The 60,948-nt window shown below is 51.5% G+C and overlaps 6 protein-coding genes and 2 long non-coding RNA genes across 11 annotated transcripts; 1 reads left to right on the top strand and 7 right to left on the bottom strand.

Annotated features, from left to right (window-relative positions):
• Window positions 1-4,892: 4,892 nt before the first annotated feature.
• Window positions 4,893-7,706, bottom strand: HOXD4 (homeobox D4). Its single transcript, XM_025405316.1, has 2 exons — window positions 6,909-7,706; window positions 4,893-6,366 (listed from the first exon to the last, which is right to left on the bottom strand). Exons 1-2 carry the CDS (start codon window positions 7,324-7,326, stop codon window positions 6,032-6,034), a joined length of 753 nt encoding a protein of 250 aa, XP_025261101.1. The 5' UTR covers window positions 7,327-7,706; the 3' UTR covers window positions 4,893-6,031.
• Window positions 7,707-18,716: 11,010 nt separating this feature from the next.
• LOC112636559 lies at window positions 18,717-22,882 on the bottom strand. The gene is made up of 2 exons (XR_003122197.1): window positions 22,083-22,882; window positions 18,717-20,080 (listed from the first exon to the last, which is right to left on the bottom strand). It is a non-coding gene; the product is annotated as an uncharacterized LOC112636559 (long non-coding RNA).
• Window positions 21,984-24,214, top strand: LOC112636558. The gene is made up of 3 exons (XR_003122196.1): window positions 21,984-22,462; window positions 23,635-23,735; window positions 24,105-24,214. It is a non-coding gene; the product is annotated as an uncharacterized LOC112636558 (long non-coding RNA).
• A 2,151-nt stretch (window positions 24,215-26,365) lies between these two features.
• Window positions 26,366-30,431, bottom strand: HOXD8 (homeobox D8). 4 transcript variants are annotated; one of them, XM_025405314.1, is made up of 3 exons: window positions 28,881-30,431; window positions 28,148-28,761; window positions 26,366-27,756 (listed from the first exon to the last, which is right to left on the bottom strand). In XM_025405314.1, the coding sequence occupies exons 2-3, from the start codon at window positions 28,719-28,721 to the stop codon at window positions 27,464-27,466; spliced, it is 867 nt and encodes a 288-aa protein (XP_025261099.1). In that variant the 5' UTR covers window positions 28,722-28,761; window positions 28,881-30,431; the 3' UTR covers window positions 26,366-27,463. The 4 variants fall into 4 exon arrangements, with proteins under 4 accessions (XP_025261099.1, XP_025261100.1, XP_025261097.1 ...); XM_025405315.1 differs by having other exon boundaries at window positions 26,366-27,759; window positions 28,148-28,295; window positions 29,318-29,392; XM_025405312.1 differs by having other exon boundaries at window positions 26,366-27,759; window positions 28,148-30,431.
• A 3,739-nt stretch (window positions 30,432-34,170) lies between these two features.
• On the bottom strand, window positions 34,171-36,729 carry HOXD9 (homeobox D9). Its single transcript, XM_025405310.1, has 2 exons — window positions 35,492-36,729; window positions 34,171-35,143 (listed from the first exon to the last, which is right to left on the bottom strand). Exons 1-2 carry the CDS (start codon window positions 36,297-36,299, stop codon window positions 34,902-34,904), a joined length of 1,050 nt encoding a protein of 349 aa, XP_025261095.1. The 5' UTR covers window positions 36,300-36,729; the 3' UTR covers window positions 34,171-34,901.
• A 2,419-nt stretch (window positions 36,730-39,148) lies between these two features.
• Window positions 39,149-42,466, bottom strand: HOXD10 (homeobox D10). The gene is made up of 2 exons (XM_025404733.1): window positions 41,483-42,466; window positions 39,149-40,141 (listed from the first exon to the last, which is right to left on the bottom strand). Exons 1-2 carry the CDS (start codon window positions 42,225-42,227, stop codon window positions 39,864-39,866), a joined length of 1,023 nt encoding a protein of 340 aa, XP_025260518.1. The 5' UTR covers window positions 42,228-42,466; the 3' UTR covers window positions 39,149-39,863.
• Window positions 42,467-49,447: 6,981 nt separating this feature from the next.
• On the bottom strand, window positions 49,448-51,729 carry HOXD11 (homeobox D11). The gene is made up of 2 exons (XM_025404734.1): window positions 50,949-51,729; window positions 49,448-50,196 (listed from the first exon to the last, which is right to left on the bottom strand). The coding sequence occupies exons 1-2, from the start codon at window positions 51,727-51,729 to the stop codon at window positions 49,961-49,963; spliced, it is 1,017 nt and encodes a 338-aa protein (XP_025260519.1). The 3' UTR covers window positions 49,448-49,960.
• A 5,678-nt stretch (window positions 51,730-57,407) lies between these two features.
• HOXD12 (homeobox D12) lies at window positions 57,408-59,267 on the bottom strand. The gene is made up of 2 exons (XM_025405472.1): window positions 58,694-59,267; window positions 57,408-58,547 (listed from the first exon to the last, which is right to left on the bottom strand). Exons 1-2 carry the CDS (start codon window positions 59,265-59,267, stop codon window positions 58,309-58,311), a joined length of 813 nt encoding a protein of 270 aa, XP_025261257.1. The 3' UTR covers window positions 57,408-58,308.
• Between the last annotated feature and the right edge of the window lie 1,681 nt (window positions 59,268-60,948).

The following is a 60,948-nucleotide window of genomic DNA, read 5'->3' as shown; positions in this document are numbered from 1 at the left end:
CAGGAATTACTTACGATGATTTATCACACCAACCCGGGCAATTGTCACACTGATAAAATAGCCCGGGCCGGTGCCCGCCAAGCCGGGGCCTTGGGAGCCTGTTGGCTGCCGGGCTGCCAGCGGGGCTGGGGAAGCTTTTTGTGGGTTCCTCCCTGGGCCTACAGGGGGATATCTAGGTGGGTTGGAGTGAATGAGGGTGGGAGAGGAGACGATTCTCATTGAGAAAAATGCAAGCATCTCAGAGAAAGCACCCGGAATCTGCGCCCGAGTCACTCGCAAAGCACATAAACATTTGTCATCTTTGAATAATTGAATTAATGTGTTATTGTTTGAATGTATAATTCATAACGGGGGAAACTTTGTTTCTGTCCTGACGGGGAAATATACACACACCAAAAAAGAAATGAAAACACACACACACACACACACACACACACACAATCCCAAAACAACCACCACGCGCAGCCAGCCCCTGCTCGCTGAAATGATTCTGAAAGCCAATGGAGGCATCTCACAGCAACAAGAGGGAAGGAGGCAAATGAAGAGGCGCCCGGGTCGGAGCTGCAAGCTGAAAGAAAAGAATGCCCGCTGCTGCCCCAGCCCAGGTCCCTGGCAAGCTGGGGGTGGGGTGGGACGGAGCGGCGTGGCTCTTAGGACACCCAATTTTCTTGCAGTGCCGGTGAAAAAAGGCAGAAACGGGAGCGAACAGAGAAACAGCCTTCTGCAGCCCGCCCTGGCCTCTACCCCATCATCCTTTCCCCAGGCTTCCAGTCGCCCCGGGGTCTCCCAACCGGGCTGCAGGGACTTTTCCTCGCGTTTATTTTAGCTCTTCCAAAATAGAAACAAAAAATACAAACACAAAAACAAAGGGGAAAGAAGAGGAAACTCGCTGGGGTTACAGGGGCAGCAGAGCTTGGGTGGGGAGAGAGGAGCTGGGGAGAAGCAACTCGGAAATCATTATCTGTTGGTTAAAATCTGCCTGGGGTAAAATTTCAACTCGATTTTATAGCCTTCTATTATGACGCAAAGAAAAATTTACCACCCTCGCTTGAAAAGAGGGCCAGGGCCTTTTCTCACCGGTTTAAGAATAGGCGGCAGATGCCGTGACAGCGACCATTGTTCCCGGTAGACACAGGCGACCGGGCAACCTCAGCCCGCGTGCGCCAGGCGCGTCCCCCAGCCGGGCCGGTTTTTTACAACTCCTGTTGTCTTGGAGCAGCCCGCTAGCACCTCGCGCCTCACCCCTCGCCCCCTGGCACCCTAGCACCTCGCACACACACCCACTCCCTGTTTCAGTCTCTGTCTCTCCCTCTCTCACACACACAAGCGCGCGCGCGGACGCACGCACACTCACACACACACTCGGCCGCTCTCAGTAATTTTTCATAAGTGCAAAGCTTTGCTGAACCAAAGGTCACCATCCAAGCCACTAACAACTTCTCGCCGGCGCGCAGTTCCAAATCAGGAAGCAAAGGGAACTATTTGTCAGCGGCCGTGACAGCTAAGTTCATTAAGGATTTAAATCTGATGAAATAAAAGTTGCCAAAATATTTACCTGCGGCCGCGCTCCCGGGCCCGCCGGGGGCCGGGGGTGGAGGGCCGGGGGCACCGCGCAGCCCCCCTGGGCGGGTGATATTCTTGGGATCCCTGCACTTTCCAAGTCGGAGAGAGCCCTTTGCGTGGCAGATTAATGACGACTCCTTGTTTCTTAAGAGACGTGCTGAATTAATTATTTCGCCAATCACGTGGTCGGGACTTGTAGAAATCTATTCTTATCATCTTCCTCGCACTTAGAAAATTCTCCGGGTTATGAAAGGCCCTCCCCCGGCTGCCAGCGAGCCCCGGCCGCCCAACCCGGCGCGGGGGGCAGGGAGGGCTCCCCAACATGGCGGGCAGGCGGGCGGGAAGCGCCGTCTGCCCAGGGTCCCGATTTACTGTACTGTATACTCAGCGGGCTGTGCTATGGACGCGCTTCCTCCTCATCCCTGCCTGCGATTCAATACACACAGCGGTATTGATGTATTGGTGGGCACGGGAGGAGCCATTAACCAGAAGACGGGCAGAGGACAATCATAAAATGTGTCTGAATATTTAAAACTTCTGCCTGTGCACTTATAAATACACATGTCCACGCGTCTGGGGCGAGCCCTTCCATGTATTAAGGACACATGTCTGATTTTATGCATTCTGCTCATTTCCTGTCTGGAACAAGCACCCCATCTATTTTGGGACTCCTGTCTTGGTCCCTTCTCCAAGGCGAGGCCAAGATGTGAAGAAGCCCTTGCGGTAAATGTAGTGCAGGGCAGTTTTTATAGTGGGGAGTGTTTATTGTTGCCCAAGGGATGGAGGGGGCGCGGGAGAAGGAGGGGCAGGTGCAGGAGCTGAGCGGCACCGGAAAAGTAGAAGCCCAAGAGTGGAGGCCGGGGGTCAGGTCAGAGCAGCCACCCAGGAGCCTCAGGTGGGCCCAGAACCCAGCGCACTCTCCCTGCATTGGGGATGGAGGACCAGTAAGGTGTCTCATCCACCACTTCACAAAGACTTCCTCTAAGGGCTTCCGGACCAAAAGAGGCTGGGGGCTGGCCCGGGCCCAGCAGAATGCCAATCTGGATCCCCTTATTAACCTGGGCAGTTCTTTTTCTTCAAAAAATTAACACCCAACACTCTGCACCCTGAATTCAACCCCAGACTTCCCAATGCTCACAAAATATGGGGGCCAATTGGGAGTATGTGTATATGAGGGAGGGGGTAATAATAGAATTGCTAAGCCTTACATGGTTTAACCTTCACACTTTAGGCACCCCCCAAAAAATGGTGCCTAATTTATTGCAGAAAATAATAAATTGTTTATGTTAAGTGTTAGCTTTTAGAAGACTTAACAAAGAATGAATGCTTCTGTTAAGGCACCAAACAGGAGGGAGATTTTGCTACACTTTTTATTATTTTAAATATAGATCAATGAATTACATCAAAACTACAAGCAACAATTAGTATAAATAATACTTTAATCAGTGGCAGCAAAACATTGGTCAATTCTATTAAAAAAGCATCTCGTGTGAACAGACATCATAGGCTGACTGACAATGTCATCTCCCAACAAAAGGCCACGATGGACAAAGTGAGATGGGAGTCAGAGGAGCAACGTCCTCAGCAAACACTTCTCTCTCCCCCTCCCCCAGTCAGGACCCCAACATGGTTTTTGTTTTTGTTTTTAAAACACCAACACAAACACTTCTGGCTCATATTTAAAGGAACAAACTGGAAACAAATAATAGCAAATGGGCACTGGAGGCTTTCCACACCTAATTTTCTCCAAAGCACGTTCTCAGATGGAAACCTATTTCCTTCCCTGCCCTAAGCGGTTGTCGGGTCCTACCCCTTCCCTGGCCCACTCCTGTGGGCCCAAATGGATGCTGGGGTCCGGCTGGGACCTCAGCGTTGGGGGCTGCACTCTGGGCCATCCAGGCTCCATTAACATTTCAAAAGAATCCCTTGAAGCTGAGAAGGAGAGCTGAGACTTATAAACAAAGAAGTTGTTTCTCTGATTAAGTTACTTTCTAAAGTAGTGGGGCTATGTTTGAGAAGGAGCTTGGGTTTTCCTTATGAAAACATGTTTCTTGGCTTTCCTCTGGGGCAGGGATGAAGTCAGTTAAACCGTTGTGGCATTTGGTATGAAGCTGGGGGTGAGCAACCTGAACTTCTGAGGTGGGGGAAAATCTATATAACAAATCTCTATTATATATATGTAGTTGGATGTTGTGAAAATATATACCTTTTTCCGCTTCCCAAGGAGAAGGTTCAATGTATACACAGATTTGAGTTTTAGGAAAGCAGCTTAGCAACTTTCCAATTTGCCTAAGGATAGCGGCTCCTTTCAAATGGTACATCCAAAGACTGCTCTCCATGTTAGAGAGGAAAAAAGAAGAGAAGGGTAGTTAGAGTCCAAAAGGTTAAGGGTTTAGAGGTCAGTCCTCCCGGCTGAAATACAGCTAATCGAATAGAAAATTTGTCCTCTGGATGAACCTGATTCTGTAATTTACCCGAACTTCAGTAAAATACCTTTTCAGCTTCTCAACGTGAGGGCGTCAGAAAAAAAGATGTCTTGACTATGTATGAACTCTGTGCTTTTTGTCATAGAAACAATGATGTGAATAATGCAGGAATATCCATCTTTAATATCCCGACGTGGTGATATTCAAGTATTGCCATGTGCAAGTCTGAGAGCCAGGCTCACCCCAAGGAGGAACAAAGAGCAGTCCCCAGGGTCTAATACAAAAGACCAAGGCTTGGAAGACACTTTAGAGAAGCAGAATTTCAGCCTAGAGACTGCAGCGAATACCTGCCCTCAGCTCTCAGGAGACACAGCCAAAGAACACGCCTACAGAGAAACTCTTTTTTCCCTCCCACTTACATATATTTTTAAAATTACCACAGAAACCCTCTAAAGTGTTTTTGAAGTACTTAAAAAAATACCCCCTTCTGGATTTTAAAATTAAGTTTTAAGCTTATCCTTTCTCCCTTTCCCACCTTGGTGACTTTTTGATAGCTACAACATTTTTTGGAGCCTGAGGCCTTGGGAAGACTGGTTTCATCTCAGTATATGAACTCTGGTCATTAATTTTGACTTTTTCCTCCTTATGCTTGAGGGTCAGCATTTTAGAAAAATGAACTAAAGGACATCTCCCCTGTTGAGAGTGATTCCTTAAAAAACCACTATTCTCAAGGCAAAGATGAGTGCTTGAAAACTTTTATACTTTTACAAATTCTGCTTCTAATTAATGAGCTGAGGAAAACTTCCTTAGATTTTGTTTTTTAAAAAATTAAAACTTCAGGGGGAAAAAACCTCTAAGGCTAACTTTTGTGGACTTCTAGATTCAATTAGGGTTTTGTTTTTGTTTTTCCTTCTTAAAGCAAGAGTTCCTCACCTTCCCACTTTCTCCCCACCGCACAGCCCCTCCCCTACACAGGCCATACACTAATTCCTGTAAAACATTGCTATATGGGGGTATTTAGGGCATTTGGAATCCAGTTGGAACAGAAAATTCAGTCATTATCTAACCACCCAGTGCATAGAGGTTTTGTTTTCTTTCCCCAGAAGGAAAATGTTGGACCATTTGTTGCTTTTTTTCCCTTTCCTTTAATCACCCAGAACTGGTTGTAAGCACAGTGCTGAAAAGAACATGTGGAAATATATTTTCAAGAACACAACTTTGAGTGAATCCTTTGCTTCCTTCTGGAAGGGTTAAGGGCCCTCCCCCACCCCCCCCCCAACACACACACATTTCCAGAGAGTGGGGAGGGGTGGAGTTCAGAAGTAAGTGCACATATCTCTGATTCTGCTCCCTGAAGTTCAGCCCCTTTCACCTTTTTAGGATTTTTGGCATGAAGGTGTCAGTTATTTCTGTACCACATTTCTCAACAAATAAATATTTAAGCAAATATCTAAACATAAAATAACCCGTTTTTACTTCCTTCTTAGACCCTTTTCTTTGGACATGGGGCCACTGGGAGCAAAATATATATATTTTTAATCACACGAAATTCCATAGACAACCCAGAAAGTTCAGAAATCCTGACCCAGCTCTCTGGCTTATACTGAAAGCACCTAGCACAGGGGTGGCCAACCTTCTGCCTCAACTCTCCCACATTATTAGGCCACAAAGCTCCCTGGAGGGGTGGAGTGGGGGAGAATGTCCAAATTCACACTGGGATACAGCATCCATCCTTCATTTGCAAATTCAAAATCCAAGAGCGGTGATTTTCATGAGTTTAATGACTCGCCAATATTTTATGTTCTCAGTAGCTCCTGCCATATAATATACTTAGAGACAGAATCCCGCCCCCGCCCCCCATCCGGCTCTAGGGAGGGGGCTGCCCTCGGGAAGGATGCTAACCTAGTCCAAGGGCTGCCTGCTTGTCTCAGGTCCACCCCACTGTACCTTAGAGCCCAGCGAGGTGACAGCAGGCCCGGCCTGCCCCCGCAGCTTCGGCTCAGCCTGGTGCGCAGGGAGAGATGGGCCCAGGGTCCCCACTTCTATAAGGTCGTCAGGTCCGTGTGGTGGTCTTTGGCCATCGGCTGTAAATGCTGGCCGGGGGTGACTGAGGAGGAGCAAGATGAGGAGGAAGATGAGGACGATGACCTGCCTTTGGTGTTGGGCAGCTTATGATCTTTTTTCCACTTCATCCTCCGGTTCTGGAACCAGATCTTGATCTGGCGCTCCGACAGACACAGGGTATGAGCGATTTCAATCCGACGGCGCCTTGTCAGATACCTGTTAAAATGAAATTCTTTTTCCAGTTCTAGGACTTGCTGCCGGGTGTAGGCCGTCCGGGACCGCTTGGGTTCCCCACCAGTGTAGTTGGGGTTCACTGCGAGACAAAACAGACAGGACAGGCAGGTCAGAGCCTGGCCACTAGTTAGGCCCCTCGCCTCCGCCGCTCACTTCCTGGCGCGCCCCGAGGCCCGCGGCCCTCCCCGCGCTCCCAAGCTCGCTTGCTTCCTCCCTCCCGCCCTCTCCCCGGCGCACACGCTCACTCCCACCCACCTCCTCAAACACACCCACATACCCCAGGCTTGCGGGATCCCCAGATGTGCTCCTTCTTCCGGGCCCACCACCAGGTCCGGAACCCTCAAGCATTTTGGAAATCCCCCGCTCCTCCACAGCCTTCCCCCTGCTCTGAAAATGGAGTCCTCCCCCACCCCACCCCCATCCCCACCCCCTTTTGCGCCCACAGCCGAGCAGCCAGCCACATGGTCCTGACCTGCTCCCTCAGCTATAAAAATTTATGGGGAGAGTAATTGTGGCGCCCACGGAAGCTACACACGCCCCCACCTACACGCAACCCCTTCCAGGGGACCCAAGCCAACGGGCTGGGATGTAGATAGAGAGGTTCCTGGATCCGAGCCTTACCCGAATTCACGTGCACCTTCTTCATCCAGGGGTAGACCACAGCCGGCTGCTTGAGTGCTGTCCCGGGGGGCGGCTGCTTGGGGTCGGACTGACTGCAGGCCCGCGCCGGCGGAGGCGCCGGGGGCGCTGGGCAAGGCTCTCCCGGGGCGGCGTAGTGACCGCCGGGGCCGTTTGGCTCTTGTCCGTGACTCCGCGCAGGCAGCGCAGAGCCAGGCCCGGGGCCGCTGCCTCCGAAAGGCTGCTCACTGAAGTCGGGCCGTGGGTAGAGCCCCGGGGGCTGGAAGTCTGCGCCCTGTGCACCGCCGCCGTAGTAGTCGGCGCCCTGGTCGCCTAGGTAGCCGCCCTGCAAATACTCCTCGCACGGAGGGAACTTGGGGTCCACATACTTGGAGTTCACCATATACGAACTCATGACCATTAATTTCAGAAGGTAGAAAATACTAATTTTTCTCGTGTTGTCTTTTTTTCTCCTTCCATAGGGCCCTCCTACTTGCTGTCAACTGAATAAAGTTGGGCAGCCATGTGACCAGGCCAGCCAATGGCGAGGGAGCAAGTTTATCACCGGGTTGGTGAGCATCTCATAATTTTCACAAATTTAACTAAATAACATACGTATAATCAAGTAGCTAGCTGTAGCACATTTGAGAGCCCTGCCAGATATTAATGTAGTTCCAGTCCCCAGCACCCCATTCCCCTCAGGTAATCCCAGTTTTGTCTGCCACTGATTTTGCCAACCTTCCGTACCCCTTCCACTCACCCCCAGCTGAATGCAACCCCCCCACCACCCATACCAAGTAGGCACAGCTCAAGGAAGAATGAATCCTCCTATTGGGGTACAGAGCAATAAAAGGTGGGTGGGCGAAGTCGCCTTTGAGTTGGGCAGAGTGCCCCAGGCAGGGAGGGTTCCTGCCTGCCTGCCCTGCCTGCAGCCGGCGGGAGCCGGGACTCTGCCATACAAAGGCCGCCGTCCTGGCTTTGTTTTCATCAGGGTCACCCAAAAGTTAGCAGAATCTGGCCAGCTTGAATCAAATTAGGCAATGAGTAACCGCCATCCTTTCTACCAGTGCCCAGGCCCAGGGGTTCCCAGCCAAAGCTGGGCCCTGCCAAAATAGCAGGGGGCCCTCGCTGCCCTTGCCCATGTAGCTGGGGGTGGGCTGGGATGGTGGCAAGGGCACCCCCATCTTGCCAAATTGCACCCTAGAGCTCCCCACTGGGCTTCTTCGAAGCTTGCTTTCTTCCCACAGGAGGGCCCCAAATACAAGCAAGCTCCTATTTGGGTACCTTTGCACCTCATGTTCCTGGAGGGCAGAGCTGGGACTGGGCAAGCTGGCCTTGCACCTCACTCCCTAGTACCCCAAAACCTAGCCCTTTGGCCCTGCATCCATGCAACCAATTAGGCTTGCTTTTCTCTTTTCTTTTCTTTTCTTTCTCTTTCTCTTTCAGTCTTTTCAGCACCCAGAGGATCCTCTGTTTAAAGGTGAGGAGCTTCCGGAGAGGAAAAGGCTGCTCTATGTCACTAGGCGCAGCTGATCCTCCTGGAGTCCAAGGTAATAAAACAGAGGAGGCTGACCAGCGCCGGCTGCTTCTAGTCTCCACTTCGCACTTCGGTCTCTGGCTATTCCGAAGAAACATGAAGTTTTTGCATCGACCATATATTCCCCTAGAATCGAATCTGTGACTATATGGATACCACACAAATTCGGTTCTACAGGGTATATATAGACAACGTTACAACCTCTGGTCCCACCCAGAGTGAGGTACCTAGGCTGCTGCCGGCCCTAGCCTCTGCCTCTGAGCCACCACCGTTGGACGCAGCCACCCGCACTTTCTGAAACAGTTCAGGTAGCCTGATGGGCTTGGCGACAATTTGAAGCAATGAGTTTCCTCATTCTTCGGCCAGGGTCAGGGTTACCAAGAACGGGATCAACCAGAATATTCTTCTTAAGAAAGAAAAAAAGAAAGAAAGAAAGAAAAATAATCCATCCCAAGGATAGCAGCTTTATTAACCCCCTCCCCCAGGATCCAAATACCGCCCCCCTCCTTATCAAGTGGTATTTTCCAGAAAAGAACAAATGTCCTTGGCGGCAGAAGAAAAAGAAGCGAGAGGGGAATGTCCTCTGTCCACTCCTTTTCCTACTGCCTGACCAAGCCAGGTTGTCTGCCAAAGCTACTTCTCCAAGAAGTCGCACATTTACCTTCATGGGTCCTGATCCGGGCTGGCCTCTCCGTTCCGCTGCTGGCTGCTGCTGCAGACCCCGAGGCAGGCGCTGCTCACAGGCACCGAGCCGCCTTGGGCTGAGGCCGGCGCGCTAATGGTGAAGGGCAGGGCGAGGGGTCATTCGAAATCATTTACAAACATACCACAAACTTTCATTATTTTTGCTTTGCCGACAGCAGCACACAAGAGTACAAAAGTTCACAAATTTCACCCGCCCCAGCGCCTCGGCCCTGTGCAGTGCTTGCTCCTCAGTTCAGGGCATGGAGAGCGCAGACTCACTCAGAGCCTGGATGGATTTCAGGGGAACAGGGATGCCCTGGCTCGAATGGGGCTTTTGGTTGCCTAACTGTAGGCTGAAGGTGTTAGTTTTTTGTTTTTTGTTTTTTACTGTCTTGATTGCCCTTCCTACCTTCAACATAATTCAAAAATTAGTTTCAAGCCTGGGCCTGGGCCTGGTGGGGTGGGGCAGGGATACTTCCCCTTCAAGCCTGGCACTACATCCCCCCATCCTTTGCTTCCACCACTTTACCTATTTCGTAGGGATTTTTGGGGTGCCAGTTCTAACAAGGGCTATAAGGCTGCAGAATCTGTTTATCCCGGGAGAGTCCCCCCAGTTTCCCTGAATGCCAAGGACTCCCAAGTATCCACCTTCCTGGGACACTGGGCCTAGGCTCTATCCAGACAAATAGAGGGAGCCTGCTGAGCCGGCTGGGGACTGGGGTGAATGTACACATTTTCATATTTGTTAGACGCTGTGACCTGCATTTCACCTTATTGCTCGACTTGTTCAGACAGGTCAAAGCCAACGAGTTATTGATGAACAAAAGCGTTAAATATTCACCTCCCGCTCAACTGCCCATACTAATGCTTTTGATCTCTCGGGCTTTTTGTGCTGTGTTCAGCTACAGGACGCCGAATGTGGGTTTGCTAGCGAGCAGGTTCTGCAGAGATAAGCACCCAGAGCCAGTGGAGGGGAGGAGAGAAGCAAGACCAGGAGGTCCCCAGGACACCAGATTTTCCAGACTGGAGCCCAGAGCCCCTTTCACTTGAGCCAGCCTGGTGTATAGGGGTAACTGCTCTTCTAGGGTGTGTACAGCCTACGAAGGGTCGACTAGACTGCCCAGTCCAGCGGGGCCAAAAAACCTGTCTCTGAGTCCAGCCGTAGCTTTTCCAACCATGAAGGAGGGAGCCCGGTTCCTGCAGCCCTCGCATATTCCAACTCCCATTAAAATAAAATCACCTCCGTTTTGCAGTGAGGGAGGGCACAGTTCTTTCTGTGACTCTCCCTCCAATACCATTGTCTTAATGAGATGGTCCTCCAGGAGGCTTCACAGGCCTAATCAGAAATGTACCTGTCTTTCGCGGCACAGGCAGCTCAGAAAGATCCAAACATCCAAGCCAAGGACCCCACGAGTCTCTGGCCCCACCCCTCCGCACCCACCCCACTCCACCGTCCTATGCCTCCTTGCAGCACCAGCGCCTCTGGGGCAGAAATTCTCCAGCTGCAGTTACAGAGAAGCAGAGGTGAAAAGAAGGTCCGTATCCCTCCTTGCTGAGCCAGTGTCCCAAGCCCAGGGCCCACACCGCTGCAAACAGAACGGGGGAGGGGCGGGGAAGGAATGTCCACGTAAAGCTCAGAAGCGGGTAGCTCAACACACCCATGCCATAGAGGATTGAGTTTTTGTTTTCAGTGAATTTTTTTAAAAACAGAAGGTTGGCCAGGCTAGAACAGGTTAAGAAGGGTTGGGCTGCGGAGGGGATTGCATTGCCTTGGTGTTTACTGCGTTGGTTTGATGCCGCTAATAAGACGGGCTGCTAATTAGCAAGCTCTTAACAGAAGAGAGCGCCTTGGCGGAGCTGCACCTGTGCAGAGCAGGGAAAGGCCGCGAAGGTCCAGGAAGGCTCAAGGAGACAAGGGCGAGACCCCGCGGACCGTTGCCTCAGGCAGGTGTCTGTGAACCAGGCCCCAGAAGAGCTTTCCAGGACCTCGATTTAGCGCCTCCACCTCCCGAAGCGGACTGACCTCGCAGAGCTAGGCCGGGGATGGAGGGTGGGGTGGGGGTGGGGTGGTGGAGGCAGGGCCTTTCTTCCAAATCCGCCCACTCCACTGGCTCGGCCCTTAGCCCACCACTTCCCCGCGATCAGTACCGCCTCTTCGCGATTCGGAAGAAGCGGGAAGGTACTTACAGCGGCGCTCTCTCATGGTCCTGAACCTGTTGCAATGAAAACGGGGATCACTTAACTTCCACAGGATAATAAAGCAGAAACATAACACACAGAAAAATGACAAGGCCCAGATACCCCACCAATACCCAGACCTCCCTGCTTCAGGTGCCCGCCCCCGGGAACTGCGCAAAGTTCTCCGCGGAGCCGAAGACCGCAGTCGCTCAAGAGGAGAGCCGCGTCTCCATCGCCTCCCCCACTCCACGCACCCTTGGGCAAAACCTCACTGGTTACTTGGTCCGAGTCAGGTTGCCCGTAACAGGGTTTTCCCAGTGGGAAAACGAGAAGCGAAGAGAAAATGGGCCTTTGTGTGTTTCCTTCCTCGCAATCGGGCTGGGTGGGTGCAGGTACACTGGGGAGGGGTAGCCGCTCTATCTGCCCCTCACCCCGGCTTCCTATCTCTCCCACCCTGGGAGCAATTCAGCCTCCCATTCCAGCTTCAGGTTGGTTTCAAATTCCTCAGCCCCAACCAGTGCCCCCCAAACCTGTCTTCTCCTCCTCAAAGAAGAATCAGGCATGGCTGGGACTTGCCACTTCTATTTCAATTCAAAACAAAGAGCAATTTCCAGGGGGAAAAATGAGGACCCAAATGATAACCAAGGAGGAGGAAAAATCAATGAGTTTAAAGGTGAATGGTAATGCTTTAGATTGTTATCCAGCTCTTAGGGTGTGACATCAATTTTTCAGGATTGCTGCTGAGAGCCCAGAAGACAATCTTACTATGCAGTGGTCCTCCCAGAGGCTGGTGTCCAGTTTTAAGTTTTCAGTCTTTCCTGATATTATTATAGGAAGGCAATATCAGAAATCTCAGGGACAAAGCATCTTCACCTTCATCCTCTCTTTCTTTCCCCACCCAGAATACCACTGTTTTATTCCACTTCTGAAGGAGATGCTCTTATGGGGAGGAGAGGGGCAATAAGTCCTTCTTGTGAGGTGAGAGCCCTCAATTCCTAACTGTCCCTATCCAGAAGGGAGGGCATAGGACATCGAGATGCTTATTCTATTTGTTAATTTAGGTTTAGGCTAAAATTAGAATTAACTTCGGTGAGACTTATCCCCATCCTAGGCAGAAAAGTCAGGAATAGAGAAATCTCCCACCTCTGAAGTTGTTGTGGAAAAAGTAATAAGTGACTTACTGTTTTTCTTTCCTAGTGGGCAGGGGAGCTGGGAGTAGAACTGTCTCCTTCTTAGCCCAGCGCTGGCTGGAGCCTCTCACGTTCCTATTGCTGCTCCAGGAACCCAGCATCTGCACTTGTATGCTCTTAACCTAATTTATGGTGGGAATTATATTTTGGCTTGTCAACTCTCAAGCCATAAAACAAAGTTTATTGGAATCACGTGCTCGTAAATAGCCACTCAGGTCCCATCTCTACAGAACCATAAATAACCATTGACTCTAAACTTTTATTCACTAAATAAAGGTTTGCTGCAACTGTTTCCTCAGATTTAAATAGTTCCAAATATCCAAGATGCAAGGGAGGTCATATTCATATCAATACCCCAGACTTTTCAAATAGCATCTTTTCAGAGAAACTGTTTAACTTGGGAGATAGTGCTATTTGGATAAGGCTGGTTGGTGGGCATGTCTTATGATTCTTTGGCTGCATTCACTGTGAGTACCATTAACCCCTTTATTTCAATAATTTTCTAGCTCTAGATGTGATAGAGAAAGGTCAAAAGCCACTTCTTATTTGCTTATGACAGAAGTTGGAAGTTATTTGAGATTTTGTTCAAGTTTCAATAGAGAAAGGGTGGTTAGGGAGAGGCTCGGTGGGTTTGGGGGTGGGAGTGGCAGTTGGAATTAACACTTGGCTCCCTCGGTATTGTTGTGGATGGGTTTGGAGAAAGTCAAAGGTAGCCACATGCCTAGAGGTTTCTATAATTTGCTTAGATCTGAAAGGGAAGTCTTTGCAAGTGACCAAACTGCTTAAAACAGCAAGACTTGGGGTTTGGTAAAGTGAGAAAGTGGAGAATAGCCTCATTAGAATCTTTGGCAACTAAAACTCCAAAGAAGTAAAACAATAAAACAATAAAACAGCCCTGGTGTGAAGGAGAAAGGGTGTGAGGAAGCAAATGAGACTCTCAAACCTAGGAAGTCAGATGTCCCCACTCCCATAGTGTCTCCAAGCACAGGGTTTAAGGCTCAGGAGCTCTGGGGGCTCAAAACTGGGTGGGAGTTTTAGGAGGCCTACCCCCACACCCACACTGCTGCCCCCACCAGGGAGAGAGCCTAAGAGAGGAAGAGGGAGTAGTACACTGCCGCTGTCCTGCTGAGAAAGCCAAGGAAACAGCTTGGGCCTGAAGCTGCTCTCTAGGAGAATGTGGCATTCTCTGCTTGGGAGAGGCTGGGGTGGGGGTAAGAGAGAGGGAAAGATGCCCTCAGCTCCCACCAAGGAGCATAAATAAAAAGAGAACTGACCCCCTAGCACCCTTCAATAGCCCACCAGAGTTGCCACCAAACAGTGTAAAAACATGTGTGGTTTTGACTATTCTGATGAAAATAATGGATGTTCTGTGGAGATTTGTAGAGCACACACACATATGATTTCTAAATCAAATTCAGTTGCAACTGTTCCCATCAGAAAGGCCCATGAAACCCATAAAAGAGATCCCTTCATACAAAGATCTCTTTGCATCCCAATTTCCACCCATTCTACATGCATTTCCAAACCCATTTCCTGATTTGACTGTCATTAGCTAGAAAGCAGGGGGTTATTAGCCTGGATTGTAAGGCATCCATTTCTCCTTTTTCTGTTTCATTAGCCATGTAGAAAGATATTTTTCTTTTATGGTTGATGGCATCTGTTTTTAAAAATGGATAAACTCTTCAAAACATAGTTTCTGATTCTGATTAGCACCAGATGAGCAGCTGTAAAATAATAATAATAATAATAGTTTGAGGGGTTGAGAAGAGCTATCTTTATTTTCCTGTAACCCCAGCACTTTGGGAGACTGAGGCAGGCAGATCACAAGGTCAGGAGTTTGAGACCAGCCAGACCAACATTGTGAAACCCCATCTCTACTAAAAATACAAAAATTAGCTGGGCGTGGTGGTGCACCTGAAATCCCAGCTACTCAGGAGGCTGAGGCAGGAGAATCGCTTGAACCCAGGAGGCAGATGTTGCAGTAAGCCAAGATCGCACCACTGCACTCCAGCTTGGGCAACAGAGCTAGATTCTGTCAGGAGAGAAGGAAGGAAGGAAGGAAGGAAGGAAGGAAGGAAGGAAGGAAGGAAGGAAGGAAGGAAGGGAGGGAGGGAGGGAGGGAGGGAGGGAAACAAAGGAAGGAAGCAAGGAGAGAGAGAGAGAGAAAGAAAGAAAGAAAGAAGAAAAGAAAGAAAGAAAGAAGGAAAGAAAGAAAGAAGGAAGGAAGGAAGGAAGAGGGGAGGGGAGGGAAGGAGAGGGGAGGGGAGGGGAGGGAAGGAGAGAGGAGACCACAGTACATATTAGTTTCCAGGCAATTGTGATGAGCTTTTTATGAGAATGGGGTAAGAAGACAAGATTGAGGAGAAACAGTGTTTGAAACAGTGATGGGTACCTAGCCAGGGCTAGGTAGACATTCTTTGAACAAATGGTGATGAAGCCTGGTGACTGAAACATGCCTGCAACCTTTACTGTGGCCTACACAAAAAGATAAAATTACATAGCCTACTCTGTATATTTAGACAATAACAGAAAAGTAGCTGTGAGTAAAGAAAAGGAGAGACGAAAGGAATATATTGAGGCAGACATCATTTATGTCTTATGATCTTAGGAAAGCGAGGCAAAGTGATTTAAGAGAAAGTGTCCACCTTCCCATAATCTTCTCTTGTCTTCTCCTCCCCCTCTTCCTTTTCTCCTCCCCTCCTCCTGGTCTTCTGTAGTTGAAAGAAAGAGTGGAATGGAGAGAGAATCTGAGTGGTGGGAAAAGCAGAGCTAGCGTGTGCCAGTTTGTTGGGGAGTTTCCCAAGAGCTTGCAATGGTTGTGGTGATAATGGAAGAGGCAGTGGGGAAGGACAAGTTGAGCCTTCTTAAAAATCTGGAAGGAATTAATTTATAGGTAACGTGGGACTGTGGGTACTGTCCTTCCCCATGTGGCTAAAAAGAGCCTAGCAAGCTCCCATGAGATAGGGCACCTTGTAGGGCTCCTCCAACACCTGGGAGTCAAAGTAGCTCACAGGAAAGAGGAGAGAGTGAAGGGGTCCCGGGAGGGAGCAGCTCTACTCCAAAAGTAATGAAAGTCACCCCTCTGCCCACCCTAAGGCCCCCTGCTAGGTGGCTCCAGGAAAGAATTGTCTCATTTTGGCTCTTAAGAGGCCTTTTGCCTGAAGAGGGTGGAGCTTTCCTCTTAAACTCAATGTTTGTACAACCAGAAGAGATAGGTGGAGCTTTGAATACGCTCCCTGGCCACCTGCATGTGGAGAAAGAAGACTGCCCAGGGCTGATATTTAAGGACATAGTCTGGGGGTATAGCCAGAGAAGGATTGAACAGGGAGTCCCAAGCATGAGAGAAATATAACTCTAAATTCCTGGCGCTATACTCTATCACCAAAACAGAAACATTTCTCTCCCTGCCCACTTCCCCCCCGCCCTAGTGGAGTCACTCATTGGAGCTCTGGCTTGAGGACCCAGGGAGGCAGAGGTGACCCCACACAAAAAGGCCAATAGTGAGAGAAGAGACCAAAACAAAAGGGGAGGGGGCTTGGGGCAAGATGTCTGAGAGCAGGGAGGCAAGAAATAAGGTTCCAGTGGTCCCAAGAAGGGCAGAAGAGGCTGAGGTGGCCATCTAAGTACTAGGAGAACCAAGATTTGTTTGAACAGGAGGTGCTGCCCTAGGCTGTAGGCAGAACACTGCCTGACAAGCTTGCTAGCAGAAGAAACTGTATGTCTTGAGAGAAAAATCTGACCCAGGAGGACTTCCTGGTTAAACCAAGCAAAGCAGCTTGGCCAAGAGCTACTAAGGCTCTTATGAAAAAAGTCTGTAGACAGAAGTCATGGACCCAGAACTAAGGGTGAGGACTTAACCCTCAATTCTCCACTGACCCTTCCAATTCTTTGAAATTCCATACATCTTTTATGAAGAATTATAAAAATACCCTTTCTGGCTACAGCCCCTACACATGTTGGGGGGAGAGGCTCAGCTGCTGCCCTGGAGCCCAGATCCTGGGGCACAAGCAGTTGAAGCGGTGAGGAGGGTTGGGGGAAGTGGAGGTGGGGCTCCTCAGCTTCCTTGGCTGTTGTTGGTCTTTTGCTTTCCTACCCTGCCCTAGATTTTAAGAGACAAGGAGGGTCCTTGCCCTGGGGCTACAGGAGAACAGGAGGAACAACCAGCCCAGTGGGTGTGACTGACAGGACAGGGCGGTGATGGAGACAGTGATTGCAGGAGCTGGATAAACGGGCCTGCTCTCAGGAAAGACCTGAAGCCATCTGTGGGAGTGGAAGATGTGTCTGTGTGAGTGTGAGGCCTCCCCTACCTGACACCTGCCCACTGAGGAGTTAGGGCCACTTTCTGCCTGGTGTAATGCTGATACATTTAGGTGCCAGACATTTAGATTCAGTGGGCCAGGACTATGTGGCCCATAACAGCAATAGGTTAGGTCCCAGAACTATGTTCTCCTGAGTCTGCTACTTCCTGTGTATTCAAACCTGTCTTGTCCTCCATAGAATTTAAAAATTTGGTGAGTGAACCAGGGGTCTTTTGCTCTAAAGGTCTAGGCCTGATTACTCAGTAAGAGGGGGATAATAAGAAACATGTATGTATTGAATACTTGGTATGTGGCAAAACACTGGTTTAAGTACTTAACCAGTGAGTTAAAGTATGTAAAGCAGTTAGAATAGTGCCTGACATATAGTATTGCAAGTAAGTAAAAATTCTCATAGCAACCCTTGAAGGTACTCTTATCCCTCCTTTTCAAAGAAATTAACATGTCTAGAGAGTTGCAGTACTCACCTAAGGTCACACAACAGGTAAGTGGGACCATGGCAGTCTGAACCCACAACCCATTGTCTTTGAAATCTCCAAGCCAAAAGTACGGGATCCATGGCCCCTTCCCTAAAATGAAAATACTCAGCATATAGGGTGGTGACCTTAAAAAACACAACCCTGGATGGAAGCCTAGGAGCTCTGGGGGATGCCTAGTTGTAGGGGTAGAGGGAACTTGATCTTTGGAGAACAAGGATCATAAAAGGAGCAGGAGAGATAATTGACCAGTGGTTCTCAACTGCCCTGGGGGGAGGATGTTTACAAAATGCAGGTCTCTGGGTACCATATCTGGATATTCTGATTCAGTAGATCTGGGATAGGACCCAGAAACCTGCATTATAAACAGGAGATTTGATGCAGGTCTCCACTGAGAATCCTTACCCTAGAGAAGGCAGTGGGGAGAGGGGGACAAAAGACTGCATTGCCAAGAGATAATGGAGGATCAGTGGGATTGGGTCAGAGCATTATTTAAGTAAGGTGTCGCTAGCTCTTGAAGCTGGTGCGAGGAGTACCCAGTGGAGCCCACAAAAGGCCTGAAATGCGCGAAGTGGTGGTAGAAGAGTGGTTGGGTGGTGTGGAGTAGACATGCGCATCTGGCTAGTTCTCTCAAGCTGCAGAGCAAATGGGATTTACCTAAGCTCTAAGAGTCTCCAGAGAGTCCCAGGCCCCAGGCCCTGTTCTAAGTGAGCAAGGGCAAGGCCCATCAGCCTGTTGGAGGGGGTACTAAATGATGTTCTTTTCAAGGCTGTCCATTCTGGTTACCAGGAATCCTGGGCAAGGTAAATGACAGGACCCGCGGCCCAGAGGAAGGGGCTGGTTGGGATCCGCGGATTGGGCCCAGCTTGCCCCACACAGGATTCAACTTGCTGCTCCCAGGAGCGCAGCACGAGGAAATCGCGCCCCCTCCGGGAGGGCGGAGAAAGCGAGGTGGCCTGCCAACCCGGAACGGCCCTAGGCTCCCAGGCCTTGGAGCTGCCTCCACTGCGGGTCTGGAGAAGGGAACCCCTGGGGGTGTGGGGCGCAGCGCCGTCGACCCTTGTTCTAGGCCCCACACACTTTGCGCGCGGAGATAGAGGGAGTCGGTGAGGGAGGAGAGGAAAGCGATCCCTCCGCTCCCGCCCTTCCCGGCCGCAGCAGCCGGCGAGACGCTTGTCCTACAGCGCCTCCTTCTGGACGAGGCGCCACACAACCGAGCAGGCCGACCACCAGCCCCGGAAACCTGAGGCTGAGACTTCCTCCAGCGGGCGGAGGTCTCCCGGCACCAGAGGCTGGTTCTACAGTGTCCCCTGGGGCGGCTGAAAGGAGCAAGAGGGACCTGAGGCCACCTCTCATCCCCTACCCCCCACCCCAGCACAAACAACAAGCTCGTGGCCCATTAATTAAGCGAACCCAGGCGGGAAAAGCCCTTATTTGTCCGTTTATTTATTTATTTGACTACTCTTCGCCAAGCTGCTGCGCCCCAGAGCCCTCGAATGTGCTGTGCTGGCATAACAAGATCCGGGAATGATCGGGCTGAAGGATTGGCCCGCAGTTTGGCGGTTTGAACAGGCGCCAGGAGGAAAGGCCTTTTCCCAAAGCAGTAGCACCAGGCCGAAAAAAAATCTATACCCTTCCCCGAGGGGCAAATATATGCTATATATATACTGGAAAGAAGAATGTTTCCTTTGGCCCCTGTCTCGTATTTGCAGCCTATGTCTAGCGTACAGATTTAAATTGGGGTGAGGTGATGAGTCATAATGATTGGAAATGTAGCCAAAGGTAGAACTGTTCAGCTATACAGGGAAGGCTGAGATAAAGACAAGATGAGTAGCGAGCCTTGACGGAGGGAGAATGGAAAGATCGGGTGTATCTTCCCGCTCGAGTCCACTCGTCCCCTCCCCCACAACCCGTGCTTTGCCGATTGAATCCTCGGGCCGGACAATTTAACTGCACATGCGCTGGACGCCTGGCGCGCGTGTGTGGCGGGCACTGTGGGGCCCTGAGCTGTGCCGCCGGCGTGCACCGCGCAGTACGGATGAGGCACCGCGCACCGCTTCTATGCCTGGATGCAGAGGAGCTTGGGAACCTCATCTCAAGAAGCAGGAAACATACTTTTGTTTTTCAGTAAAACCTGTATTAAAAGCTTCAACTGTCCTTTCTGATTTGCAGCCCTATTCCGCCGAACAAGCAGCATCTCCTCGTTGCCAATGAACACTCTGAAGGTTGTTATGTGGATCAGAAATGTCACATACAGGGCACCGCTTTCCTTGAATCGTTCTTCAAGGCGGGGAAAACCACCCTACATTCAGAGAGCACAACTTCTCCCTCATTCTGCAAAACTATCAAGTCTAAAGGACCAGTCCCTAGAAAGAGGGCATCTGTTCACGCCATTTCCGAAAACGTGACCCTAAATTGAATTTAAGTTGGAATTCTGAGTTTTTGGTGGCTTCTCCCCAGCTTCCGGTGCCCCCGTATACCCTGCCCGGCTGCCTGGCCGCCGCACTGCAGCAAGGCCGTAAATACCTCTAACAGCTGCCTGCCAGCCCAGGGTGAAATACTGTCTTTGTTCGATTTCCCTTGCCTTTCTGGTTCAGAAAACAGAACTCTGGCAAAATGTACTTGTTTGTAGAAACATCTGACGAGAAAATACGCTTTGTTTTCAGCTCTCGTGCTTGGCCACATTTATAATTTCGAGTTTCGCTCTTTCTCCTGATCCTCGCAGAGATCTCAAGCCCAGTTCATGGCCTGACCCGTCGTCACCAAGGTCAGGACATGCTACCAGCTCCCTGCTCTATGAGAGAACAGAGGTTTGGGCCAAGGACACCGGGAGTTATACTTCCGGGCTTCTCAGCTCTTAGAGTCCCAGCGTTTTAAATTTTCGTTTCATTTTTTTTGTTACGTTAACAGAAACAATGGGGTTATTTCCGGTAGTGGCAACAGCACGAACTACTCTCCTTGAGGACTAATGGCCCGAAAGTTTTTGTGATTTGCGGATTATTTCCCTTAGATGCAATCGACCATTTCGTTCTAAAAAGAATTAATGCTACCACAGGGCTTACAAAGAACCCCTCAGTCTTCCAAATCTGCCCATGACATCAACCTCTGCTGCGTAATCGGACCTGCACCCAACCCAGGTTTTTAGTCACCCAAGCGCGCTGGGCTACAGAACCCAGGGAAAAGCACTGAAGCTCTTAACATAGAGCTTGGCCATCAGGGCCACACCCCCACCCCCAGCCGGGTACCATCCAACCTAGGGACTCTTCCTGCTCCGGATCTACCCGGCAGGGCCTAGAAGCCACTGTCCAGGTGCCTGCTTTTCAATGGGGAATATTTTTTACCCCATCAAACAATGACCTCAAAGACCATTGTACCGTAGTAGAGAAATAATTACAAAATACAAACACTCCAAGTAAAAACAAGAATCACTCAAGTTTCTTATTTGTAAGTGATCAGAATTAGTGATCCAGGAGAATTTGCAGGCATCAGTTGGCCACAAATCGTGGACCTCCATTTTGAAATGAGCATGATTCCATCATTAATTATGAAAAACACCTTTCCACAAAGATGACATGTTTTGTTCAGAAACGCTTTTATGGCCAACGTTGTTACATTGGAATTTTAAGAGAACAATAAGTTAGGATTTACCACTGGGTGCTTTGGGAACCATACCCTTGCCTCGCGCAGGCCAGTCTCATGCGCAATGCGGCAGATTGTCCAAAGGTTTCATTTCACAATGTTCATGACGGGAATAGGCAATAGGATTTACGAACTGCATCCTCAAGTGCCATTCAAAATCAGAGGGAGAAAACAGCTTTTTTTCTTCTGCAAAGATTTTCTTTTATGCATATTGTTTCATTTCAGCAGTTTTGAAGTTGAGGGAAGAATGTTACAATGTAATATTTATTAGTAGGCGGGAAAAAAAACCACACAACCCATCAATACACTTAGAGAGCAAAAAGATCTACTCTTCCTACTCTGGCAAATAAGAAACACACGATGTTTGAACACAGAGATGTCTTGTATTTCTCAAAGATTTATTGGGTTTTTACCAAGACCTGGACCATATAGTCTGATACCATTACTTCCCAAAACATGCATTCATTTTGTGATATAAAATAATCCAAATTCACCTGACAGATTATCATATGTGGGAAGAACCTATCTTGAGTTGTTTAAAAATTTCTCTAAGAACTAGAGAAACCTTTAAAAATATTTAAAATTCCATCTCATACAACACAAGGCCCAATAAACCATTAACCCTAGAAATTAACCAGCATCAGTCACTAAAGCCTAGATTCAAACACCAAGCACATCCTAGGAACAGAGAATTCACCCCACCCCCACCCAAGCCCCAACCCTCAAAAAACACCTGTTATTCTCCCGGGAACCTCTGGCCACGACCACAGATAAACCACAAAAACCACAGCTCTGTATAAAATGCCTTTAGTGACCCCCAGCAAGTGGAGATGTTCAGTAGTAACCCGTCTACACGCTTTCTCAGGGTGGGATTGAGGGGCTCTCCATCTAGACATTGGGATCCTGTCTGTGGCTACCCATCTCTCAGAATTTCTGGAAGAAATAATACTGCCCCCTTAGACTTCTGAACCCAGCCGGACCCCGCCCCGGGCCGCAGGGGACGCCCTAGGAACCAAGTAATGGGGGGAAGGGGCTTAGACAGCGACCCTCAGTTCCCCGGGAAATGTAGGGGAGCAGCCGAACTGAGCTGACCAAGGGGGTCGGCGCCCCAGGCTTCTTGGTGGCATGCTGGGGCGCGGGGAGGGGGCGACTCTTACCCGAAGGCTGCCGAGCTGCAGGCGGCGGTCGGTCCGGGCGTCTGCCGTAATCCACTAGGCGCTGCCCGGCTGCGCGCGCTCTCGGCGGCAGATACCCGCTCATGTTGGTGAAGAAACTGCGCCGGAATCGCGCGGCTGCAGTCACCTCGAGCAGGCCGGCTGCTCCTGGCAGGCGGTGTCCGCGCCGGCGGGGGGCTTGGCGCCCAAGGCCCCCTTCCAGGCCCTCCCTCGCCGGGCTCCCCACCAGCTCCGGAGGTGGCGGCTGTGCGGACCGAGTGAGCGGCGGTGGGGCCAGGCCGGGCGCCGGGCGGGAGCCGAAGCCGCGGCAGACTCTGCAATCCCGCAGCCGGCGACTGAAGCCCACCTCTGCAGAGACAAAGGTTAGAAAAAGAGGGGGTGAGGCTCTGGGAAAGCAGAATGCGGGGGGAAATTCGCCTGGGAAATCAGGAAAAAGGCCGTGAAGGCGAGCGGCGCCTGCACATGACCAGCCGCAGCCAATGACGACCGCAAATAGGTCATAAAAAGGTCTATTACCAAGTTGTAAATTTTCTTCAAACAAAAAGGAATTTACTGCAATTCCTTGCGGATTTTGCACATACAGCTCGCAAGCGCCATGTTTTTTCCTCTTCTGCTTTCTCTCTCCCCCGCCTCCTCTCTTCCTTCTCCTACTCCTCTCTCCCCATTCTCTCTCCTTCCTCCCTCCTCTTTCTTTCTCTGTCCCGCTTCACCTTTCCCTTTTTTCTTCCCTTCGTGGTTCTTCCTTCCCTCACCCCCACCTCTGTTTCTCTCTTTTTCTAGGATGTGTGTGTGTGTGTGTGTGTGTGTTCTTTGGTTTGGCTCAAAACCTCTGCGCAGTTGGCCATTGTGAAGGAGGGAAATGAACTCAATGTACTGCTCACGCTCTGGGGAAGCGATCCCCACAGCAACCTCCCCCCATCTCTCACCCTGTGCCAGTCACTTGGCTTCTCCTCCTCTCCCCTCAGGAAAAGGCTTGTCCCCAAAGGCAGCCAACCACTTTCGGTTTCCCCTCCTCCCACTTATCTCCTTGCAAGCCAGTCCCAGTTATCTTGGGAAGAAAATGCGGGCTCTGCAGGCCAAGGAAGTGTGCCCCCCCACACACTGCTCCATCATAAATTGGGGTCCCTCCCATTCCCGGGAGGTTCTGCAGTAGGATAATCACCAACCAGCCTAAAGGCTGGAAATGGTTTTAGGTACTTGTCAACCTCTCCGAAACACCCGTTTGAAAGTCCATCACCTGATCTTTCTCCACAGAAACATCTTTCTGGACAGACAGGGTTATGGTTCCTGGATCCCTTCTGAAACTCCTTGCTCTACGTCCCCCACTAAGAGCAATTTTCATTTTTATGGAGTTTAATTCTAGTTCTCCCCTCTCCTCTTGCCCCCAAATATTTCCCAATTGAAAAATGTGTTCAACGCAATACTGAAAAGACATTTGTTCAGGAAAAGAGTGACTTCCTCAGATCAGCCTAGAAAAAAGAATAATTCCTTTTCCTCAAAGGCCGGCGTCACATTCCCTTTATATTTTTCACAGGAACTGCTCTGGTGAACTCCCGAAAGTAAATGTCCTTGGCTGGCCTCCAGCATTCCCCTCACCGGCATAGCCATGCAGCCTTCAGAACCTTCCTGAAAGAGGTAACACCACCCCCCACCCTTTTAAAGACAGTGTCTTTAAACTTCCAATACTATGTTACAAATATTTGCATTGGATATCTGTGTGTAAGTTCTCTGCTATTAACATCTTCACACCCAGTAAGTACCTAAGTGGATGTGGACTGAAGCAGGAAGCAGCACAGCACCCTCTGGAGCAGGCCATTTGTTATCCCTTGAAAAAGTTCTGATGACCTTGGATGTTTTTGATTAAAGGACTTTTGCTGCCATCTGTCAGCAAAAGTCATATTCTTTCTAGAAAAAAAGCCAGTGGGCCCTAACTTTGCTGGAAGGAACCACAGCAGCAGCCAGGGCCCATTAAAATGTTCTCTCTCCTCCCTTGTCCACCCCCAGATGCCCAAGGATTCAGCAAATACTGGGGAAGCAGAGGACACAAGAAACTTGGATGTGAAATAGCACTTCCTTCTGTATTACAGAATAAAACAATATTTTAAATTACACAAGCAGATGGGGCAAGTTTTTGGGCCCTCACAAGCCCAGAAGACTTCACACAGGTATACTGGTATATACATGTGGAACTGAGCAAAGAAGTTGTTTAATTCCAAAGTTTTCTGAGAAATAATCTCAGTAGTCAATTTGCCTCATTATCCTCTCCCCATCTTACCCAGATAAAAGCAGAGCTTTATGACCCTCCTTTTCAATTTGGGGAATGAGGGCTGCAAAGAGACTTTGCACAGAAAAAGCAGCCATATTTGCATTTTCTCCTCTTGTGCCCAGAGGTAAGCGATGTACTGGGCTTTGTGGAACCTCACAAAATGGCATCCTTGAACTGACTTCTCTGAAAACCACTGAGACCCACATCCTCTTTTGTGTGTTTCTGGTCATTGCAAATGGAGAGCCTAAATCACTCAGAAGGCTTGGTTCTTTCATTCAGTGTTAACATTGGAGAGTATTATTTTTCTCTAAACGGTTTACAGACCTCTCTAAGCCGACTGCTGCAGTCCAGGGCTGAAAAGCACTGTCCGGGATGGCAAAGCATTCTCTGAAGGTTTATGCAAATTTCTGCAGCAAAAAAATGTTTGCTTGTTGCCTCAATGCTTGGATGTTGAAACATTTGAGCCAATTAGAAGGGCATCTTGTGCGCAAGTCACTGCCAGTCTGTCTGCATGAAACACCATGATGGGGGGTGGGGATGTCTAGTCAGTGTAAGAAAGAAGGTGGCGAATGTGTGTGATGTGTAATTCCCCAAGGTCTTTATTTGAACTCAAATCTATGCTCTTTCCCAGCTACAAAAGGAAACATTTACCTACATGTATAATTAACACTCTGGGCTATGTATACATACAAAGTGTAAGCTATGTATACATACAAATTCATGTTCTAAAATACACCAGCTATTGCAACAGTCTTTGTCTGTACATGAGGTATGAATTTACCATGGTTTAGGGGGCCAGTGGGGCCAAAAGTTACACTTCGAGACCAGCACAGAATGCTGAAGAAATGACATTTTACCTCCTCTTCCTTCCTTGATTTCCATACCCACCCATACACAGTGCTCCCACCTGACAGTCTTGCCAACATTATTTCAGGGTTCTAAAAGAATTTGGTGAGCATCCTTGAACAGGAGACAGCCAGTTTTACTAATATACAAAGGAGTCCTGAGTCCCTTAAATCCAGGGCAGCTGGATTTCAGCCAGCACTGGTCTTTGTATGGTTTACACTGGAGGCTGTTCCCCAGCCTCTTGGCCCTTGGCATCCTTACTCTGTACCAGCCGACAGCAGTCTTAAGCAGCGCACAGAGCAAAACATTCTCAAATCCAGCATAGGCATTTGCAGCTGTCTCTTGGAGTGCAAATGTTTAAGTCCTGGGCCACTTGTGATTTAAAATTATCATTCCTGGCTCAGGTCGGAGAATGTCACAGCCATCACTTCTTCCCAGCATGTAAAGCCAGGTGGTGCTTTCCTTCTGACCTGGCCAGTGGCAACATTTCTGTGGTCTGTGAAGCCACAGGCAAACAGCCTGACAAAACCCGATGAGGTGACCCTGGTGCAAAACTATAGGATTCCATTTTCTTACCTATGTAATAAAAGCAACTCTGGAAATAAAAACGTATCCCTTTGAAAATAAACACGGTTAGAGAAAGCAGAGAGCTCTTCGATGACTACCTAATAAAGGTGCTTTTCCTTTTTCGGGAATGAATGTTACTTTACTTGAATTTTCCTCTTTTCTCCCACTCCTCTTCCCTACTTTCCCCTGTAAAATGGCAGCTGCAGGAGCAGCCTCCAATGGAAAATGGATATCTTGTTAATAACAGATGCCAAACCCCAGCATCAATGCTGGCTCAGTGGAATAAGCTGTGGTGTAACATGGACTCTGGGTTGTCCCCCACTGGGCCCACAATTTGAGTCCTTTAAGAGGATCAAAGCTCTCAGAGCATCTTAGCAAGATTATTTAGAGCAAGATAGACTAGCCAGTCCTCTCTGGAAAAAGAAGGGGCCCCTGCGGCTTTTTTTTTTTTTTTTTTTTTTTTTTAACAGCGCAGAATGTGTGTAACCCCACCCATTTCTTATTAAACAGAAGCCTTGAGTGAGTCCTGAGGCGACTGTTAGTGATTCCCGGAAAAGGGGTATTTGCCGCGCTCAAAGACACTAACTCCAGAAAGAGATTCATTTATTTATTAAGGAGCTAGCGACATTCTGGAGTTGTTTACACTCAGGTTTTTCTGCTCTTCCTCTCAGGGCTTGTTTCAAATAGGTAAGGCTATCACTTTCCTGAAGAACAGCGGAGGACGTACCAACAGACGTCTGAGATGCGCACAGCAAGCTGGTTTAAAACCAGCGGCGAACAAAACGAAGGCAATACAAATAAATATGGCACCTACTGAAAATAACGGAACACAGCGGCAGCCACTGCATAAAGAACTAGCGATTTCAGGCGATTACAGGGGCGGTTCAAAACGAAAGCAAGTTAAAAAATGAGACGCATTTTACAAGGCGATTTGCCAGAGTTGCCAGATTATTTAATTTGTATGGACTATAGAAAAATAATTGTCAACTTGGACATTGCCTTTAAACTCTTGTCACTGGCCCAATCTTTTCCTTAAGTTTAAGGAAGCTGCAGAGCTGGACTATACCGTTACACTCTTCAGCTAATATGTGCTTTTCGAATGTTTACCCCAGCCTTTTCCCCGAGATACTACATTTAGAAAATACGCACAGAAACCTTTTAGGAGTAAACAAAACGCACCCGAACCATTCATTATAAAAGAAGAAAAAAAAATCCATAAATAATACATTGTAATCAAATAATATAAAGTATTCTGCAGACATAATTTTTAAAACAAATTAATAGACTCCTTTTAATTTACTCACCACAAAGATTAAAACGTTCAAGTACACTTGTTTGATTAATAAAGCATTTTATATTCAATTATTAAGTGCTAATCATTAGGAAGTTTATGTTGTTCAGGCAAATCACCAGCTCAGACATTAAAAACCATTATAAAAATATAGCTACAAGGTCAGTATCAAATTACCCTTCCATAGGACAGCTCAAGGACTGCTTCTATGTGATACTAGAAACTTTTTTAAACACCCAAATCCCTCTCAAAGCGCAGAAGCCTCAAGAGCAGTGACATGAAGGTAGCTTGAAACACAGGTAAGGTCCTTTCCAACAAACAAAATAGGTGGTGTCCACAGCATATGGTGATCATTAGTTTTAATAGTCTGTGGTAAAATTTTAAAGGTGGAAGTTAATTTGTTGGGCCTTCTGCTCTGTCTTCCTCCAGCTCTTGGGCTTCCTTTTTCGTTTCCCCGTCCTTTACCTCCTGCCGGGAAACGGGAAATTTGTCCTTGTTGTTTTCCTTCTTCCATTTCATTCTCCTGTTTTGGAACCAGATTTTTACCTGTCTCTCCGTGAGGGCTAGGGCGTGGGAAACCTCGATTCTTCTTTTTCTGGTCAGATAGGGGTTAAAAAGAAATTCCTTTTCCAACTCTAGAGTTTGGAAGCGACTGTAGGTTTGTCTTCCTCTTCGTCTACCAGGAGCTGCTGATTAAAACAAAAAAAAGGGGGGGGGAGGAATAAACGTTTTAAAAATGTTATGGTACCTCTGCATGTTGCTGGAGGTTTGTGGAACGGGGCCTACGGGGTGAAATATACACAGCGCTTTTTAGCTCAAATATATATAGGGTGTGCAGGCAAGAGAGGCAGAGAGAAGGTCTTCACAATTATTCTGTCCCCATCATCTTTACATGGTTTCTACTTTAAAAAAAAAAAAAAAAAGTCTGTATTACTTTATGAATAAGAGCCACTGTGGCTACACAAGAAGGAAAAGGAGGGGGAGAGGGAAGGGGAGTTTTAAAGCCAGACCGTGAGATGAAAGCAGATTTCTCCCCCTCTCCCCTCTTAAAAAAAAAAAAAAAAAATGCATCCCAACCTTGTGGTCTCATCCAGGGAAACATTTGAGAAGGAGACGAGCTCTGATTTAAGTGGTCTGGGTCCTCGCCAATATTACCACTGGACGATTTACAGTCAGGATATTGTACCAGCTCGGCCTCTTGCTGGGTCGTAAAAATCGGCTGTCTCTGTAAGTTATCGTATCCGTAAAACTTCGCGGGCTCCCCGTGACAGGCAATCCCGCCGCAGGGGGGAGGCGGCAGTGGAGGCGGAGGATGCGGAGGAGGAGGGGGGGCAGCCTGGTAGGCAGCGGCCGGGCTGCCCCCGCCGGGGTGGAAGTAGTCCTGGCCCGGGCCGCCCCCACCGCCGCACCCCGGCCCGGAGGGCGGCGGGGACGGGTGCGGGTGCGCGTGCGCCTGCGGGTGCGCGTGCGGGAAGCCGGCTGCGCTGTTGCCATAGAGCTGCAGGGCTGCTGCGGCGGCGGCATGACGGCCGCCGACCTCGGGCGCGAAGTGACAGTCGTAGTAAGTGGGATTGATGGCCTCGCCCGCCGCCGCCGCCGCCGCGGCCGCCTTGTACTTGGAGTACAACGGGTTCACGAAGTACGAACTCATTGGGGCGGCAGCGGCGGCGGCCCGGGATAGGCGGGCGGCGCTAAGCAGGCAGGGAGCGAGCCTCGACTCGGCCGCACTGCCGCGGGGGCCTCTGGGGCGGCTGCTCACGCCGCCAGGGCCGCCGGGCTACGTCGCTGCTGCCGCCCGCCCGCGCTCGACCGTCGCTTCTGAGGCCGGGCAGCCGCGGGCGCTCAGCTACTGGGCGCTCATGCCCGGCTCTTGCGCCCCAGACTCGGCTTCGCGCCGCCTCCCTCGCGGGTCGCAAGGCCTCGCCCAACCCCCGCGCGCCGCCGCCCTCCCGGCCTTTCCCGGCGCGCCCCGGCTCGGCCGCAATATAATCGCCGACGCCCCGGGCGACCTGCCCCGCTGCCTCCACTGTTTCCTCTCAGGCACCAAAAGTGCCTGAGCGCACCCGGACAAGAAAAAAGTGCGCCCGGCCCACGGGGACACTCTGGCCTCGGTTTACAAACCCCCGCTCTGGAGAGAAAAGAAAAAAAAAACACCCTCTGTCCGCCGTCACCTCTTACCGCGCCCCCCCCGGGCCCCCCTCCCGCCGCTCTCGCCCCCGCCGCCGAGGCTGCCGCCCCGGTGCGCACCGACGAGGCATTTTCGCACCACAGCAGTGCACGGAGAGGCAGCGTGACGGGGGCCAGGAGCCCCGCGGAGGGATCCGCGCGCAGTTCAACCACTACTCCCGACGGACGGAGCGCCGCGCCCGGCCCGAGATGCCTCCGCCGGCCTTAAAGGGGGCCCATAAAGACGCACTGCCAAGGGCTCTGTGTGCCCCGGGGCCGCGGGAAAGCGGGCCGCAACCGGCACGGAGGGGCCGCAGCGGAGCCTTAGACTTGGGGGAGGCAAGGAGGCCACTCCCAGGAGGCTGCGGAGCAAATGACTCCCTCCCCGAGCCCCTGGGTTTAGCCCAGCAGAGGTTGCCCGTGGCTTTTGCAGCTCTTGACACTTGGGTGCAGCCCAGGGAACGTGGACAAGAGGTGTTGAAGGACCAGACCGTGCATTTGACTTGGGGCATATCGAAGTGATTTGATTAAAAGCCGCGAGTGTGGCCCCAGATCCTGGCGTTATCAAAGCAAATCAAAGCCCTTCTTTTCCAGCCGAGTGGGCCCTGTGGAAATGAGATGTACATTTACCCTTGACGTACCGCAAGCCTGGCCGAGGCTCTCAGGTTAATTGATATTTAATGGAAATCATGCCCATGAATATAGTTTCCATCATTTCACCCTTGATAGACGTCAGCAATGGGCGCAGGGGGAGGCTGAAGAATGCAGGAGGGGGCATTAGGCTTGCTGAGGGAGTAAATAGAAGAGCGGGCAAACATTCTGAGGCAGGAAAAAGGGCTCGCGCTGGGGAGGGTGACATTTCCTCGGGCAGGACGCGGCTCCCGGGTCTCAGCCCCGGCGCGCAGCGAACCAGGGCCGGCTGCGGTTCCCGGAGGAGCGCTGGGGGCAGACGCCAGCGAGATACCCCCAGGAGCCTCCCGGCCGGCGTTCAGATCGCGCCGGTTCCAGGCAGCTGCAGGCGGCCCATCTTCTGCTAATGATCCTAGTTCCTCCGCCAAGCCTGTGAAATTACTGCCGAGAGAGCCGCAGGCCTCAAAGTTACGAATTTTTCCCAAAGCAGAGAAAGGGAAGGCTCAGGCTAGTTTGTGAGCAGAGATGAAGAAAAGTAGCCCGAGTCATGTGGCCCAGTCGAGTGTGAATCAACAAAATATTCCTGATTTTAGCAGCTCTCTCCAAAGCTGTCTGGCTTTACCCTACCTACCAGCCGCCTCCCCACACACTGCCCTTCCCTCTCTGCTCCCGTTTCAATGTCCAATAAATGCAATGGTTCTCTGTTATGTGTGTGTTTTCCCCTCTCCTGCTCGGCCTTTTTCGTGGGTTCTTTGGGTGACGGAGCCACGTTTCCTTCGGGATAGGTACAATATCGTGAGGGCGCCAGGCCCACAGCCTTGGAAACAGACCTCCAAGGCGCCCCTGCTCAAGCTAAACGCACCACGCCGGCTTTCCACACCAAATGCAAATTTCCGAAAGCCCCAGACGGCCTCAGAGATGCCGCAGGCTGGCGAGTGATTTCAGCTACCCCTCGCTCCTTGTGGGTTGGCCCAGCCTGCGAGCGCGATCCTGACTTGTGTCCGGGTGGACTGAAATATCATTTTTACAAATGGAGAAAATGAGATCGAGATAGACTGACATAGCAAGGTGATAATGTCTGACTCAATTATTTCTACTGGGAATGACTGAAAGGTAAAGGAATCGTTAATGAACCTGGAGATGATAAAGGCGTGCTTTATTTAATTTTTAAATTAGTAAGGAGTACAGACTTGGGGTGGTGGAGAGCAAGGGTCTTTTTTGTTTGTTTGTTTGTTTTTGTGGGGTTTTTTTCTGCTGGTGATTGCCAAGTGTAATGACTTTCTTTAAATCCGAAGGCGAACAAATTGATTCTGACAGTTAAGGATTTGTCCTTCAATCTTGCAAATGCCCAATTAAAAGATTATTATTGTCAATAAAGCCTTGGAGCTACCTTTGTAATTGTGCCCCTTTTTTCAGTTTGGCGTGTGTGTGTGTGTGTGTGTGTGTGTGTGTGTGCGCGCGCGCGCGCATGTTTGAACCCTGGATAAATGAGTGGATTTTGGAATGGAATGGGGGAAAAAATGAAAGAGCCCGAATCTCAACAATACCAGGTATCTTCTAGAACTGTGTGATTCCTCGGGGGAATAAAAGAAAAATGAACACTAGAAAATTCATTTATAGCTATTCAGGCCAAATTTAGAAAACGTTACAACACATTTCCTCTTGGGACAGAACAGTTTTTAACATTTATTTAAGTATTCCGTTTATAATATGAGTAGAAAAAGAGCGCGATTAACTTGGTAAGCAAAGATCTATGCCTTTTACAGGTTTCTGTTTTGATATAACACATTCATTTATCATGTTTTATATTTTCAGCTGTGCCATACTCCAAATTTTCTGAAGCCCTGACCGAGCCAAAATTTTATTCCCAGCAAACACTGCCGGAAAACTTAATAGTATACCTTGTTTGTTTTTGGTTAAATTTATCCTAACTTAGGATTAAAAATAAGATTGTAAATATTTTTAATCAAAACCTTTCTCCGCAGCAATTCCAGCTTTACGAGATCAGAAAGTGGAGCAACAGCGCTCTCTAGTGGCCAAATGCCACCTCCAGTCCGTTGAATTTAACTTCCTTTTATTCATCTCAAACCAATTCTAATCTCGTTCTTTAGTTTGGGGCTTGGACTACTGACACTAATAATGCTTCATTCCTGTGATTGTCAACAACTCAAGAGCAGCAAGCAGGAGCTCCTGTATGCCTAGAATATTCTAATCAGTGCTCCCAACAGCTTCCAGTAGTGTCTTTTCCAAAAGCTTCCAGCCCTTCTTTTGCCAGACACCAAAAGTCCCCATGCTGTAACCGCCCAGCTGTGCCTTTTAAAACAATTATAGCGACAGGCTAGATTTAACAAAACCTTCAACTTTCTAAATATCAACTGCCAAGAGGCTTTTTCTTTTCCAGAGGAACCAGACACTTTGGCAACCAAGAAATTACAGAAGTCAGGTATTGTTATGTTTTTTGTTTTTCTCTTACAGCTGTTGCTTTTAGGATTAAATCATGAATATTTGGTATTTTAACACTGTAATGCTTTGGGCCCACTTAGGTGGCAATTTTGGGGAATCGAAGCCAAATCAAAAGCTTTTTGCTGGATCTCTGAGTGGCTGTCTGGAAAGTCCCTTCGGGCTTGGGTTCGTTTGGATTTCTATGGACAGTAAATGGGATTTTAAAAATATTTATCAAAAGTCATTGAACTAAGCATTCCACTAGAATTTTTTTTTAAAGCAATGATTATTCAATTGGCTTAAGTGTTTCCTGTTAGATTAATCTTTTTACTCATCTTCAAAACTGCTTTTCTCCCGTTTAGGTGTAACAATTGTATTTTTAAATAAGTGAATACACATAAATTCAAACAATATTTTGCTTCAAAGTTTGGAGTGGAGGGTCAGAAAGTGAATAGGCACCTAACTTCATCTTTTCCCACCAACCACACTTCTGGGAGACTCTCAACTGGGTAAATGACCTAAGCTCAGTAACCGCCCTACGCACAGATAACAGGCCAATATTTTTGTTTATTTCTAAAGAACCAGCTAAACCGTGGTCATAGTCAAAATATTATAAAATGCCATTGCCTTAGGCTACTTCCAATATCCAATTCATTTCAAAAATCAGAAATTCATTCACCTCTTCCTTCCTCTTTCATGTTTATTTCCTAGGTGCTCACACCTCACCTGGGGGCTCCTATGCCCCTGCCTTCTTGGTCCAACGCAGTCTTGTTTATATTTTATTGTCTAGATTTTAAGACCTAGTTTTGTCTGCATTTTTTCTTTCCTCCCACAAACACAAACATCAAAATGAGATGGTTTCAAAGCAAAGTGCCGGGCCTGTCATAAACTCATTACCTCCAGACGTCTGGCCGGCTAGATGGCTTTATGACACCTTGGCTCTTCCTGTTTTCAAAGAGCCCTAGGTACCGAGCTGGCCACAGGGGCAGGGGTACGCAGCACCTTCTGCCAGATCTGAGCCTTCCTTGGCTTTCCCTCCCAGCCCCCTCTGCTTTTTCTTCGAGTCTCCTCTTTCATTGGGATCCCCCAAGATCTCTGCCACTGCCCTCACCTTCCACCCAGCTCAGGCCACCTGGTGGTGATGCCTCTTTGGCCTGCAAAGGCTGTGCTCACCCGAACCCTCACTTACAATGACCTTCATTTTAGCCCCTGAATGTAGCCCTCAGAGGGCCAAGCTGGGGGCTAAACATACACAGAAGCTGGGTGGGGGGAAGGGGGCGGTTAAATGGAGGTGGCTGGGGAGGAAAGCCTTGACCATTTTGATCGCTAAGGTCACTTTGGGGCTTTGGTGGGAGGGACAGAAGCTTACAGACTGACCGGCTGGGACCTCTCGGAGCCAGTCAGTGCCCCCCGAGCTCGGACAGTTGCTCCAGAGTGCAGAGTTGGCCTTTCCCTTGTTTGGAGAGGGGTTTGGCATCTGGGGCTCCAAGAGCCCAGGGAAGGTTAGAGTGCTGTGTACCCAAGCCCTAGCCTGAAAGTGCCTCGCTTCTGGGGCCTGCTGGCTCCTCTGGGCGCTGCTGCAAAGCTAACACTGGGCCCAAGCACAGAGTTCATGGAGGAGCTTGAACCAGGTTTGGGGAGTCACCAATGTCCCCCCCAGGGTCTGTGCTGCCGCATCTGCCTGCACAAAGGGATGTGAGGCAGAGAAGGCAGAGACACATCAGAGAGATCTGTCAGGTGGAAGGGCCCTGAATTTTTAACAGTGTCTCCCTCCCAGGGGTAGAGGAGAAATATTCTGAGTGTGAAATTTTGCAGAGAGACAGAAAAAGCAGGCACACAACGTTTAGGGCCAGCGTCTGGGCTCCATTTGATCAGGTCAGCATTTATTAGTAGGAAGCAGTAACATTTACAACTGGTCCTCGGGCAGGAACCGGGACGGCCACCATCCGTGGCCGCCCACGCGAGCCCAGCCTTCGGGGGAAAGAGTAGCGGGTCCAATGCACTGAGGACAAACCCCAACCCGCCCGAGGCCCTGGGCTCCTTTCTAGGCCTCACTGGAGATCTCCACCGAGGTCCCGCAGGCTCCCTGAGGAAAGGGGGCTTTCGCAACTGGTGGGCAACCCGGCCGGGCTTCAGCGTGGGCTAGCAGCCGGCGTGTCCGCACTGTTGTCGCTCGGCCTTCATTCTTGGAATTAGGGCGCATTTGGCCCCTGTTTGGGCAGCGCTAGGGGTGAGGGGACTAAACTACAGCACTTTTCAGAAACATGGGGGACATTTACACAAGAGAGGGCTCCCCAAGCCAGCGTGCACTCACAAAATATAGCATTTCCTAAGGAAGCAATGGAGCAGGAAAGGGAGTGGGATAGGGCGAAACCCCAAAGCCACTTGGTTTTTCCAACACATAAACGAGCAAATACAGAGTCCCCCAAATACCTCACAGAGACCAACCACACAGTCACTTCTATCTAAAAAAGAAAAAAAAAAGTCCAAGTCGCTGGAGAGTTTCTGGAAATCAAGCACCAAGCACCCACAAAGGAAAAAAACAACAACAAAAACCGCTGCCCTTGAGCGCTCCCGCCAGCACCGCGCCGGGTCAATCTCCTTTGGGGCATTTCTCCTTGCTCATCTTTTTCATTTTCATCCTACGGTTCTGAAACCAGATTTTGACCTGTCTCTCTGTTAGGTTGAGAATCCTGGCCACCTCGTAACGCCGGTCCCGGGTGAGGTACATGTTGAAGAGGAATTCTTTCTCCAGCTCAAGCGTCTGGTATTTGGTGTAGGGACAGCGCTTTTTCCGGGTGGAGCGAGCGTGGATCCAGTTCGCTGCGGGGTTGTCTACAAAGAGGGGGGTTTGGAGACGGGTAGAGATGGGCGGAGGGGAGGCAGGGAGAGATGACAGGGTGGGGAAGAGAGGTCGTTAAATTAATTTCACCAAGGATGGTCGCTTTTCACAACTTGGGGGGAATTATCATAAAAAGCCTTAATGCCAGCGCTCTGTTTACCGTACAAACCGAGCGCCTAGGGTAGGTGGTTATGGGAAGCTCTTTTTATGGATCCATGTTGCTCGCCTAGGCTTGGGTAGGCGTCTAGACGTTTTTATAGGTTAGTAAAACTATCAGTTTTGCACATTCGAGCCTTACAGGTTTCAGCAATAAATCAGGGGGCAATTTCTTTTGCACTTACTTGGGTCAAGTTGCTGTTGCTGCGGCTGCGAATGCTGCTTCTCCTCCTCCTTCAGCGGACAGCCCGGACTCGGGTGGTCCCTGCAAGCTGAGGGCTCCGACGAGCCGCCCGTCCCAGTCGCGGCCCCAATCCCTGCCCCAGGCCCGGTTCCCCCCGTCGCCGCTGCCGCCTTGTCCCGCAGGAACGAGTTGCAAGAGAACTCGGGGCCGCTGCTCCCCTGGGACTCCCGGGCCGCGGAGCACTCAGTCCGTTTGGAGGAGGAGGATAAGGAAGTGGAGGAGGAGGTGGTGGAGGCGGCCGTGGCGGGGGCCGGGGCTGCTCGGGTTTCAGGCTTAATCCCGTAGTGGCGCCCGTTGGCTGGGCCGCTGGGGCCAGGGCTGGGACCGGGGCCCGGGCCGCCGCCTCCACCACCGCCGCCACCGCCACCGCCACCGCCACTGCCACTGCCCGCACCGCCCGGGAAGCCGGGCAGCGACTCCATCCAGGAGCGCACGTAGCGGCCGGGCTCTGAGGCAGAGGCGGCCAGGGGCGGCGGGGGAACGTACGGGTGGTAAAGGCCGCTCATCGCCGCCGCCGCCGGGGGCTGGGCAGGCACCGCGGACCACGAGGCAGAGAACACGGCCGATTTGGGGGCAAAACTACACGAGGCGAACTCGGCGGCGGCGGCGGCCGGGCTATCAGCCACACCTGCAGGCCGGCCCTGCGCGCCTGGCCCCGGCGGCCCGAAGCGCGCCGCGAACACCTCGTCGCCCTCATGGCCTATAAGCGAGTCCACGTAGTAGTTGCTGAGGGTGCCACTGGAAGACATTTTGAGGCGCCCCGCGCTCCCACCCAAGGTTACACTGTCCGCCTCCGAGCCGCTCCCCGCCGGCGCCCGAGCAGCCGACTAGTTCGCAGTCTGCAGCCTCCACCATTGGTCGCGCGGCCCACGTGATCATATTTACCAATACCGGGAGTAAATCAGTCCGCTAAACTGGGGGCTGCTGTGATTAAAAAAAAAATCATCAACATAAGCGCCGCAATTAGAGCCTGCAGGCCTGGTCCATGTGCCCGGCTCGGCCCGGCCCGGCCCGTCCTGGCCCGCCCAGGTGCTGCCAGGACCACAGACGCAACCGCAGCCGGAGGAGGCGCTGGGGACTATTTGTTCGCTTCTTCTTGCAGCCCTCGGTCCGGCAGTCCGGCCCCGGCGATGACTCTCCAGCTTCCGAGCCCGGGCGGCGTATCCCGGGCACAGGGAGCGGCCGGGGGCTCGCCAGGCCGGTGTCGCCCGAGGCAGGCGGGCCCTCGGGGGCGGCCCCTGGCGCCCTAGGGGAGCTGTTCTCCCCTTGCCTCTCTTCCTACCCACACCCATCCCTCCCCACACACACGCTTGCTCACAGCTTGTCGTGTTGTTTAAAACAGGTGGAAGACCTCTGTAATGATATTATGCCTTTCAATAAAAATTTTATGAGGTGTATTTGATTATAGATTAATGTGTCCCTAATAAAACGGACGGATGGAGCAGCTCGGAGGGACCCCCTCCCCCCTGCCACACTCACACACGCCCGCGCGGCCACACACACCCCGACGTGAGGCTGGACACACGCCGCGGCCCGAGGGCCGAGCCAGGGTGGCCCGGCGCGGCGGCGGAGGACACAGAGGGGCTTCTGCCTGCCCTCGCATTGGCGGGCGGCCGGGAGAGTTGGCGCAGCACAGACAGTGGCGGCCAGGGTGCCTCGTCTTCTCCGGTGCTGCTGGAAAGGCCCTGGAAGAGAACACGCCACAGGGCAGAACCCAAATGCTAGAGCAGCTTGCTCCCGCTCGCCGCCCCAGCCCTGCCTCAGTGAGTCTCCCCGGGCAGGGCCGCTTCGCGTGGTTCGCACTTAGAGGCCTCGGAGTAGACTCCCAAAATGTCTAAAAATTTCGGCCGAATGGCTAAGTCCTTGGGCCACTCCCTTCTGATTTTTTTTTTTCCCCCTTACAGAGGTGAGGTTGAGCAGCCTTGAATCTGAGGGAAATGCCCATTGTCACTCCCAAATCCATGGTACAAAGCCTCGGAAGCCCGGCTGGGAGCCGAGACAAAAGCGGCCGGGGCGCTGGCGGCGGTGGGCATATTCCTCGCTCTACAAGTTGCCCAGCTCACCCTTGGAGGGCTCCCGGCCCACCTCCAGCCCCGAAAAGGAAGAGGGTAAATGGCTACTTATGGCCTGGTTGATTACCTTTGCCAATAGCGTTCTGATTTTGTTCCAGAGGGGATGCCTTTGCCTTGTAGCTCAGGCTTTCCTCAGAGACATGGCCCACTATCAACAACTAATGGCGCTCCCCACATGATCGGAGAAACGGCTAAATAAAAATTACCCTCCTCCTGCCCAACCGGTGTTAAGTCTGGGGCAAATCTATTACAACGTTTTCAATCTAGCATTCATTCCAAGCCCTCTCCCCCACCCCCAGGAAATGACCCCCTAAAATAATTCTGTCTTGGAATGTTCCTGGTTTGGAGGAGGAAGTTTAAAATTCTGAATGCTAGTGTCCCAAAGACTCCCTGGATGAGGACTTACAGCACCTAAATGGATCGTTCTTAGGGAAACATTTAAAAGGAAGAAATGGAAAGGATGTGTTTTGTGAAACTGCTGGAAGCTGTTTGAAACTGCAGGCAGGACCTGGGGTAACGAATTTTCTGTTAGCTTTCCCGTGCAAGGCCTCTTCTCCCTTTTCCCCGACAGGACTAGATAAGTCTGGGCTCTCTAGTGGGATCCTGTAGAAGCCGGTGGAAGCTGGTGGGAGACTCCCGGGCCATGGCAGTGAATGGAACATTAGACTTCATAGGAAGTTATGTTCATTTGCAAAATTTTCAGTCACGCTTTCTGCATTTTCTTGCATCCCAGATGCCACCAGCATTTTGTAATTAAATAGAGGAAAGACTGGGGGAAATCTTTTCATTTCTTCCTTTAAAAAATTTTTAATGTGGGCCACTAAAAGGTAATGACTGAGCATAAAACCCGTCCACAAGGAGATCAAGGCAAAATCGGATGGGAAAACTCACCCATCCTCGGCTTCTCTGGGGTCTGGCTGTCTTGCGCTTGGGATGGGGGTAGGGCTGAGGGAAAGGGGACAGAATTGGATCCGCTGCAGTGCTACACTGCTGCTTGTCCTTGCTCCTGTAATGAAGGCCGGCAACTTCCAGGTGGGCAAGACTAGCTTCAACCTAGCCCCTGATGATTGCTCGCCAGCCAGAAATCACCAAGATGCCACTGAAAGCATTAAAAACAACACAACCAAAACCAAAGAGGAGAAAAACACACAAATGGGAAGCTTTAAGGAGAAAGTGGCTTGGGGTATAGGCTTACTTACCAGGTTCAGGCCAGAGGAAAGCTCACACCCATTGAGAGTGCAATTATATTACTGTCACTGGGGACTAGGAAAGGAAAGAGGAGACTCCCCTTCCTCCCAGTTATGAAAACTTCACTCTCAGGCTAGCTTATCATTCCTCTCCCTCAACCACTGCCAAAATCCAATACCCTAGGCCTCCTCCAGCTTTTCTCCCCCATCTCCCTTTCCCTACTAGTCTATCACTCCCTTGCCCAAATGCCCCCAAAAGGGAGTGTAACCAGAAGATAATCTCACCATAGGCTTTCTTTTCCACCATAACATATTTCCATTTGAGAAAGCAGAAGGAGCGAGCTCGTTTCCAGAGTTTATTGCATTATACATGCGACCAGAACATGCACAGAAAGGACAGGTTGCTGTTGTACTTCTACCAAACCACAGATGCACCACAAGGGAAAGGCTACAAGGCATAAATCATCAATATCCCATCTCACCAAGGACAATTGCTAAATTCATTTGTGAAAAGATACATTGTAATGTGCTTTTTAAGTCCCCCTCCCTCCAAGCTTGTGGGTTTTCTTAATCTTTTTTTTTTTTTTTAAATATATATGTCATTTTTAAAGTACTGGATGTATTCAAAATGCCATGAGTTCGTGGACTAACCACACACATAGACCTTTTGTGTTAGGAAAGACATGAAAAAGTCACATTGCTGGATGGATGGATGGATGCTCTACAGTTCCAATAAGTTAAGACCCAAATGAAAATGCGCAATAATAGTTACCCTGCATTACGATGAAAAAATAATAAATTACACGTGCTAAGTTTTTTAATATATATATGTATGTGTGTATATATATATATATATATATACTCATAGGGATTACAGATCACTTGCAGCACGAACATAATGACCCCAAAGTCACATTCTAGCAGGAAAACAAAATACAACAAAACAAAAAACAAAGAGCGGTGAAGGTTTTGTTTCCGCTTTCCCAGTCCTCCAGCACTGGGCCCTGGAACGCGGTGCCCCCTCTCCAATCCTGGCCTCTGACCGGCCTCAGACCTAAGAAAACGTGAGGTTGGCGGTCAGTTCTCGGATCCGGTTCTCTCGGCTCATCTTCTTGAGTTTCATTCGGCGGTTTTGAAACCAAATCTTGACCTGCCTGTCGGTGAGGTTAACGCTCTTACTGATCTCTAGGCGGCGCTCGCGGGTGAGGTACATATTGAACAAGAACTCTTTTTCTAATTCCAGCGTTTGGTGCTTAGTGTAAGGGCACCTCTTCTTTCTGCCACTCTTTGCAGTGAGCCAATTGCTGGTTGGTGTATCAGACTTGATTTCCTCTAACAAAATTAAAGGGAGAAGAAGAAAAAAAAATCAAGAGTTTTTGTTTTTTTTTTGGTTTTGGTTTTTTTCTTCAGTCTGTTCAAATGTACCCTTGGCCATGACCCTGCTGGCAGCCAGGCCGCTTTGGAAAATGCTAGTATTAAACATTACTCACATGAAGTGGGCCCTGGAAGGGAATCTTACACCGATACCTCATTATGTAAATGACATGATGGCAGGACAGTCTGCATTTGGGTTCTCTCTCTCTCTCTTTCAACTTTCTGACTTGTACAAAACATTAGTACAATAGTAAACTTTCCAGATCACCCCAGCAACATTCTAAGGGTTCAGCTTGTAACAGGGACCGAGGGGAATAAGCCACAACCTGGACAAGCCTACCAACCCCACTGCTGCCTCAAGTCCCCAAATCTGCGGCTTCTTCCCCACCTCTCCTAGGCAGTCAGGGAGCCCCACAGTCAGGTTTATAGGTGCTCATTCTCTTTCAAAAGATAAATGGGGAAGCTAGAGCACCTTTCCCACCTTGCCTGGGTATTGTTGCATTCCCTAGAATTTCCTTAATTTTCATGTCTGTTTGCCCCCACACAAAAGCATTCCCCCAGAAATGGAGCCCCCTACCGTGGCCCACCTCTAAGCACTGGGGGAGAGGAGCGGGGTTCCTTCTCAAAAAGCCAGATCCCTGGCTCTTTTCCTTAGCCCAGCACTAAGGCTGGCCTTGCAGGGTGGGCAATGCGGGTTCCACTCTCCCCCTCCGCCTTTGCCCTCTTTGCCGACGGATTGCAAAGCCTGCAGCACTTTTCCTAAACAAAGCCAAGGTTACCTAGCCCAGCAAAGGCAGTAAGCCCTGTTTCCCAACTCAAGCACCAACCAGACCAGCCATCTCTTTCCCCTCACCATCCCCAAGCTCGCAGGATGCGGGGTGCATACACGTGAACACGAACACGGTGCCCTGGGTCACCTTAACATGATCACTGGGCTCAAGGCAAAACTGGAACTGCAACTCTGAGCAGGAGAAAGGAGGCTCTGGGGTCGTGTTTACGAGCCGCAGGTCTCCTTTGCGCTCTTTTGTTGTGTTTCAGGTCTAGCTCAGGAAAAATAAAACCCGCAAGCTTTTCCTCTGCCCGGGCGCCATCAGTGTGGGGCCAGGACTGGCGGGGAGGGCCAGGGCAGCAGGGGAGAAGCGGGGACTCTCTCAGGGCTGAGATCAGCCCTCTAAAAGCCAGGCGGAGCAGCACCTGCCAAGTCGGGCGCCGGCTCGGCGCTGGGCACCCCGGCACTCCCTCTCTGCCGGGTTCCCGGGCTGCGCGCCCCGCTGGGGTGGCAACTCTGCTCATACCGACCTTTGCTTTCCTTCTCCTGCACTTCGGGACTGGACACGGAGACCTCAGCCAGGCAGCTCCTCTCTTCGGGAAGGCCGCCTTTGGCCTCGGGGCTCTCCACCTGGGAGACTTTGGTGGGCTCCTGGCCGCTCGCGGGCTCGTTCATCTTCTTTTCCATCTGCAGCTGGGCAGCGGAGAGCTGTGGCTTGGCCGCGCCACGAGGGTTGAGCTGGAGCATGACAGTGGAGCTGCCTTCGGGGCTGTTATTGTACTCTTGGGTTTTCCCGGTGGCGTAGGTCTGACTCAGTCTAAAATATCCAGGGACGGGAACCTCAGGGTTCTCAACGGGACAAGACTCAGGGACCAGCCTCTGGTACGAAGGGACCTCGGCCGAAATGAGTTTGTTGCGCTTATCAGAATACATGCAGCAATTGGATTCTTCCTTAATGTTGGTGGTGAAGGAGCAAGTGGGGACTTGCTGTGTAACAGGTTGCTCTATTCGACAAGATCTGTTCGGATCTGTCCAACTGTCTACTTGAGGTATATAAGGATGCACATTCATACCCATATTTTGGTGGTTCACTTCTCTTTTGGCCAGAGACGGGAGCAGTCCACAGGTTTGCATTCCATAGGTCCCCATGTCTGCGCTAGGTGGTGGCATGTACATGCTGGCGCTGCTCGAATAAAAACTGTCACTCCTGCAGGCACTGATCAAGGAATCTACTAAAAAAGTATTAGCAGCAGGAGAGCTGTTGGGAAAGGACATTTTGGGGAAGAATTTGAAGAAGAGAGATTGTGTCCTTTGTAGGCTGACATCTCTAGGAAAACATTCCCCGTGTAATTGTGGATGCCTCTGCCGACCACATGACAACCAAGCCAATGAGATTTGAAAATGGCCTTGAGCCGCAGCCTCCTCTCAGGTCACGTGCTCCAGAGCCTGGCCGGCCAGCCGCGTAAGCACGGACAACAGCGACATCTACTACGCGCCCGCGATAGTGCGCGCTGGAGACAACCGGCCCAGCGCTCTCCGCCGCCCTCCAGTCCGCCTCTCCAGGGCACGCCAGGCCAGCCCGCCCCACTCGCGTCCCCCGCTTCGGCCACTGGACCCAACTGGCGGAAGGAAAGGCTCAGCTCTAGGGGCCTCCAAGTGGACACACACGGACGGGGAGGGAAGCCAGAGTGCCCTGGCGCCAGCGCACAGAAGCATCCCCCCCACACACACCCAGGCAGAACGCGCTTAAGAGGGCCGGGTCCAGGACAAGCGGGTGGGGGCGCAGGCTGGTTAATTTAGTTCCGGGCAGCCCAGCGGGGAAGGTGAGTCGGATTCCGCGGGTCCTGAGACATCCCACCTCAGGGGTCCAAAGGAAAGACCCCTCGGGGCAAAGAAGCGGCCAAGGTGTCTCTCGGAGGGTGGAGGCAAAAAAGGGCCGAGAGGGCCGGGAGGCCAAGCAGCTGGCTGGGCCCAGATCCCCATGGATGGGTCGGGTCCCGGCGTTGTCCTCCCCCTCGGTCCTCCTGCCTGGCTCCCGGTCCCTATGCGCCCCAGCGGGCTACACGATCCTTCGGCTCTCAGAGGAACCACACCCTGACCTCTGCGGGGCCGGACATCTGGGAGCTTTCAGCCCAGAGACAATTCTTTGCTAACAGTTCACTATCCGCGAAAGCGTCCCTCCGGCTCCCGGCAGGAGAACTAAATCGAGGTTTCTCTCCCCACACCCTGATAATGGAGGGCAGAAAGGAAGGAGGAAAGGAAAAAAAATTTAAGAATAGGAGAAAGTCTGACCCTCAGAATCCAGAAGTTTTAGAAAATTGACTGGGCCAAGGAGGACAGAGAGAAATGCAAAGGTGTCATTTGGTTCTTCTGCAAAGAAAAATGTTTTCCTTTTATGGATTTTGTAAAAGCATTGGTTTCTGACAAGTGCAAGGTACAAAAGGTTGTGGAATTTATTAATACATATTAAGAAGAATCAGGGCGATCAATAAAATTCTCATCTACATTCTTGGGCTACTTGGTAATTTTCTTGCTTCTGAAGGTTTTTAAAGAGTTATGCCCGCTGTTGCCACACACGGGAAGATACTTTATTAACAAATCAATCGAGACTTTGTAAAGGATAAGATTAATAGTTAAATTTAGCATAATGGCGTTCACTTTATGAATTATTGAAAATTATACTATTGATTTTTTTCCCTTCGCTGCTAACCAAGAAGGTCAATTTTTGTTTTAACACAAATTGTCAAATATTAAAAGCTGTACTTTTGTCAGAAGTTGAGTTTTACAGTTTTGGACAATTCCTAAAATTATTTGACAAGGCTTTACTTGGGTAAGGGAGGGGAAGGCGGTGGGAATCTTAGTTCTCTGTTTCCTTTGGTGAGGGAAAGTTCTATAAAGAGGATATGGTCTGATGTTGTGGTCCAGCTCATTAAAGAACCACCACTACCACCACTACCACCATGGAAACTCAGAGTTTTATGAGAAACTTCAACAACTTCCTCCCTCCCTCTCTGGTTGCAGGCGGGTGAGCCGCCCTGCGGAAGCCCGGGCCTCGGGGCAGCAGCGGGGAGCTTTAACCTTGATTTCCAAAGACTTGCCCTGAGTGAGGGGCTGGCCAGGGCTTGCAGCCGTCCTTCAGCCTGCCAGGTTCCCTTCCTGCCAGCCGAGAAGCTAAAGCAGCCCCAGAAACTCTGACCGTGAACCAGTTCTCAGTCTGGGAGGGCATTTGTGTTCTCTTTTCCCCACACTCGCTGGGGCATGGGCTGGCCTTGGATTTCAGGCCCACATACTGAACTTGTGGGTAAATTGGGTTTCCGCCTCAACAGAACGTTCCTTTGGGGCCTGATGTTCATTAAAGCGCCTCAGCATTCTGGGGGACCTAGTAGCCCGCCCGCTCCTTTACAAAACCCTTTCCCAACAAACCCTTTGTCCCTCTTCCCAAAAAGGAATCTCCCCTGGCCTGGTGGAAACAAGCATTGAACATTATTTTCGGCCTTGGGACTGTTTCGCTTGTTCCCTCTCAGTGCTCTCGCCCAAACAATAACCTCTTTTTAAAAACTCCGCGGTGGCAATGAGACAGACCTTTTAAACCTTTATGCAGCTGTTCAAATACAACATCATTGTCAGGTTAAAAGCCTGGCGCCTCTAACTGCTTTGGCTGCGGCATCCCAGCACAGCCTGAGGTTTAAACATTACCTTTCCACAGGGGTGGCTGTTTTTGAGCTTGGGGGTGGGGGTTGAGGACGCAGGGGGGGGGGGAAAAAAAACAACCCGTAACTTTTGACTCTAGGTTGCTAAGGTACTGTTCAAAGCTGACAACCACTGATCAGCGCCCTGAAATTTGCTTTCTCACATAGTAGAGATCTTGTTCCGAGCCAGGGCTAAGCGTGCCCAAGGCTGGATAAAGTGCCCGCTGCACTCGCTTGCCGCAGGCGTCCTGACACCAGCTTGGCGCTCCAGCAGTATCGAGTGTCTCCCTTTTGCCTCTCGGCCAAGAGAGCTGCTGGGAACTCGTTTGCCCAATTTTCCCTACCCTAAGCAAGCCAAGACTGCTTAATCTAATCGGGAATTTTATGCCCATCAAATGCCCTTTCATAATCTTTATTTATACATGAAGAAAACATACAGGCTAAAAACAACCAATTCCTTGCGGGCGGGTAGGTCTGCAGTGAATAGGCAGGATGTGTCTTCAGAATTTGGGGACCTTTCCATTTCAGCTTTCAGTGACTTTGAGCTCAAAGTCACTCCCATATTAGAGTTACATAGGTTTTTACTCACAGACAAAAATGTGTATATCAGATGTAGTTCTGAATCTGTTCTAAAAAAATTCTATTTTTATCTTTAAAATTTCTGCCTTCAGACCCTCTCCTTGAGACTAGAGACTGCCAATATTTTGAGATATTTTATCATTTAAAAATCGAGCAAGATAGAAATAATACAAAAGAATGATCTGAGCCCCAAAGGATGGAAAGTGTGCCTAAGACTCTAAGGCTGAGATGAGACAAATGGAATAAAAAGGCAGTGCTCTAAAGGCCAGCCTTTATTTTGCTTATGAGTATTTAATGTAGCTGATGGTTTTGATCATCTTTAGATCAGTTGGAGCAGTTACCATTAATAATAAATCAATATTGCACCATAAAGGAGATGAATACCCATATTTGTACCAAGACGCCCGTCTTCCTGCCACAGTTCTTTAAAAATTAAAAGAATAACTTGAGGGAAAAATTAAAAGAATAACTTGAGCAAGAAATTAGCATTTGTAATCAAAAAGTGACTTGCATCTGCACTCTTGTCTCCTGGAAGAAAAGTTGAAGCCCTGGGCCTGAGTGGACCTGTGGGCTCTTAGGGTCACCCCGATTAGGGTCCCGAGCCACCTCTGGGCTGTGTCACTCTTTGGGGACAGAGCGGATGGAGTCAATGAAAAGCTGTCTTCCCAGGGCTCTGCTCCGGGTTGCACTGTGCACCTCCAAGCCAAGGTGAAAGGAAATCTAGTGGGCAAATGAGGAGTCTACCACCAATGCAATAAGGGGTCTATCGAGACGTGCAACAAGGGCCGGCGGCCGGAGAGCCTCTTTCTTCACAGACACAAAAGACTCCTACTTCGCGCATTTCCCTTCCACTTCAGAGTCTGAGACCTTGGCGCCTCAGGATCCAAGGCCACTCTCCGCAAGCCCCACACACTCTGAAAGATGGGGGTGGGGAGAGATCTTCAGCCCCCAGAGGTCCTGGTCTGATTCCCGGCCCTTGTCAGGCCCATCTTGGGCGCAGGGAGGAAAGGAACTGCAGACCGCTGAGAAGCGGTGTTTCGCAGGCGGCTGCCAGCCAAGTACAAGGGGCCCCCGCACAGCCAGATGTGCAGCCGCTGGGGCCGCCTTGGGAGGAACACAACGACATTTAGGGAGGGCAGTTCTCACTCCACGTAGACCGAGGACCCCGTTCAGCCTCGGGAAAGGTTGCCTCACTATGGCCAAGCTGGACCGGCGGTCAGACTAGTGGAGCCAAGGTTGCCCGCGGGGAACACCCACACCACTCGTTGAAGCCTCGCCTGGGGGCTCACTGGCGCCCCAGCCTCCCCACCAAAGCTGAGGCCAGCTCCGGGAGACGGGCGAGCGGCAGGCCCTAGGGCCTTTGGTCCAGGGCTTGGAGGGTCAACAAGGCTGGCGCTAATTCTGGGGGTTGCAGGCTCTTCACAATGAACTTCGGAGAGGGAAAGGGGGCAGTCATCCTCCCTTAGAGAGGCCAATGTCCGGCAGCCCTGTCTCCTCTCTTGTGAACTCCGGACGGGGACACAGGCCCTCTCCAAGGTCAGGGGCTTTGCTGGAGGAGGGAGGGCACACAACGAATGCACTGCTTTTGAGAGTCAAAATTCAATTCTGCTCAAGACCGGCGTGCAGTTTGGAAGGGTGGCGTGTTCTGTCAAACGCAAAGCCCGTTTGCTTCAAATACATTCCCCGTTCCACAACGCCTTGAAGTATAAACGTTTCCCCCAGTGCCTGCTGCCTCCCGTGGCCGCATCAGCCCAGCCTGGCCTGGGCACACCAACTCACAGTCCTGCCGGCGCCACCCGGTCGCCACTGGTAGCCGCGCACGCCAGGCACGGCCCCGGGCTCCCTAAACCAGAACGATTCTCCCAGTCCCCCATTCGTCTTATTTTTTTCTAACATTTGGTTAAGTTGGCCGCGCCCTGATCTGTTATAAACAAAAGCCTTTTAATCATTCCAGGCGGTCTGAGAGGGAGCAAAACCGACGAAGGTTTTTTTGTTTTTTTTTTTGTTTGTTTTTGTTTTGTATTTTTGTTTTTGCGAGGGGGGGGTAGGGGGATGTAAGTGGGGGGTGTCCAACCCTAGACAAGGCTCACCACACTGAAACCAAGAAAATTGATTTTCCCTAATTTAATTAACTAGCAGTGGCTATGGTGTATTTCAAAATGCATACATTTATCTTTGAAAACTCTCCTCCACACCATCAAGTTATACCAAGCTATTCTTTTGCAATAGCTTTATCTTTAAAAAGACAAAGATTAGGTTATCTGTTTCTTGAATCTAGTTGCTCCGTTTTCTGTCTCTATACAGCTTCTCACACCTCATGGCTGCTTAGAACAAATAAACTAGCAAACACCTTAGCTGCCGCCTGTTTGTAAGGGGTTGAGGTCGCCTATTAGAATCCAGTATTGGACAGATAAGGTACCGCGGCCTCTTGGTCAAACGCGGTTTCTGGAACGTGAGCGCGCCCTCGTGTGGATCTCCAGGCCCCTGCAAACGGGAAATGGTATCTCGGGTTCGGCTTGCCTTGGGTGGTGGGCACACAAGCTTGCTGTGTTTAGATGAAGTTTTTAAAAAATAGATGGAAACAGAAAGAAACAAAAAAACAGTTTTAAGCTCATGTAACGATCATACTATTGTGGCACTGACATTTTAACCGATATCTAGAATCCCAAACAAAGGAATCCCCTTCTTAACGAAATTTTTCGATTGTAGGCTTTGTTTTCATTGCATCTTTCACCAAAGGATGCTTTTAAAAGCAATATAATTATATTTCCTTTTGTTCCTTATTATAGAAAGTGCAATAATTTATTTCACAGGGTGGCAACTTGCTTTCAAATTTAATGAAGGTGTAGGGTGCACAGAACTCCCTCTTTCAAATGCTTGATTTTAAAACTGCAGTTCTTCATTAAAGCAAAGGGGATCACTATTTAAGACCCCCCGCCAAAATTCTCAGCCTTTCCTAGCTGTAGTGAAAGCAGCTAGCAGGCATTTTAATCTAATCAGTATTTTTAAAAAGAAGTTGACTGCTATTGCATTACACAAACGTTTGCAGGGAAATTAAGGTTATTGATCCTGAAATTAGGAATTTTCTTAGATTTATGGTGAGCTCCTGGTATGATTTTGTGTGGTCATAAGTGTGTGTGTGGCTCTGGCTATGTGTGAGCATGTATGTGTGAGAGTGGGTGGCAGCTGAAAATCAAGAAGAACCTTAAGGCGCCTAATTATTCAGAAAGGTTAAAGGTGATGACCTTGACATTTCGGAAGTTCAAAGGCATACATTTATGCACTTATTTTTTCCTTCCCAAATAAGGCTTAGCAATTTTTAAAATTGCATTTTGAAATGCATGACTCCTTGGAAGATGCATGGGATACTGTGCATTTACAGATTTATATTTTGTCTTTGGGCTTAGGAGAGGTTAAGAGTCATAAGATTCACTTCACTCTTTTCAGAGAGAGAGAAGCTTTTCTCACTCCTCCAGTTTATTGCACATTGCGGAAATCTCTTTTGGGTCCACCAGAAGGTGTATAATATAACCCAATTAAGCTGTTTAGAACTTTGGCTTTTATGGTGTTGTCTAGACAGTTCAAGGTTTTGTAAACAGCCTGCCTGGCCCTGCAACATAAAGTGCAGTACAGCCCTCACCACATTCTTTAACTTGAAGCGATAAATGCCACGAGAGGGTCTGCAGCTCCTGGCCCTATTTCAGTGGGGGCGGGGAGGGTTTACCTTCCCTGCTTCAGGTCCACTGATGATACCAGCAAGCCCTCTTCACCTACTGATGACTTCCTTTTTGAAAACTTCTCCCTTCAATGAAAGGTTCTAATTTTGGTTTCTTCTTTTAAGGGACTGTGGCTCCTTGTTAGCTTGTAAGAGATCATTTGGATTTTCTAACCAGTTTTTAAAAATGGTTGTTGTCTTTCAGAAATCCCAAGTACATTAGACTAGGGGTAGGGGTGGGAGTTTGCTTCTCAGGTTTCTGCTGCCCCAGCCTTACTGTCTGGAGAAGGCAGCGCCAGCATTTCTTGGTCACATCGTCAATTCAGAAATTCATCACTAACATGATTTTTAAAACCAGTAACCTAGAGGTGGTGGGAGGGAATGACTACCATTTTAGTGGGACTAAAAAGTATTTCATTCGATTTTCAGTTGCATGGGTTCTGGCCACTAAAATATCCTAATGAGGCACTAAACCTCGAAGAGGAGAATTCATACAGTGTATTGAAGCTGTAACCTCCATTTTACTAGAAACCATTTATTCGAAAAAAAAAAAAAAAAAAAAAAGACAGTGACTCATGCCTTGATATGACAGACTAAAGGTACATTTCCCAAAGTTTAAATAATCTGCATTCACCGAAGAGGAAGGAAGGGATCTCTTAAAACTCAGAGCAAAACACCAGCGCCTTCTAGCACACCCAACCCGGCCTAACTTCCTACAGACCCCGCCGCGTCCCCACGAGGACTCGGAGAGGGGGAGGGGGAACGACAGCACATTGGCGGTAAAATTGTAAAGGGACGTTTGCATTTACCATTTTCCCCTTATTAGGATCCGCTCGGCCAAGTTCCGGCCTCGTCCGCAGGCTGCAGTGGTCGCTGGGAGGTCCCGAGTTGACCGTGGGAAGGAATCGTGAAGTTCCACAGAGAAGAGACGTCATTAAACCCAAGGACATTGGGCCTGCGGAGGGCAGGCTGGTGAGAAGGAGGGTGGGTGAGTGGGGCTGGGGAGGGGGCGCTTCCTGGAGCTCTCAAAATAAGGGGTTTCCAGTGAAATACTGCAGACGGTCTCTGTTCAGTTTCTTTTCTTTCATCCTGCGATTCTGGAACCAGATTTTGACTTGCCGGTCAGTGAGGTTGAGCATCCGAGAGAGTTGAAGTCTTTTCTCTTTGTTTATGTACACGTTAAAGAAAAACTCGCGTTCCAGTTCGCGGATCTGGTACTTGGTATAGGGACAGCGCTTTTTCCGGGACCGCTGGGGGGCCACTGCAAGGCAAAGAGACCAAGGGGTGAGAGAGGCCGCTGTCTGCCAGCCCCCATCCGCCCGCCCGGGCCACTGAGCGAGGGCCAGACCCTGGCCCCGTTGGGGACGTTCTCTGCCGCGGCTGAAAGGCCCTGCCTGCGTCGTGGGGGATGATATATGGGCGGGCACAGGAGAGAGTGCGGGCGTGGACATGTGTTCACGCCCGGACACACACACACACACACACACACACACACACAGCCTGGCACGGAGGTGGGGAAGCAGAGGGCCAGGCAGGCTCTAAAGTGGAACCTGAGGGAAGAGAGACAAGAGCGGGCCCGCCGGGGCATCTGCTTGACTCCAGCGGCGCGCGTCAGCTAGCGGCTTGGATAAAGTCCAGTGCAAGGATCAAACTACCCCCCCTTCCCACCCCCCGCCTCTCTCCCTTAAAAGCAGGAGGCTCGGGTGTACGCACTCACACTGGCTTGAAATCTCCCTCCCTCCCTCCATGGTCTCTAGCACCCCCTTGCCCAAAACTGGGAAAAGGCTCTCTACAGCGATTAATGTCCTCCTCCAAGTCTACCTTAAGCCCACCTAAATTGGTTTCCTACCATAAACACGCTTTACAACGGCCCGGGAAATCTTATAGGATGTATAAACCTCTTCGAATGCTTATAAAGTAGCACATAAAACGGCGCAAGCAGAGGGAGGCCCCCGCCGCCCCCCCGCCCCCGCGGCCCCCGGGCCCACAGCTCTCCCAGCACCCGGTGCCTACCTGCGCCGCCGCTCTTCTCGGCCCCCGCCTCCGCCGGGGGACCCTCGCCGTCGCCACCGCTGCCTTCCGCTGCCCCCTTGGGCTCTGAGCCAGTGGTCGCCTTGGCGCAGGGACTGCCCCCGCTGCCACCAGCCCCGGTCTTGGGGTCGCCCTTGTCCGCTGCACCCTCGGGCTGTGGCGGCGCGGGAGGCGGCGGGGGCTGCGGCCCGGCGAACGGGGGCCCAGGCGCCGCCTCGTAGAACTGGTCGAAGCCCTGTGGCAGGATGCCATTGCGGCCCACCGCGCTGTAGAAGTTGGAGGCGGCGCCCGCGGGGCCGTGTGGCGGCCCCGGCGCAGCGCACACCGGCTCAGGCGCCTTGAAGAGCACGTCCGGCCGGCGGCCCGCGGGCGGGAGCAGCTCGCGCTGCATGGCCGCCTCCTCGGCCGCCGCGGCCGCCGCGGCTGCCGCCGCTGCTGCCGCGTAGTAGGGAGAGTAGCCCCCCGCGCCGCCGCCGCCCCCGCCGGGGCCGCCCCCGCTGCTGCCGCCCCCCGCGCTGCCGCCGCCACCGCCGCCGCGGTACGGCCACTTGGCGCGCTCCAGGCCGTAGTCGCGGAAGGCCACTTCGCGCACGGGCTGGACGTGCGGAGCCAGGTTGGAAGAGTAGGGGAAAGTCATCTGGCAGGACGACGGTTGGGAAAGGAACGACGGCTTGCTAGCGAAGTCAGACGGGGCCACATAGTAGGCGCAGCCCGGCAGGTACATGCTGGCTGCGCTCGGGCCGCACTCGTCAAAGTCGTTCATGGCTCAGCGGCGTGCGCGCCAGCGAGCCCCTGGCCGCTCCCCGCGCAGCCAACCTGAGCCATCGATTGCACAAGAGGCTTGGGCCAGGATCAACTAAGCAAAAATCCCCACCGGGCGCTGACGTGCAATTCATCTTGATTGATTCTGGTGGTAATTATGTCACGTGACGCCATGAAGAGAAATGTCCTTATATCTATATCAACGCTCGCCAACACGCCCTGGGACGGCTCCTGGCGCCGAGACGCTGGGGGCGGATCGGCTGCCCTCTCCCGCCAGCTCTCCCAGGGCGCTCCCTGACCAGGCTGCGCCTCAGGCCGGTCACCTGCGCGCCGCTGGCCGCTGCCACCGCTGGGCGCATCTGCCACCGCCCGAACGGGCCGCCCGCCCGCGTCTGCCCTCCCGCGCCGCTTTAAGTACGCGGACCGAGGCCGGTGGGGAGGAGGAAGGAGGGGGAAGAGGGGGAGGAAGGGGGAAGGGAGAGAAGCAGCGAGCGGAGGGGGGGGGGAGCCCCGGCTCCAGGCTCCCTAGAAGCTAGAAACTAGGTGTGAGGGTGTGAGGTTCCGAACCCCACCCCCCTTACTGCAGCCGCTCCCTCCCCCGCGACTCTGCCACCCTCTGCAGCTCACCCGCCTGGGAGCTTGTTGCTTCTTGTTCACCGGGCGGGCGTAATTTCGCCATTCTCTAGGGCGCAGGGAGCCCTGATTTACATATTTCTCTGCCCAGCGCGTTCAGCGCGGAGTGACTTGGCTCTTTCCGGTTCTGCCCCCAGGGGTGCGAGGGCTGACCTCGGAAAAACCCAGGCCACTCACCGCCTAGGCACTCACCTAGGCCGGGGCCTTCGTGCCCACCCGGCTCTCTTCCCTCTTCTCTGGTTTCCCTCTCTGTTGTCTCTCTTTCTCCTTGCTTGGTCTCTCTTCAGTCTTCTCCCTTCTCTCTCATGTCTTCACTTCTCTCCTTCCCCTTCTTTTCCGCTTTCCTTCTTCCTTCCTCTTGCTTTCCCGTCTCCTTTTTCCCGTCTCTCTCTGCCCTCTCATCCTCTCCCCTCCTTTCCCCTAAGCTGTGTGTCACTGTCTCTGTCTCTCTCCCTGTTGCCTCTCTGCCTTCCCCTTTAGCACTAAGGCCAGGAGCGAGCTCAGCCCGTGGCCCCTGGCCTCCCTAGAATCTGGGGAGTCTGGTGAACAAAAGGATCTGGAGTCCTACTCTCAGGGTGCCTGGCTTCCCGCTGGCTCCCCACAAGAGACAACCCCCTCACACTCGCACCTTCGTCCTCCTCACCCCTCTGCTTTCAGGCCTGGCCTGGGTGTCCACCTTACACCCAGACCCTTCACTGCTTCGGAGCCCCGCCAAGGCCTGCGCATCCACATTTCGTTTCCCGAGGCTCTTCTGGCACCCTTGGGCTGGCATGGTCACTTCAGTCCCTCCCCCAAAACAGGTTGTCTCTCTGAGGGCTCTCAGCGGCGCCTGACTTCCTACTGAAGCCCCTCTGTGTCACCTGGCTCTGAGGCAGACTCTTCGCGGGGCACCCCATCCACTCCCCTGAGGCCTCACTCTCCTCCCAGCCTGCCGCGACCCTCTCCTAGCCCATGGGTCCAGGCGAGGCCTGGGCTCCCACCTCCGAGAGAGAAGACGCTTTTCAAAGGTAAACCGTCCCTTCCCAAACCCAAATCCCAGAACCGAGGGCATGGGGCTGCCCCTTTCCCCAAGATTCCTCCGCCCAGGCAATCCCAGTGCTGGGGCCTGGGCCTCAGTCCTATACCCAGGGCAGGCGGCGCTGGCTGTGATGCTGGTTCCCTCCCTGGCCCGGGCTGCTGCAGTGCCGGTGCTGTGCGCTCTGCCCACCGTGCGGACAGACAGAGAAAAGGCGGGTGGTCTGAGCTAATATCTATTTTCTGGCTGATGTCCCCCCCTTCCTCTTTTTCTCCTCCCTCCCTTTCTCCCTTCCTCTCTCCTTCCTCCGCCCCTTCCCATGTCTGCTTCCCTCCCCCAACACTGCGCAAATAGGTCTGTGGCGACTGGAGGGCACCGAGCCTCCCCCAACTAGAACTGCCCATCTTGTGTGCTCCTTCCCCACAACTGGCACCCCTGCCCAGATTCCAGCTGATATTCTTCTCAACCCAGACCCCCAGCACACGTATCTGCTTCCCCATCTCCATCCCAGGCCCAAGCCTCTCCCTTTAGGACTCGTGGTCGACGCCCCTGGATCTCTCTCCTAAAATGGCTCCCCGGACGCTGCACACTGGCCCTGCGGTAGCTCAGGACCCAGGGCAGCGGCGATGACTTCAATCCGGGTCTTTATGTGTCTGGGGGTTCGCAAAAATTCTCGCACCTTCTCTCTGCTGGCAGCACGGGGTGGGGCTCAGGCAGCCCGGCGCCCCCAGTGTGGAGCCTGCTGACCGCCAAAGAGGGAAATGGGGAGGACGAACCATTCAAGTTCAACGACATGGCGACGGCAGCTCCGGCGGGAGCAGCGATTTGGCGGGGGAGGGTGAGCCAACTGCAGTGGCGCGCCGGTGCACAGGGGAAGGGGGCGGCCGGTCCCTTTCGGCTCCTTAGCGCGGACCCTTGCCCCCCGACCCACTCCACAACCCAGAGCGCTTTCATTCCAGTCCCAGCCCGCTTGGCTCTTTGGCCCCAACTCCCTCCTAGTTCCTGCCCCCATTCCCCAAACCCAGGGAAAACCGCAGCCTCCGGACTCGCGCGTCCCGCTCGAGAACCTACCGTGAAGACCCCGGCTCTGTGGCCTTGTCCTTGCCTGCGCGGCCCCACCCGAAACGCAGGGAGCGCACCAGGCCTTCGGGGCGCAGCCAGCAGCTCTGCGAGGAAGAGCTTTCCGCACAGCGACGGGACGCGATGCGGTGATTTTGAGCCACCCAAGATAAGACACTAACTTGACCTTAACTTTGTCAGGGCGCCCCTGGTATCTGGAGAACGTGAACAGACACTGTCTGGCAGCTCTCGTAAAAGCTGACTGGGGAAGGGATTCTGAGTCATTTCATTTATTGCCACTACAGTTCTGCAAGAAAGCTTTTCCTCCCTGCCAAACTTTAATTATTTATGCTCTTTTAAGAAACGAAAGAAGAGAAACGCAGGGAAAACACCCAGAGCCAGTTCCTTCCCTGCAGAGTCTTCGGAATGGACTCCTTAAGTCAAGCGACGGGAGAACAAAAATATGAGGAGATCACCTTTGTCTAAGGACAGTGGGGCAGTCGCCTTGCCCTCCCCCACTATCACTGAGCGGGGAATGCAGCTGGGAGAGGCGGGTAAAGGGGCATCCCCCCCCCACATGAATATTTACAACGATTCCGGATTTCTCTTCCACCCGCCGGCATCCCGGAAGCCTCCCCAGCCCGCCTCCCTGGGGGAGAACCCCCAGGCCTTAAAAGCGTCCCCGGTCCCCCGCCGCCCTCTGAGTTCGCAACTGATTGAATGACAGACGAAGCTGGTTTTTTTCTCTTTTTAAAACCGTTTTCTTAGTCAAGAGGCCAGCTTGGACTGTAGCATTTCAGAGGACGCATTTGTCTTTCTGAAGGAAATGTTGAGCACTCAGATTTTAGCGTCCTTTCTCTTCAGCATTTTTTTTTTTCTTACAAATTTCTTAGTGGTTCCAAATCTCTGCGGGAACCCAGGCTATGGAAGGAGACACCAGAGTCTTTGTATTTGTGTCAAATAGCAAACGGGATAGATTTGGAAAAAACTGCTGAACCAAGAGATACGCTTTTATATTTAGAATAATTTAATTTTCTGTGAGGAGTGATCTCCATGAATATCCCCTCCCCCCACTCATCCCAGGCTAAAGGAAAAGAACACGATGATTTAATGATATATTTTGGAAAGAAACGGCCTCCGTGTTGTCTGTCTTAAGGCCTGGATCTGAGTACGTATGCTTTCCTCCTCCTTTCCCCACCCTTCGGAGGGCTCAGTGCGGCTTCTGCCTTTGTTCAGTTGTTTTTGAGCAGGCAAACCTCTGAATGCAGAGTCAGACTTGGAGATCCTGCTCTGGGTACCATAGCCTCTATGTGTCCAGCCAGGTGGGGAATCCTTTTGAGCCACAGGGCCTTGGCAGCTCTTGCTTCTTTCTCTCCTATTGAATATATATACATATATGTATATATAGTTGTGTGTGTATATACAATTAAAGAACAATTAAAAATTTAATTATAAAGAATAATAAAAAATTTGCTTCTGGGAAGGGGAGTTGAAATGTTGGATATTTAGTATTAGCGATTTAGTAGTTTTGCTAATTCTTCCTCTAGCTAGAAGCTAGTTTATACCTCCACCAGCTAGGAGCTGGTGTTTGCAAGAAGATGAGTAGCAAGCAGGCCCTGACTTTCCTGGACTGAGCTAGAGGTTCAGATGGACTAGGGAGTTTTGAGGCCCCATTTCCCAAGGGAGTCTGCTGGGCTCCTGGTAAACCTGCTGGTATCAAGGATTTAGCAGGACCTAGCCGGTTCCAGAGAAGCCGGACCAAAACTCCGTGGAGACAGACGTTTTGTTTTGAAATTTGAGGAACCTCAAATCTTTACAGACCCTGAATAACAGCAAGCTTTAAAGTTTGAGAATTTAGGCTAAGTGCAGAAGTCCCAGCTTGCAACAAGCTGAGAGTCCCCTTAATGTGTGAGACACACTCACATTTGCCATGGTCCTTCCCTTTTGGATATTCCAAACATATTTGGTTCGAGGCTTTTACACACCATTTCCTGACCGCCTCGGAAGCCATTTTCTCATTTAACGAACAGTCAACACCCGCGGTGAAACAACAGTCAGAAAAGAAAAACGAATTTGGTGGCCTGAAAAACATTAAGGGGTAATCCAAAACATTTTGAAAAATTGACTTCAGCCCCTTGACAGCTTGGCTCAGACCTGAATATTTATTTTCACTCAAAACATTTGTATATATTGTGTCTGATATATACAAGCTACTGTTTTCGACAAAATCAAAACAAAACATGCATGATAACTATTAGATAGCCTAGAAAATGAAATTAGTCTAAACATAACTGAAGTCAGTTGGGCTAAGGCTCAGGGCTCTCTGTGAGGTGCCCACTCCAGGTTTAGGGCCAGGTCCTCCCCTGAAAAGAAATCACTGGACTTTGGGAAGGCATCCTGAATCCTTGGGTTGTTGTGCATCATGCTAGGAGGTGCGAAGGAGGAGTGCTGTATGTCAGAAGGAGAGGGAAAAGAGGCAGGGATAGTGGAATGAGCTGGCCAGAGGGAGGCTTTGTTCACTGAGATTAAGGTGGGACACTCCAATACACCCAGAACAACTCCACCTGGCATTTGGGAACCCCTGCCTCCTTGAGGCAAGCCTGGCAGGGTCCAGGGCCTTGAAGTCTCCACTGGGACAGGCCAGACATGCCTCAGAAGGGGCACAGTAGCTGGGCCTCTGGTAGAGTTGGCAGATGGTGGAGACGGTGAGAGGAACTTCTGGTCCTCTTTGCTTTGTCAAGAGCAGCTAGCTGGGTGGAGAATCTAAGAGATTTCCTTCCCCAACCCTTGACTCTTGAGAAGGATCTTTTGCTTACCCTTTTGGGAGTCCATTAAGGTAATTCAAGAAAGAAAGATGCGCCGACACCTTTACTCACCTCAACTGGAAAGCCATATTTACAGCTGGAGTGTAGCACCCCTCCTCCTCTTGTTCACTCCCTTCTCCTCCCCTTGGATATCTTTCCCTCCTCCCTGTGCAACAGAGCTTCCAAGCAGACCAGCAGCTCCTTTCCCCAGAGGTTGGCTCTGGGTATCCAGTTACAGGGTTCATGGGCCTGGCCTAGGCATGTATGAGAAGGTGGGAGTAGGGCAATATTTGCCAGTCTTGTCTGGAGATGGCACTTTGTCTGGAGCCCCAGTCTCTCTCATCCAATCTCAGGAAATGAAGGTTCCACTCTATTCTACCCAGCTGGAGGGGCCAGCCTATTTCACATTTCTCATTTCGAGATATCTCCAAGTTTACCCCAATACCCAGCCCCTCCTCTTCTCTCCCTTTTCCTCCCAAAGTCTGAAGATCTAGTGTGGCTTTTGTCCTCTCAAATCAGCCAGGACAGACAGGAGGGTGGAGGGTAGATGGTGCCCTTTCCTTTCTCCAGAGTGAAGATACTGGCCTTGCCACAAAGGGCTTCTGCTGCAGAGACCTAATTGTACCCACCGTCCTTTCCATTCCCTCAGGAGGCCTTCCACTCTGAGCCCTAACTAGGCAACTGCTATAGGCTGAAGGGGCTGGAGAGAGGGGGAAAGGTAGAACGAATTGGGTGGAAACAGAAAAATCCAGGTACCAGGGAGCAAGAATGAGCGGTGGGTGAAAATGCCCCAGCCAGGAGCAAGGAGAGGTGGCCTCAGTGCCCCCACGTGGAAGCCTTAAGGCCAGCCAGAGTTGCACTGTACTGCCGCACGTTTCTCACGGGCTTCTCAGGGACTGAGGAAAGCAAGGAGGCCCAGCTGGCCTGGTCTCTAAATCTCTTGGTGGCTTCTGGGACTAGCAGAGAAGGAACCGAAGGAAAAGCCTTAGCCTTGGCCCCAGATTCCCCTCCCCAAACAAGGCCTCTGTCCAAAAGGGCAGACCCAGCCGGGCCCTGGCCACGCGCACGGCTAGTAGAGCGCCAGCGCCTGCTCCCTCAGCACCACGCGCTTCTTCTTCATACGCCTGTTCTGGAACCAGATTTTGACCTGCTGATCGCTGAGGTTCAGCCTATTGGACAATTCCTTGCGTTTCTGCCGGTTGATGAATTCGTTGACGAGGAATTCGTTCTCCAACTCCGCAATCTGCTGCTTCGTGTAGGGTTTCCGCTTCTTGCGAGCCCTCCCCGGGGCCGCCCCCCACGGCAGGCCTGCAACACAGCCCCAACCCACGTCAGCCCAGCCCGTTCTCTGTCTACTGCCCGCCCCCAGGCGGTTCACCTCCCCTTACACTCTCCCTGGAACCCCACCTCCCGTCCCGGCCCAAATCGGCCCGGGGAGCATGGGCACCGTTTACCGTCGGGCAGTGAAGGTCGCAGGCAGGAGGCAACGCCCGCCGCCTGCACTGTCATGTTCAAGTTGAGCGAGCCCTTGGTGTCGTCCTTGAAGCCGGGGGCGCAGGGAGCCCCCTGGAGCAGGGTCGCGGAGCCCGGCGTGGCACGACCCACGCCCGCGTAGTCATACTTGGCCGCTTTGAGAGCAGCCACTGCAGGGGCCAGGCTAGACTCGGGGGCGAAGGAAGGCCGGGTACGACCGCGCTCCTCAGGCCCAGAGGCCGCTTCGGGCGCATAGAACTTAGCCTGCTCTTCGGGTCCGTCCTTGGCTGTTGTGGGCTGCAGGCCGAGAGGCCCGGAGCCAGCTAGGTAGGGCTGCGAGAAGCCGCCGAAGGCAGTGGCGCCCGCAGGCTGCGCGGGGGCGCAGGAGGCTGGCGTGGCGGCCCAGGGCAGCGCGCCGCGCGGGTAGGAGATAGGGGGAAGCGCGGCCAACTGGCCGCCATTCGGCCGCAGGTTGGAGAAGTAGAAAGAGTCTGGCGACTGCAAATTCAGAAGCGAGCCCACATAGCCCGCTCTGTAGAGACTGCGCTCACACATCTCCAACAAAGGGCTTCGGCTGCGCTCGCAACAGTATTTAGTTACAACCGGGAATAAGAGGACAGGCTCAGACGATTGGACGAAACTTTGCCTGCAGGTTCTTCAAAGCCGGTCATTTCAGCACCGCCTACATCCCCCCGACCCGTTTTCCCCCCCTTCAGAGTATTATGATAACACCCGCAATGTTCGATGGCGAAAGACTAGGCTGCCAGAAGAGCCAAATCAAGTTGAGCGAAGACTAACTCTCTGAGGGTTTCCAAGCCCGGCTTCGGCAGCTGGGGACATCGGGCAAGAGGGTGCTTCTGCCCAAGTGTCCCTTGGGACTCTTCTTGGCTGTGATTGGCTTTGCGATCCGTTTTCCGCAGGCTTTCTGGGCCCGGCTTGCTTCTACCGGCTTTAAGTTCCAGCGGAGGCATTTTTCATTAACCGGCGCCTCTCGACTTGTCCGGAGAGGGCGCGGTCCGGCGGCACCAGGAGCTCTGTCCCTTGGCCTAAGCAATGTCACTCTTACCCCAATCACTTCCACAGTAAGGCTTTCTCCAGAGACCTCTGCCTGGAGATCTGGCAGCAAAGACCCATTCACTGCTTGAGCCCTCAGTCCCAGGCCGCAGACACAAAAAGGGCATCACAAACTACCCAAGTTTGGGATCCAGGAAGGAGGCCGCACTACTCCTGGTTTGTGTCCCCATGGCTAAGAACTCTGATCCTAGGGAAGTTGCCATACAGGTCCATGGAGAATGTCCGCCAGGGAACCCATCAGTTTGATCCACCAATCGTGGCCAATGGCTACATTCCTTTCATCGTCAGGAGTCCTCTCCGGGACTACACACTGCAAACCAGAATTCCGTGGTGTCCCCATCCACCAAGTGGAGGGCAAAGCAGGACGAACTCCCCTGACTGGGTGTGGAAAGGCAGAAGAGCCAGAGTCACCTGGCCGGGGAAGAGCGGGCGTTCGGAGGCAGCTGGCTAGCAGAGTTCCTCGCCTCAGCGCCCCCAGGGGTGCCGGGGATAGGGAGTTCACAGGTCTGACAAACATCGAAGTGGGAAGGGCAGCAGTTCTTAGCTGGGAGCGGTGTGCTCAGACCCCGCCACTGGCCCTCTTGCCTAGTCCGGTCAGCGGACTAGGGGTCCTCCCCCTCCTGCCTCCGATCCCAAGACCCTTGGAGACCCCGTGACCGGCGCCAGTCTCAGCCTGCAGCAGGACCCTCGGTCTGCGAGCCAAGCTGGAATTGGTTAGATCGCGGGCTCCCGCACTGAGACCACACAGGCGCCGCCGGAGGGCAAGACTGACCACCGCGCTGCGACTTTATTGTGTGAGTTATGGCGACCAATTGGGTGGCTCTGGGGAACGCAATCGGCCTCTTCCTCCTGCTCTGGTGAGGGGTGGGGGGCGGGGAGAGGGAGTGAGGACGTGGGGGTGGGGACGTCTGAGGCTCCTTTGGCTCTGCCAGAGGGTTTCCTTAGGAGCTCAGGCACACAGACTCACTCTCTCGCGTCCTCTCTTGGGAGGTGGGGGCAAGCACAACCTGCAACCCCAGTTCCTAGACACTTAAGGGAACACAAACCTCAGATCCCTAAGAGCTCTTATTTTGGGGAACCCATCCTATTTTCGAGGAGCTGCAGCTTCGTTACTCCCGAAAGCTCCAGCTCCAGGGGTCCCTGCAGTCTCTGCTCCTCATGT

Source organism: Theropithecus gelada, chromosome 12 (genome assembly GCF_003255815.1).
Source record: "Theropithecus gelada isolate Dixy chromosome 12, Tgel_1.0, whole genome shotgun sequence".
Lineage (NCBI taxonomy): Eukaryota > Metazoa > Chordata > Mammalia > Primates > Cercopithecidae > Theropithecus > Theropithecus gelada.
This window is presented reverse-complemented; position numbering and strand designations above follow the sequence as displayed.

What these genes read in the sequence shown, in the direction of transcription:
- HOXD8 (XM_025405312.1), bottom strand. Translation starts at nt 28,721, where the DNA reads ATGAGTTCGTACTTCGTGAACCCGTTGTACTCCAAGTACAAGGCGGCC. An exon ending in TCCCTGGATGAGACCACAAG is followed by an intron (nt 27,760 to 28,147) that starts GTTGGGATGCAT and finishes TGTTTTAATCAG; the next exon opens with CAGCTCCTGGTAGACGAAGA.
- HOXD10 (XM_025404733.1), bottom strand. Translation starts at nt 42,227, where the DNA reads ATGTCCTTTCCCAACAGCTCTCCTGCTGCTAATACTTTTTTAGTAGAT. An exon ending in GCAGGAGAAGGAAAGCAAAG is followed by an intron (nt 40,142 to 41,482) that starts GTCGGTATGAGC and finishes TAATTTTGTTAG; the next exon opens with AGGAAATCAAGTCTGATACA.
- HOXD11 (XM_025404734.1), bottom strand. Translation starts at nt 51,729, where the DNA reads ATGAACGACTTTGACGAGTGCGGCCCGAGCGCAGCCAGCATGTACCTG. An exon ending in CGAGAAGAGCGGCGGCGCAG is followed by an intron (nt 50,197 to 50,948) that starts GTAGGCACCGGG and finishes TTTGCCTTGCAG; the next exon opens with TGGCCCCCCAGCGGTCCCGG.
- HOXD9 (XM_025405310.1), bottom strand. Translation starts at nt 36,299, where the DNA reads ATGTCTTCCAGTGGCACCCTCAGCAACTACTACGTGGACTCGCTTATA. An exon ending in GCAACAGCAACTTGACCCAA is followed by an intron (nt 35,144 to 35,491) that starts GTAAGTGCAAAA and finishes CCCTCTTTGTAG; the next exon opens with ACAACCCCGCAGCGAACTGG.
- HOXD12 (XM_025405472.1), bottom strand. Translation starts at nt 59,267, where the DNA reads ATGTGTGAGCGCAGTCTCTACAGAGCGGGCTATGTGGGCTCGCTTCTG. An exon ending in GCGACCTTCACTGCCCGACG is followed by an intron (nt 58,548 to 58,693) that starts GTAAACGGTGCC and finishes GCTGTGTTGCAG; the next exon opens with GCCTGCCGTGGGGGGCGGCC.
- HOXD4 (XM_025405316.1), bottom strand. Translation starts at nt 7,326, where the DNA reads ATGGTCATGAGTTCGTATATGGTGAACTCCAAGTATGTGGACCCCAAG. An exon ending in GAAGGTGCACGTGAATTCGG is followed by an intron (nt 6,367 to 6,908) that starts GTAAGGCTCGGA and finishes TTTGTCTCGCAG; the next exon opens with TGAACCCCAACTACACTGGT.